We start from the raw sequence: 72,089 nt of genomic DNA on the forward strand, positions 1-72,089 counted from the left end.
GGGTTGTGTCATCTGTAACTCTGGGCGCCCTGTGATCTTTTGCTCCTCTCGCTCCCTGCCTGGGCCACTCCCAGTCACCAACAAACACGCAGGTCGCACCCCGAAGGTCTGTCTGCTGTGCATCCCCTCTGATCCCAGCCCCACGCTGGTGTCCTCCAGCCTCGAGTACAACCACCAAGGTAACCTCTCCACACTCTCAGGCCCCACTTTCCCCCAAAGCCTGTGCCCTGCAGTGCCCAGCCAACTCCTGGACAGCTCAGAGAAATCATAAGGTTCCCACGTCCCTTTAAAAAGAGACACAAAACCCGCACAGCGGAGTAACTTCACCGGGGGTAAATGCGCCCCTTCGCGGCAAACATCTCACCACGCTGGTTTGTAGTTAAAAACGAGGGACATGTATTTGCAGCTGGCCAAGCGATGCCCAGGGAAGGAAACAGAAGGCGAGACGGTTACAAGCAAATAAAAGCGAAACCACGCATGTAAACTTCATCAAGTTCCAGGCTTCGTTCCAGATGGTTTCGCTCCCCAGTCTGCCTCCTCCCCAGCCCTGGCTGACTTTCCCTCAGTCAGCGCCTGCCACAGCAGCACAAGGTGCTGGCTTCCCTCGTCTTCCTCGGTGAAGGAGTTTTGCCTAAGCCGGTTTCTCACCTATGCTCGGTTCCCAAGGACTTCATCCCCCCCCCGGGTTGAAGGCTCCATCTTTCTCAGCTTGCCCGACTGCTGGCCCCTGGTGTCTGGCTAGTGATGGACGCCACAGATGGCTTCTGGCTTTGCTTGTGTCGTCCAAAGTTCAGTGACTTTGTTTCCAGCAGCAGGATGCCCCCAGGCTGCCCCTTCTCTTCCCGGGGGGCTCCTATTCCTTTGCCGATTTCTCAGCATCTGGGGCGTCCTTTGTTTTTGGTCACCCCTTGTTTAATTTCATTGGCGACGTGTAGCTCCCTGCCTTCCCTCCTGGTAAAACCATTTGCTCTCATTGTCTTGTTAGGTTGTAAAGGATAAGATCCATATGTCCTCCGGTACGACAGCCATTTCGCAATCATTGTCCTCATCAGAGTGTCATTAGCGCTCAGACAAGCCCTCACGCGCCCCACTCTCATACCACCGTAATATTGCACACAATCACTTGATGTGACGGCTGATCACTCATGGTTCGGCCGCCCTCCCTTCCCCTCCCGGCTTTAGAGCCCAGTAAACCTTGGCAGTGGATTCTTTGAAAAGGAAAACCCAGCCCAAGCCGCTCTCTCTCCCCTGTGGGTGTCCCTAGCAGGCTGGCTCCTCCCCGGCTCATTAGCTTGATGGCTTTGTTTACATGGAGCTTCGTTGGCTCTGTCCGTTGACTGGCCTGGTCAGAGAATCAAATACAGCGTCCACCGTCCAGGCAGCAGCCGCAAGCTTGTGCCCTGCTTGTCAAATACATTGTTGGGCCCGCAACCTAGAGCGTATCCACAACTCTCGGTACGCACCCTGTGCCTACATCATGCAAGAAGATTCACGCTCAGGGAGTTATTAGTTTATCCATCCTCTTCCCAATCCATCCAGCCTTCCAGCCCGCCCCCCCCTTCCTCCCTCCATCCAGCCCCCTCCCTTCCCAAGCCATCCAGCCATCTCCCTCATTTCCTCTACCCAGTCCACCTCCATCCATCCCCCTCTGGTCATTCCCCCTTATCTATCTAGCCCCCTCCCTCCATCCATCCATCCATCCCCCTCTGGTCATTCCCCCTCCATCTATCTAGCCCCCTCCCTCCCTCCATCCAGCCCCTCTCTCTCCATCCATCCCCCTCTCTCTCTCCATTCCCCTCCCCCCCATATTTCTAAGGTCCTTTCCCTGTGGCTATCTCCACACTGGTCTCGCCCACCTCCCCTGGCCAAGCTCCATGGCTGCGGCGCCATCCAAGGGAGGCGGGAGACCCTCTTGGTGTTCTTTCTGCTCCTGGCCCTTGGAGGATGGGGTCCAGACCCGGGTATCTCCCCAGTGGGACAGAGTGCTGGGGGAAGGGGTGGAGGCAGGGTGGGGAGAACCAGGTCCAGCTAGCCCATCTCCAGGTTATCCCAGGGCAGGGTTGTCCCCTTCTGAGATCCCCCAGGCCAGAGATGGTTTCATCTACCCCCCACCCCACCCAGGTTTCACCCCCTTGAGCCCATGGATCAGCTGTGGCTGCAGACGAAGGGCTGAAGGAGCCACTTCAGCCCCGGGCACCCCCTGGCTGAGCAGACTGCAGAGCTGGGGTAAACCCTGGCTGTGGTTTGGAGGGGGCTGTGGAGCCATGTTACAGCTGGGATGTGCCATGGGGCGGTGACATGCCACGACGTGGCCATGACAGAGCTGTGATTTGCTGGGCCGTGGCTGGGCCATGAGGCCCTGGGGCTGGACGGGGCCGCGTGTGCCCCCTCCTTTTTCACAGTGTTCTTCCCAGGCTTTGCCAATGCTCATCACATTGATCTCTCTCCCACCCCATTTCGTGCGCCAGAGAGGTCAATACCATTGTCCAGTTTTACAGGAGGGAAACTGAGGCACAGGGGGCCTGGGCGCAGGTTACACAGTGAGTCAAGGGGAATAGAACCCAGGAGTCCTGACTCCCCTCCCCCAACGTCCCACTCTAGCCACTAGGCCCTTCTCCCTTCCCAGAGCTGGGGATAGAAGCCTCCAGGTACGTCCCCCGTCGCCAGTGCGGGGAGGGCGCTGGGCTGAGGGGTGAGCTGCCTGTGACGCTCCGGCCATCACCGGCAGGTAGGAAGAGATTCACTGGGGAGCCTCAGGCGGAAGAAAACCCCACGTCCGCCGGGCGGCTGGGGCAGTAACTGCCTCGCCTGGCTGCTGATGGCCGAGGCCTCAGCGTGGAAAGTGCTGCTTGCTCAGAATGGCAGCGCGGGTTGGGGGAGGCAGGGCGGGGGAGCAGCAGCTCCGGGCGGGGGACTGGGGAGAAGTGGGGGCGGGGAGGGGCTCTGAACCCACAAAGGCTTTAGGAATGTTTAAACAGGGCATCCACAGAGCGGGGGATGGGCAGGGAGTGCAGGACTGGGATAGCCGGGGGCTGTGGGTCGGGATTGAGGGGCACCGGCAGAGCTGGGAGGGAGGAGCCCAGGCCTGGGCTAGAAAGGGGCTGCGGGTCAGGGCTGAGGGGCACCGGCCCAGCTCTGGTTGTACCATTGGGCGTTTGCTTCTGATGTGGAAAATGGCCTAGTCACGTCCCCGAGAGGAGCAGAAACCAACATGCAAACGCCAGGCCGGAGTCTCCAAAAACGTTTAATGCATTAACAGGGGACGCGTCAGGGCCTGCGACAGCAGAGCCGCTCCCAGAGCCCACCCGAGGCGCTCCCGGCGGCAGCGGCTGCGAAGCATCCGAGCTGGGATGGACAAACCAGGCCACGATGCAGGGTAGCAGCGGTGGTGGTGCCCAGCTTCCCTCCCCCCCCCTCAGCTCCCGCCCTGGTCTGCGCCTGGTGGGAGCAATCGACTCAGTTCTTGGCCCCAACCCCGCCCCCCCCCTCAGGGTTTCACCGTGTCCTGTTCTAGGGCAGCTCAGCCCTGCCACCAGCCCAAAGGACAAATAAGAGGTGTCGCCATGCAGGATTTCCCTCCCAGTGGTTCAGCCAGGGCGTGCACACTCGACTTTCCTCTTCCCAGCTGTTGCCGCTCTTGGGTAGGAACCTGTGTCTCTCTCTCCCTTCTGACCGGGGTATCTCCAGGATGAACGGTTCCCTGCCTTCACTGCATTATGCCCAGCACAGCTTGCCCAAGGACACCTGCTTTCTCTTCCAAGCCGGATAACGGTACAGTGCCACCTTCCCGCTTGAGTTTTAAGGTAAAAGCATCACAGAGAATCAATGGAAAGCAATGGAAGAACCCACACGCATGCTAACTTGCTCGCCAGAGTTCACCCCAAACTTTTACATGAGCTCTGGGAAGTGCAGCCCTGTAACATGCCGCCCTTGGGGGTTCCTTGTGGTGACCCCTTCCTCACGGCTTCAGCTCAGAACAAGCGCCTTCATCACATGGTCAGGGCTGTTTTCCCACCGTCTGGGGGGACGGTCTCTGAACTGGCCCAACAGGTCTCCCTCCGCAGGGCGTGTCCTCACAAGATTTGCACTCTCCTCATCTCAGGGTATTTCCTAAAGTAATCCACTTGGCACAGATGGTTCCCACAAGCCCTTTGAACATCCGGAGTTTGCCTTGGTCTTGTCTTTCCGCCCCAGGTGTGCAGCCAATCTCCCAATAATACAGAAACACAGAAACACAGTCACACCTCCTCAAGCACCGGTGGCTCAGTGCTTGCCCCTGGGGCTACAGCCCTGTGATTTGTCAGCTCACATAGCTCCAGACAGGTGCCAGCAGGCGCCTGGTTCTTGTACAGAGAAATAAATGAATTCCCCTGCTGGCTTCAGGGAATTCCTCACTTGCCCTGTTGCCTGGGGCATGCGAGATGCTGCGGGGGGCTGGAAGCTGGTGTATTGGCGAATGGGTGCAGGCAGGGAGATGGGTTGGGGTGATGGCAGGACACAGATCATGGCACTGAAGAGGCAAACAATCATGCAGCGCGCACACAGCAGATTCAAGTCTGATCTGACGTAGAGTGGGGCCTGTAGTTCCATTTCACAGAGAGGGAAACTGAGGCACGGGAGGAGCGCAGTGAGGGCAAGGGTCAGACAGGGAGTCAGTGGCAGAGCTAGAAATAGAACCCAGGAGTCCTGGCTCCCAATCCAGTGCACTGGCCACCCCCTTCTTCTCTTGTTGCTCCCCCCAATTGATCCCTAACACCCGTGGCGCATCCCCCTTCCCCATGCCCTAAAACACCTGGGGCACCCAAAACGTGGCAGCCAGAGCCCCTCCCCGTAGGATGGGTTGCAAGGCCCTTCCCTAGCTCAGTCGTCCCGTCCCACCCCCGGGGCATCGGGCGGGAGGCTGAGGCAGGTGTTGGTGCGGGCGCACCGTCCATCGTGCCGCCGCCGCCGCCTGTGCCGGAAGTAGCCCCGCAGGTGGGCTCGGCACTTGCGGTGCAGCAAGGCGTAGATGAAGGGGTTGTAGCAGGCCGAGCTCATGGCCGCCACGTGGCACGAGACCTGGGCCAGGTTGACGTAGCGCTTGCCCAGGATGGTGAACTCGGGGTCCAGATCCCGGATGAGGTTGAGGACCTGCAGGGGCAGCCAGCAAACGGCAAAGACCAGGACAGAAACCACCAGCAACATGAAGGTCTTGCGCTTCTTCTTGTCCCACTGGGCCTGGCTGGGGTTGGCCGAGCCGGGCAGGCTCCTCCGGCGAAGGTGGGCCGAGATGGAGCAGTAGGAGATGGTGACGGCCAAGAGGGGCACCAAGTAGGAGATGAGGAGCATGGCGCAGGAGTAGGCCAGCTGCTGGCCCTCCATGTGCCTCCAGAACTCCTCGCAGATGACCAGGTCATGCCCGATGCTTCGCAGATCCACGTAACTGGTGTGCCAGGAGGGCGGCGCCGCCAGGGCCATGGCCAGGGCCCAGATGGCGGCCACCACCAGGCCGCAATAACGTAGGGTAATGCGCCGCCGCACGGGGTAGGCCACCACCACGTAGCGGTCCACGGCGATGGCCGCCAGCGAGAGCACTGAGACGTAGACGGTGGCGGCCTGCAGCAGGGCCACGGCGTGGCACATGGCGCGCCCGAAGAGCCAGCCCCGCACCTCGAAGGCGTACGAGGCCGTCAGGGGCACGCAGGTCAGGCACATCAGCAGGTCGCCTAGCGACAGGTTGCCCAGGAAGAAGTTGGTGGTGTTGTGCAGCTTCTTGTCGGCCGCGATGCAGCCCATCAGGAAGGCGTTGCCCAGGCAGGCCACTGCCACCAGGAGGCAGTAGAGAGGGATGAAGAGTGGCTTGAAGTGCAGCAGCAGCTCCAGGCCTTCGAAGAGCTCCTTGGGGTGGCTGGCGTTCCCTGGCCAGGGGCTGCTGCCATTGGGCTCCATGAAGGTCAGCCTGGGAAAGAGGAAACACAGTCAACTAGCTTTGCAAAGAAGTGGTTAAAGTCTGACTGCCAGCCCCTCTCTGCACTAGCCACCTGACCCCCACTCTCCTCCCAGAGCCCGGAACGGAACCCAGGTGTCCTGACTCCTAGGTCCCCAGACCACTCTGCATCCAGCCCTGCACAGCTGAATTGCAGGTTCACGACGCAACCAGCCTCTCATTTTCTTGGCCTGGGAGCAGTTTTCTCCGTAATTCTTGTTTTTTAAAGACAAAGCAGCAGGAGGGATGAGCCCCAAGTTCCACAGAGGGGGTGTCATTCCCACCCCTGCCTCCCAGCAGCTGGATAAATCACCCCACTCGCTGGCCAGTTTGGGGGCGTATTTACTAGGGAGTCCTCGACACCCCCCTAGGTCACAACCCCTGGTAGGGCTGCACTGAAAGGCGGGAAGGCTTGTCCCTCGCCTCCTGCCAGGTGGAAATGAGGGAGCCCAGGGAAGCGAGACCTGCCTGGACCCGACTGTGTTAACAGCCAAGCCCCTGGGGCCAGCCCCTGACCCGAGCCCTGGGCCCGTCTCCACCTGGAGTCATCCTGGCTTGACTGGAGTCGCTCTGAATTTGCGGCGGGGTAACCCAGACCCAGGGTCGGGCTCACGGGGCCAAACCTCAGCTGCTGGGGGGGAAGAGGTGGAGTAATCTCAGTAACAGCGAGATTGGGGGGAGGGAGTGGAAAGAGGAAAGGGGGGAATGGAGAGACGGAGTAGGGTGAGGGCAGGACAAACGCACAGACAGACAGATAGACGGACGGATGGACGGATAGAGGGATATGTATAGGATGGATCATGATGGGGGGATGGACAAATGGATGGACAGAGGGTTGGGAGCAGTCACCTGGACCCAGATGCAGCCCTGACCACTCCAAAGACGGACCCCACTAGTCCCTGGGAGCCGACGTCCCCCTCTCCCCCCACCAGCACCATGGCGTGCTGGCACTGCCCCTCTCTGGGAGCTTAGGGACTGTCCTGACTTCGGCAGCTCCCCGGAGCCTGTGCGGCAAATAGATCCTGTCCCCCCCTCCCCCCCAGTGCGAGCCAGCCCAGACTGGAACCCAGCTGGTGCCAGCACTTGGTGGGGGCTGTGGGGCCTGGCTGAATCAGACCCACTCCTGGTCTCTGCCCCTAATCCTGCCCTTTGCTCAGAGAACAAGCCCCCATCTGCTAAAGCCCCGACTCTGCGTGGGGAACCGAGGGGGTTTGGGATCCCGTAGGACAGGCTCATGGTGTGAGATCACAGCTTCCAGACAGCTAGGGCTGGGGGCAGTTCCGATAGCCCAGTCGAACCCCGGGGGGCTGGGGAATGGCAGACTGGGCAGCGCTTGAGTTTTGACGGAGCCAGCAGCTCCCACCTGTTATTTGCTGTTGTGCTGCACGGTGCCAACCCGCCACCTCCCGCTGGTGCCCCGCATTGGAGGCGTGCAAAGCGGTTGCAAACATCAAGTGACTCATTATCAAATGAAACCGCCCGCCCTGGTGAAAGAGTAGCATGCTCCCATGGGGCAGGGGGGGAAACTGAGGCACAAAGTCCGGCACCGAACCCAGGAATCCTGGCTCTCAACCTCCTCACTCTAACCACTAGACACCACTCTCCAGAGCTGGGGATAGAACCCAGGATCCCTGGCTCCCAGCGCCACATACAGCTGTTATCCAGCTCCGTATGGTTGCATTCCAGAGGGGTCAGGACTCAATTAGCCTCCGGTTTTCTTTGCACGGGAGCTGTTTTCTCTGTAACTCTATTGTTTTTTTAAAAAAAGACAAAGCAGCGTATTATTTAAATAAATGTTTTTGACCCCGGGTCCCTTCCCACCCAAGCTGAAAATAAACCACCCAGCCCCATTGGAGAGAGAGGAGACTGGCTCCAATGGGGTGCTGGTCCAACCCACTCCCTGCACCCCGATTGCCCCCACCTTGAACCCATGTTATTAAACTATCCCAGAGCTGGGCTGATTGATGATTGACAGGTGTCAATCAAATCCCAAATTTATCCCCTGGGGCTGGGACAGTGCCAGAGACTCTCCCCACCCGGCTTCATACCTGGCTTCTGCCGCCGAGCCTGGCCGAGGGTGGGGGGGGCTGATCCCAGATGTGGGGTGGGTCACACCCGGCTGAGAAACCCCATGCAGGGTCTGAGCATCCTGTTCCTCCGTTAGTGAATTGCCAGTGACAACATCATTCCTCCTCCTCCTCTCCCCTGCTGGGGAACCAGAGCTCTTTAACTCCTTCGCAGCTGGCTAAGCCAGAGGGGGGTGAGCGAGGAGGAACCCAGCCTACAGCTCACCCCCCTGGGCAGGGACAGAGACCAGACCACCGGGCCCCAGCCTCCGGGCCAGATGCTCAGCCCGTGCAAATCAGCGTCGCGCTGTCGTGCGTATGGATTACCTGTATTCCTGAGTGCCCGGAAGCCAGGTCCCAGTGCCAGCGTGCAACAGCTGGGCACCGGGGGCTCTGCGTCTTCAGCGAGAGAGCGCCTCAGAATAACTCCTTTGCATTAGTCTCACAATCCCCCGCCCAGCCCTCATTCATCAGCCGCTGACAGTGTCACGCCGGCGGAGCTGAGATTAAGAGGACTGGGACTGATACTCTCCTGCGCAGAGATTCAGCCCAATTCACCTCAGGCACCACTGAATGTCCCACTTGAGCGGCGTGGGTTTAATCCCCCATCGCGCTGGGTGCTGCACAGACAGACAGTGATTGAGATCGGGGCCCAGTTGTGCCGGGCATTGCACACACACACACACACACACACACACACACAGTTATTTAGAGCAGGACTCCATCCATGCACAGCAGCACCTGACTGAGTGACCTTGATTACTGAGTGGCTGTGCAGAATCCAGCACAACAAGGTCCTGGTCTCGGTCTATGGGGGTTCTCCGATCTGGTAGAGGCGGGAATTGAACCTGGGTCTCCCACCTCGCAGGGGAGCTCTCTAAGCCCTAACTGCAGGGCAAAGAGTTACAAGGGATGGTGGTGGTGGTGGTGGCACCGGGACAGACGGATCCGACCTCCTGCACTGTTGGAGGCTGAGGGTGGAAGCTGGCTGCAGCTTTTAACCCTGGGGAGCCAGCCCGAGGTGCTGCCGTGTTTCCGTCCCTCCCTAAAAACCCTCACTCATCTCTATCTGTGTGGAGTGCAACCCTCCAGGTTCATCTGCCAGTAGCAGAGAGCGGCCAGCAAAGGACACTCTCTTTGTTAGCACCTTCCTCCCTTTGGGGTGATGTCGGTAGACCGGCAGGTAGGTGCTGCCCCCTAGTGGGAATGGACCAGGCTATGTCACACACACACACACACACAAAACCCAGCTGAGTGGGGGCTGGCATGAGGACCCGGGGACCTGCTGCCTGTCAGGAGCCAGCAATATAGTGAGTGCCTGGAGCAACCATCGCCTCATGTTCACAACGGCCAAGGCACTGTGACGAGGAAGCTCACAGCAGCGGGGGTCCTAGCTAATACAGGCCTCCACGTGAAGGTTTAGATATCCTCTTTCCCGGATACAGAAATAGACCCCCAGGAGCTCTGACCCTTGGCCACCCCACCCCACTCTAACCACTAGACTCCACTCCCCCCATTGTGACAGTGCCCCCTGGTGGCCAGGCTAGACAGTGCCCTATATAGTCTCCCTCCCCCCATTGCTGTGTGACCCCTGGTGGTCACTTTGGGAAGTGACCTATTTGTGCCCCCCATTGGCGCAATGACCCCTGGTGGCCACTTAAAGAAATGACCTATGAGATCCTTCCCCGCACACACTCACACCACCACCTCTGCTGCAGTGATCCCTGGTGTGCAGGCAAAGCAGGGCCATTATTGTCTCTCTGCCATGGGAGCAGGGACCCTTGGTGGTGGTGGGGCAGCGCCCATTGTGCACCTCCCTGTTTAAGTAGTGACCTCTTGTGGCCAGGCAACACAGAGCCCTGAACCTATTCCCCCCCACCCAGGGAACTGGCCCCCAGGTCTCCCACCCCCAACTATCCCACCTACCCCTGACCCAACCCCCCATGACACCCCCAGGTCCCTTACCCCCCCATCCTCCCACCTACCCCCGATCCATCCCCCCATGACACCCCCAGGTCCCTTACCCCCAACTATCCCACGTACCCCCGACCAAACCCCCCAGGGCACCCCACTTGCAACCCTATGGAGGCTGAGGGCGCCCCGAGCAGGGAGGGGAGGGGAAATCCCGGGGCCACCCACAAACGCAGTAATAGGTTGGGTTGATGATGAGGCTGCTGCTGCTGCTGCAATGAGAAGCGGGTGGGCGGGGCGAGAGGAGTGAAGCAATGCATGGTGGGAGATGTAGTGTCTCCCTCCGCCTCTATCTCCCGCCAGCCATTGCGAGCGCTGCAGCACAGTGGGAGATGTAGTTTCTGCTGCCTCCATTTCCCATGAGCCACTACGGGCCCCGCGGCACCATGGGAGATGTAGTTTATGCTGCCTCCATGTCCCATCAGCCACTGCAGGGCCCATGGCACCATGGGAGATGTAGTTTCTGCTGCCTCCATTTCCCATCAGCCACTGCGGGCCCTGGGGCACCATGGGAGATGTAGTGCCTGCTGCCTCCATTTCCCATCAGCCACTGCCAGGCCCCCTCCTGACTTCCCATTGCCAAGGTGAGGGAGGCCAGAAGTGGGAGTTGCCATGACACTGTGCCCTGAGGGGTGTTGCCATGGCCAGGAGCCCCGCCCCCGGCCCCCCCACCCCCAACCCCCTCGGCCTAGTCCCACCCTCACTCAACCCTGCCCCCCACCCCAACCCCTCACTGTCAACCCCACTCCCCCAGCCTAGCCCCATCCCCCACCTGCACCATCCCCCATTCCACACTATAAGGGCGAGCCCCACATCACTTCCTGGCGGCACGTGGCATGGCCCAGACCAGGTAGGATTAGTAACCGTCACGCCTATTCCCTGCTGAACACGTTCTCTGCAGCGTGTGAAGTCTCCACTCCGTGTGGTGGCCTCACGCCTCTCACTGAACGCAAGAAGGAAACGAAGAAGACCACGCGCCCCCTTCAAGTTTTTTTTCTCCAGATCATCTTTAAATGAGACACTGGGGGGGGCTGAAGACAATGACATGAGAAACACGACAAAGGTAGCAGCAATCAGCAGTTACAACAACGTAGCCTGACTGGAAGGTGCACCGCTGATCGTTTTTCCGTGCCAAGCTCTTCATTTAGGGTTCACTTCCATCTCCAGCATGAACTCTGATATGGGAATTCATAGAATCCTAGAAGATGAGGGTTGGATGGGACCTCAGGAGGTATCTAGTCCAACCCCCTGCTCAAAGCAGGGCCAACCCCAACTAAATCATCCCAGCCAGGGCTTTGTCAAGCCAGGCCTTAAAAACCTCTAAGGATGGAGATTCCGCCACACCCCAGGTAACCCACTCCAGTGCTTCCCCACCCTCCTAGTGAAATTTTTTCCCCTAGTATCCAACCTCGACCTCCCCCACTGCAACTTGAGAACATTGCTCCTTGTTCTGTCATCTGCCACCACTGAGAACAGCCTAGCTCCATCCTCTTTGGAACCCCCTTTCAGGTCCCACCTCACTCTTCTCTTCTGCAGACTAAATAAGCCCACAAGGGTTTGTGATATCCCCACCTGTTGGTAAAGAAGTGTGTATGTGGGGGGGGAACCCATCGTCTCAGGTCTGGGCTGAAAAGTAGTGTGGAAATAATTCAGTCACTTTCAGCTAGGGGAAACCATTTCCTCGCAAGGCAACACTTCAGCAGGCTGCATTGTTTGTAAAAGATGTAACTTTCAAAAATATGTTTATTGGTTAATCCTGAATCTTTTTTTTTTCTTTTTTTAAGTCTTCCAGGCTTCCAGCTCATTGGAACTGACTAAAAAGCCTAAAAGTGGACCCATTAAAATGTTTATATTCCGTTTAATTTCAGTTAGGGAATCAAGTCAGTATCTGGGTCACACCAAATAAACCTTGTGGCAATTAACAAGACTGTGTGAAAAACTGTGTTTTTGAGCAACTATATTTGTTACTTTAGTGTAAAGATTGAATAAAATATAATACTACTGTAATGTTGTGCAATTATACAGCTTTTAGCTGTCTGATGTAAATCTTTGCCTGTCCCATGCTTTCAGATACAACCAGAAAAAGATTGCTGGTTGGTTAAAGGGACACTATTAGAATAAGGATTTCCTTTAAATTTTATTTTTAAATTATGACAGAACCCTCTTAAAGATTTAAACTGTTATGTTTTGTTTGGAAATGAACCTGTCACTTTTCAAGTCATTTCTTTCCTTGTTGTTTCTTTCCTTCACATAATTTATTTCAGTTTGAATAATATAAAAGAGACTAGTCAGTTTTATTTGTATAGGGATTTTTTTAAAAGTAATTTTGCTTTCAAATTCACATGCTAGAACAGTGCAGAGGAATGCTGTTGTTGTTTAATACGTTCAACAATTTTTTTTTTTAATTCATGGATTGCTCTTAGCTTTTGTAGAAAGTCATTACAAAAACCTAAATTTGGGACCCATTTTGACCTGACAGTACCCCTTTAAACAAAATGAAGATTTAATTATTAAATATGAATTGTTTAAATAAATTGCACATAAACATTTACACAGTTCATCCTTTGGCCAATTACATTATACTTCATGCAGTACTACAGAAATAAGAGATTGGTTAGAAATGTTATCTGAAGATGCAGTGCTAGAGTGAGATAGTGCAATGCACATTGGCAGACGAGAGCTAAAAACATATAAAAAAGACAGAGATTAACAATTTGAGAGTGGGAGACTATGGCACAGTTTCCAGTGTGGCAAAGATGTGTACAGCACACCACTTCTAATTAGGTATCTTTCTGAAAACTTAAATTAGGAAGGGCAAAAGCAGGTGCTCCTAAGTTGAGATAAATCTAACTGAAAAGAAAGAGAAGGGTCTTCAAGGCACAGTCTTGAATAATCCCAGCCTTTACAAAGCAAACAAGATATGCCATCAATTCTGTACCAGTGAATAATTGTGTGAGATGACGTCAAAATCTTTCAATTTTCTTTTCCTTATTTGGAGTAGTATTTTGTCCACAGAGGAACCTCTAGCTTTTTCTTTTGGTTTTGTTTTGTGGGTGACATGTATACAGACTGATGAACATCTCAGTATTAACAAGATGAGAACTTTTTATAACATTTCATTGCTCATTAACAGCTCGGTAGTTGAATTGTTAAATGACTCTGCCATCAGAGAAGTTTGAGGATCCTGAGAGTAGGTCTTGCTGCCTCTTGGTAGCTGAATGAAAGATTAGTGCATTTTTACTAAAAACAAACCTAATCAGTATATAGTTATGCTGCTGATTCAATACCATAGGTGTATGCTATAAAGGAAACAGTAAAAAAAATCTTGTAAATCACACACTTTATATTTAATATATTGAAACAAAAATAGTTAAGAATGCAGGAACTGTTTTACAGATTAAAAAAATAGTTTTTTTAAACCATCTGATCTTAAAAATAGACAATAGTAGTGAAGCTTAAAATACAACCACTCGCATTAAAATGTTTTAAGCGATACCACCTTGGCTCGTGCGGTGTGTCCTGCTTTGTCACATTGCTATTGAGCTAACGCATCAGTTGTTAAAAAGGTTGTGTCGGTAAGAGTCACTCTTTCACAGTCCAAATCTACAACAGTTTTGCCTTTGATGGAAGTTCCTGAGCATTCCTGATGCAAACTTTCCTGTCTCTCGGTGAGTTTCGAAGCCGAACGAGCCATTGACCCACTCTGACTACCATTGGTCTGAGAACAGACATTACTGACTTTAGTGTTTTTATTTTTGTGGTGGTTGTTGTAGACTTTATACTTCATGAGAAGAATGAAGATGAAAACAAGAACGGAAGCCACAATTATTCCACCAATAATGATGATCATGGTTCCCCCAAGAAACTGGGCATGAAGAGAGCGGCACTGCTTATATTCTTCCAGTGTGGTGAACTGCACACACCCGATCACCCTGGTCGCAGTCAGAGATGTCAATCCATCATCATAAACAGCGAGAACACAAAGGTCATACTCACGTCCTGCAACCAGATCAGTCAGGAAGAAGGATTTGCTAATGGCCGGGATCATCCTAAGAAGGGAAAATGGGGAAAATAAATGCATGAAATGCAGTGCAACATGGAAAAGTGCTTTGCCTGGTTGAGAAAATCAAAGCTATAGTCCATAGAGTAACCTTACTTCTGCCCCCTTGATCTTCTACCACACTCACAATACGTGCTCTCCCATTATTGGAGAAATAGAAAAGAGTACATAACACAAGGAATTTGCACCTGTAAAAGGAACTACATTTCCTGTCATGCTCACTGGTGCATAGCAACTGTCCCATATTAGTGCAATCTTAACCTGAATGTTACTTTACTGTGCACTTTAAATATAATTTCCCTTTTTCAAAAAAAAGAAAGAATAAGTAAAGAAGTGGAAGAAGAAATGCAACATGAACTGGAGGAGATTTTCCCTAACAGTAAATAACAGCAGCCACCTGCACAAAAGATGAACATGTTGTATGAACATCTCTTTTCTTGAACATGTTGTATGAACATCTCTTCTTCAAGTACTGATCAGAGCCAGTCTTGCTTAGGCTATGTCTACACTACAGACATTATTGTGGCACAGCTGTACCCCGCGTAGCTGCTCTATGCTGACGGGAGAGAGTTCTCCTGCCGGCATAATTAAACCACCCCCAACAAGCGGCAGTAGCTATGTCTGTGGGTGGTAGCTATGCCGACATAGCACTGGCCACACAGTGGCACTTCTGTCAGTGAAACTTATGTCGGTCACACCCCTAACAAAAGTTTTCCTGACAAAACTGCTAGTGTAGACAAAGCCTAAGTGTATGAAGTCTGACATAATCACAGAGCATGGTAGTAGAACTCTACTGCATGTTATAATATCATTGAAGTGCCAGGGAGTGATATAACGGGAGCTGTGGACATATACTTGCTGTTTCTCAGTTACCATAAACTAGCATACCTCCACAGAAATCAATGGAGCTACACTGATTTACATCAACTGAGAATTTGTCCCAGTAATGTATGTAAAAATATTTAAAAACACACACACACAAACACAGACAGAGTGTTAAGATCAGCGTTTATAAAGAAACAAGCAGCATAAAACAAAGCCTATCGTTAGGTGGTCACTGAGCCAATTATGGACATGCTCAGCTTTGAAAATGTGAAGGATTATGGCCATTCAGCCCAGTAAAAATATCTGCTTGCAAGCCTGCAGCTGTTATAATTTCAGTTATAACAAGGTAACATTTATAATGTAATCATCACATGAAAAATGTGTACATTTGCAGTATCTTTTTTTCCCAGTTAATAATACTGTTAAATAAACTGCTGCCCACGTGAGATATTGCTGCAGGAAAAGGGACTGAGTATTCTTCATTAACCCCAGATAAAGCATTCAGATGGTGTAGAAAAACATAGAATAGATGTATTACATTTAATGTTATATAGCACATACAAGACCAACAAGTACAATCTACCTTTCCATGCCTACAGAACATGTCTCTCGAATCTCGCATCACTATGAGAATCCAGCATACACCAGTGCATAAATCAGACCTGTAAGGAAACTTAATATAGTTTCCACCTAATATCAGAAGCTGTGGTCTGGTTAAAGGAATGTTATACTTAGAGCTGATTAGGGGAAGTGTCTCTGTTTTAATTAATTTTCTTTCTGTTTACATTATTTTGTGTGGCACTAATTATGCTGTTATTGTTTGTATCCAGACAGATTTAGGGAGCATCAAAGTATTAAAATCATAAGGGATCCACAAAGGGAAAAAATCCTCTGGATTGCCCCCTTTTTTGTTACTTTTTGACATAAAAAGCAAGCAAGTTGACGTCAAGTTTCTTTTTACTTCTTGCGTTTCTTTGTTTGTAACCTTAGAAATGTCAGGAATATCGAGGCTTGTGTCCCTTGTTTTGGCGGGAGATTGCCTTGGAAGACCTAGAGAAGTGGACTGGGAATTTTCTTACTTTGAATTGAATTGGCAAAGGTGTGTCTTGCTCCTTTGCAAAGAGATCTTTTCTTCCACTTTTTTTGTTAGTGAGGCTGTTGAGTTAAGTAGATTTTAACCAAAAAACAAAACAAAACAGAGTTTCAAAGAGTGGGAGCAAAAAAACCACTTCCCCTCTCAATTAGGTTTCACTTCTTTGGTACCAGTGATTTCATAACTAATTAGTTCTCTACTTGTCCACAGAGTCCTCCAGGAAAACGACAAGTAGAAAGGCCTTACGTGAATCTCTTTTACCTTTTTTGACCCAATTTCCTAATCTTACCAAGTATTGATTGTCATCTTTGTGCCATGTATTATCTGCTGCGCACGTTATCACTTATTGGCTACCCATTGCTCTCTCCTTTCCAAGCCTTCATAGAATCATAAAATATTAGGGTTGGAAGGGACCTCAGCACACACACAAGGTACGTAATTTAAAAAAATGTTGTCAGTGTTAGCTTACTGAAACTAAAGACATAGGAAACATCTAAATAATAAAGTTCCAGACATTTTATAAGCTCCATTAGACCCGTTCTTTTGCCACATACTGGTATTTAGAAAGTTTTAATTTTTTTTTGCAAGTGCCAATCAAGTTAACTGTGATCCATACATTGTTTCCCTTGAGGCCTAGTTTAATCCCTTTATAGTGGACAATATAGGAAGCAAAAATACTGTTTACATTACAAGTTTTATTAATTTCTTGTACTGTAATGGATAAACAATATTTAGAATAAAGGATACAGGTTGAGATTTTCAAAAGGACACTAAGGGAGTTAGGCAACCAACTCCCCTTGAAAGTCAGTGGAAGCTATTTAGAGGCCTAAAGATGCAGATAGGCATCTACTGGGATTTTCAAAAGCACTCTAGGGAGTTTAGGCACTTAGGTGATTTTGAATATCCCAGTAGGCCCTTATCTGCATCATTAAACGGCTAAATACTTTTAAAAATCTGGCCCTTGGACCCTTTGGAAGTCCCAGCCACACACTTTAATAATCTCAGAAATCTTTAAGATGAAATTGCAGATTGGTGAGCAGCAGCTTGAACATCGAGTCATCTGCTTGCTTGAATTCTGTGCCAGTGTGTTACATTTTACCATTCACTGATGCCAAAGACTAACCACTGTACACTCTTTTAAGGATTCAGTGTGTGTGGTTTAACACAACTTGAGATCCAAATACTATGTACATTTAATTTTTGTATAGTTTTCCTTAAAAAGAACAAGTTCTTTCAATTTAGCAAAAAATGGCCCAGTCACTAAACTCCCAATGTACAGACTCATAGAAAAGCTAACTGTGCTGTGTTGCTACTTATCCTATTAATTAATTTTACAAATCTCTGATCTTACTGATATTAACACTTGAAAATCCCTGTTAGACTAAACATCGAAAGAAAACTTTGGAGATGGACACCACACACATTGGGTCAGGTGTATACCAATTGCTCTTTGCTACAATGTTGTGGTTTTTACTGTTTCCCTAGAGAAGATAAACTAAAACACTGCATTATAACTTCAAGGTGAGTGGAAAAAATCAAACCTACCTTCTGATCTCAAAATTCATGTGTATATATGAGCAATCTTTAGCTATTTCCAGCAAACTACAGAATTTTACATTTACTTAACTGATGCATTTCACTGGACTGCATGAAAAAGTTGTATGCTTTGTGGCAAATTATTTTAGGGAGACAAACCTACATGTTCAAGCTCTGTCTTTAATAATAATAAAAAGAGAGAGCGAGAAAGAGAGACCCCAGTAGTTAAAAGTTAGTTTATCATGAAAGTCTTTGCAGTTAAAATAACTATATGCTACTGTGAGGTGGAAAAGAAAAATGAGCACTAGCAAGTTTGTAGATATTTATTTACCTTTTTTTAGGTGTTGGTTCACTAAAATAGCAACTCAATGTAACAATGGAGTCCCACCTTCTCACTATGTGGGGGTCAATCTGACAAAACAACATTGACTTCTTGGGGCTTTCTGGGGCGATTGCAGCGTAAGGTCATACTTCTCCCGTCCTATAAATTCTGAGCGTATTCCAGAATGCAGATGGATTTTAAACTTCCCGGACATTTTGACAAAACTGTCAGCACATGGCAGTGCAAAATAAACTGTCTTTGACGTACAGTAGTTTTGTGAGAAAATGTCATCGATGTTTTGACAGCCACATAAGGAACACAGAGAAATAGACATGAAGTATGGTGCTAAAAGCAGCCATCAAGAACTGTTAGAATTCCGCCTTTACCAACACCCCCATGTTGGACAGAGACTTTTAGCCAAAAAATTAAGGTATGTATGGGTATATTAACATATTCAATTAATCAAACTCCTTGTACTATCTGGCTTCTTTAGCAGTCTTTAAGGCTCTTTTTTTTCTTCTGTCCTATAACTTTTTGTACTCCATTCTGTCTTCTTATCTATCCCTTTCCTAATGATTCCCACTATCCTGTTATCCACTCAATATGAAGCAGCAGTCAAATAAGCTGTTTTCAGAACATTGTGGGATATGACAGAGGTCTATAAAATCAGGACTGGTGTGGAGAAAGTAAATAAGGAAGTGTTATTTACTCCTCCTCATAACACAAGAACTACGGTTCACCAAATGAAATTAATAGGCCTCAGGTTTAAAATGAGCAAAAGGAAGTATTTCTTTACACAACACACAGTCAACCTGTGGAACGCTTTGCCAGAGGATGTTGTGAAGGCCAAGACTATATCAGGGTTCAAAAAAGAACTAGATAAATTGATGAAGGATAGGTCCATCAATGGCCATTAGCTAGGATTGGAAGGGATGAAAGACCATGCTTTGAAGTGTCCCTAGCCTCTGTCTGCCGGAAGCTGGGAATGAACGACAGGGGATGGATCACTCGATGATTGCCCTGTTCTGTTCATTCTCTCTGAAGCACCTGGCATTGGCCACTTTCAGAAGACAGGATACTGGGCTAGATGGACCATTGGTCTGACCCAGTATGGCCGTTCTGATGTTCTTAAGCATGTCTATATTTTTGTCATTAAATGAACAGAAGTGGACTGTAAATAAGTTCAAAGACTTCCACACAATGACATTTGTTATGTCCTGTGGATCTACATACAAACGTTAAACAAATAACGATTAATACTACATTTGAGATATGCCAGCTCTTTTGAAGCTTGGGTGCACATGTAGCACTCAGGATAAGGAGTTATGGATATGCATCAAGGGAAAGCTGCTACCTTGGCTTCGTAGAAAGTCACAGCAAAATCCTGTCAAGTCTCTGTGAATTAATGCAGATAGGTTATTAGTTATGTCAGTGGTTCCCAACCTGTGGCCCGGGAGCCAAAAGTGGCCCGTTGGGTCTTTCAAAGTGGCCCACCGCGTCCCTCCCACTGGCTGTGGAAGGGAGCCACCATCTAAGGGCTCAGACAGAGCGTGCTGCTGATGGTCTACAAGACCGGTGCAGGCTCCTTGTTACAGCCAAGGGGATGGGAGATCAGCGCTCCCCTCCCCCTGGCTGTAGCAGGGAGCACGGCAAAACGCTCTGCCTGGGTCCCTAGGTGTTGGGGGCCCTGCTGGATCTAGAGAGAGGGAAGCACTGATTTCCCGTCCCCTGGCTGCAGAAGGGAGCCACTGCCTAGGGACCCAGGTGGAGTGCACAGGGTTATAGGACGCATGCGGTTTCCCTGCTGAAGCCAGGGGGGTGGGAGATCAGCGAGGAGGCTCTCCTACCATCTAGCTGTAGTGGCGGGGGGAGGCGCTGCTAGTGGACCTACCATGCTTGAGGAGGGGCCGCCCACCATGACTTAGCTGCCAGGCCATGTGCTTCAGTGTGTAGTGACAGTCACTTATCTACACTAGTGCTTTGTGTGTGACACACTGTGAGGTGTAAAACAGTGAATGTAAAAATGAGCACGGAAGCATCAAAATGTTTACTTTAAATATGTGGTGATTTGTAGTTCTTAACGGCGTATACGTCAATAAGTTTTTTAAAGAGCTGATCGACTGGTGGCCCTTCAGGGTTGTAAAAATGATACTTGTGGCCCTCGAGCCGAAAAGGTTGGGAACCACTGAGTTATGTGATTTATTGAAACTACGATAACTATAGAAGATGCTGTTAAAGATTAACCATTCTTAAGCCCCTCCCCTTTTCTTGCAGGTGTTGAGGTTATTGGAACTGCAGTTTCTGGAAGGTTGGTTTGCGATCTTTATTTTTAGGATAATCTAATAAACGGACAATTGGCTATTCAGTTAATTGAATAATTAATTAAAAAATGATTGTGATAAGAGCAATGGCAGTTGTTTTATCATCATAATAATGGGAGGTATTTCATGCACTGTGGACCTGCTTGAATCATAAAGAGCAATGGCTAGAAAAGAGAAGGATGAGTATAGTGGTAACATGTTCTCCTAGTCAGCGATGGCGTGGTGCACAGATTCCAGCTGTATTGTGTGCTCATCACCATGGTACCCAAGTACTTAGCATATACTTGAGAAAATGTCAGCTCCATAACCATCATTTCTGTTTTCGCTTTAGTTTGACCTACTAATGTTTGAAGCGGCAGAGACTCTGTGTTGTAGGTTTGTTGCAAAACATAACATGAGTGGCATATAATCCTTGACATTTTGAGTGATAAAACAGTTTTAGATTTAGGGCGTACTGTGATTCTAAACAGAGTGAGACCAATATATCAAGCACTGAGTGGAATTATTCTATCTCAAACTAGCATGTTTCAGTGATCAAAGTCATTTATTTAAATAATTAATTAACATGAAAGACATTTCATAATAGCAATCAATCAACTGCAGGACTGTGTTTGTCATGAGATAATCATACCCCGGGGGAATAAGTACTTTGCTGGGCTACTTTTCTTTTTAATGCCTCAGGAGTTTTGTGTCATGCTAGCTACCTGTCGAGCCTCACTGCTTAATACCTTCACTTGTTTGAGCGTTCAGTTGGAAATTAGGTTGCTATTACTTGCACGTTGACAAAATTATGAATTTTAGTTTCCAATTTGTTGACTATCTTTTAGACAAAGCATACAGTCCATCCAGTTGCAGTCTGATTATGAATTGGTATTTCTGCAATGGTCGGAGGAATCCAAGCGTGCCTCTAAATGTATAAATTGTTCATAAGCACTGTTGTATTGATCTCAAAGGTCAGAAGAGTTAACTGTGTTATAAATTCTTTCGCTGTCCAACATTAACAGTGTTATAAAGGTTTGGGGAGTGTGGAGGGTGGGTTCTACAGAGACCTTGGTTTATTCGATTTCTTTGCAAACACTCAGAAGCATTCATTCTGAAGTTGAAAGTTTATTGATCAGATGCAAGAAAGAACAAGAAATTAAAACAAGCATTTATACTGAAACTACAACTGAGTGATTATGAAAAAGAAACAATCAAAATTTTGAAATCTCTCCTTTTGGAAGCAAAATATGAGAGTCTCTTTTCTTCGATGAAAAGGAAAGGGATCATTTTACTTTCACTCCTGATGTGTAAAGGGTATTCATGTGTGTTTCTAACATACTGACAGACACAGGGTGGAGGAAAGGAGAAAAGGAGGTGGAAATATGGCTTTTGTGATGATGTGTTTAGAACACGGGATGGCTGGTCAGTCACACATGGATACCTTGGCTGGCAGGTTGACCATGGCACCTATTGCTTGGACCCTAGTTCACATTCCAGTCAAGGACATCAACTGGCTGTGGATTTTCTTCTTAGGCAGGGCAGGATTGTGGTAATCTCATCTTGCTGTGCTGATGCAATGCAGTAGATTTCAAGATTTGATGAAAATCAGAGAAAATAAGAGGAGAGGAGGAAGAAGGGTGAGGGGTGGGGGGCAACATGGCAGGAAGACAATATTTGCAGTGCTGACACATAGCTATCCCCACTGATGGGCTGAGGACTGGATTTTGATGTGATTTTCAGGATTCACAAGTGAAAAACAAAGTTATTCAAACAAAACCCTGGCCTTCTTCTTAGGAAGAAAGTCTTCTAGTCTGGTCTGCTTCTTCTAGCTTGCCGTCAGAGAGACGGGCTGGGATGCAAGGTGGAATGGGAGGTTATTTTTTTTAAAGTCTCTTTTTAGGAAACCCCAAAAAGGGGAAAAGAGGGTGGCATAGTTCATCTGCTCTTTATTTTGTCTACCAATTAGCCCTAATATTCACCACACAAATTTTGGTCCATTCATTTCTGGGTCCACATCTTCTGTTTTTACTAGGCATGATTTCAACAGCCCTTTTTGTTTGGACTAATATGGTTTCTCTGTTTAGTTCTGTTGCACTTGTTCATTGCATTCATTTATTAAAAACAGCTTGACTTATTTTCCTATTTTCTAGCTTAGGGTGACGTATGAACTTGCACCTACTTTCACCATTTGAAGTTACAATTGGGGATGCTTTTTACATCCAATAATCACAACAACATCTTCTGCATCACCTCCTCTGGAAATGGGAGGCTCAAAGGCAGGACCGTAATTGGCAAGGTTAATGTCTAGAGATGGTTTCTTGAGTGAGAGCATGATAACTGCTTGTTTAACCATACTGGTACCTTACCATACTGAAAGGAGACATTAACAAGCTTAATGAATAACTGGCCTTGTGTTTCCCCTCTAGTTTTAATCAGTCACAAAGGATACAGGTTTCTTTCACCAACAGATGGTTGAAACTCACTGAACACACCTATTTACTCAGTAAGTGAAACTGGGTGAACACCAGCTGGTACATTTCTGAGGGTACATTTCTCCCTGCCTGGAAGCAGCCAATGAGGTCTGAACACGATCAACGGTATGTTCAAAAGAAGTTGACAGTTCTTAACAACATTCAGTCTTAGACTGCTACTGGGCTGAAGCTGCTGGCTTCCTCTGGTCTGGATCATGCTATGGCTGAAAATAAAACTTCTTTGCCCACTGCCATGGCATAGGAAAAGACGATATTAGGGGGTTTGTGATGCTGATGCTGAGAGGATTAATTCTAATGTGCCTCCAATTCATTGTCAGATAAATTGTGCCATGTTCTTCAATAGAAGAATTACAATGTTTGATCCTTATTCATTAGAGTTAAATAAAAAATCCCAAGGACTACAGAACAAAAGCACCCATTGGGACTTTCTTCTCAAAAAAGCCTGAACATCTTATGCACCTAGGAAACGGGACCCTAGCGTATCAGGTTTGAATGCTCTCTGTAATGGACAGATTCATAGAATCCTAGAAGATTAGGGTTGAATGTGCTGTTCCTTTCTCTGATCTGCATGGAACAGCACAGGTGTTCAGGTCCACTATCTAAAGCAGAAAGAATGACACCTTTACAGAACGAGATGAAATGAGAGCAACAATCAGTACCATGACACAAAGATGAGCTAAGTAGTTACATGAATAAATAACCCGCAGAAGGGAATGAGAATAGAGAAATTAGTGATGCAATTTGAGAAGCGCACATTAGTAAGCAGAGTCACCAGGTTAACTCAGCACACCATTCACTACCGGAAAATAAGGCTTTGCAGGATAAGGTAGGAACAGTGGAGAAGCACACTAGGGCTAGACCCCGTAAAGAACTTAGGTGTTGCTGAGCATTGTAATGTCTAATTCCTAGGTGCCCTGCCACCGAGCGGAATCCTCAGCCCCTGAATTAGGCTCCTCATGCATTATATGGGTAGCCTGGTCACCAAAGAAAGGGAATGCAGACGGCCTAAAGCCAGCAAGCAGAGCAGTGAACCACCTAAGATAGCCAGTAGACCATCCAAAGGTATCATAGATGCATGGGTTGGAAGGGACCTCAGGAGGTCATCTAGTCCAACCCCCTGCTCAAAGCAGGACCAATCCCAACTAAATCATCCCAGCCAGGGCTTTGTCAAAGCCGGGCCTTAAAAACTGCTCAGGATGGAAATTCCACCACCTCTCTAGGTAACCCATTCCAGTGCTTCACCACCCTCCTAGTGAAAAACTTTTTCCTAATATCCAACCTAGACCTTCCCCACTGCAACTTGAGACCATTGCTCCTTGTTCTGACATCCAGCACCACTGAGAACAGCCTAGATCCATCCTCTCTGGAACCGCCATTCAGGTAGTTGAAGGCTGCTATCAAATCCCCCCTCAATCTTCTCTTCTGCAGACTAAACAAGCCCAGTTCCCTCAGCACCTCCTCATAGATCATGCGCTCCAGCCCCTAATCAATTTCACTGCCCTCCACTGGACTCTGTTCAATTTGTCCATATCCTTCCTGTAGTGGGGGGGCCCATCTACCTGTCTCCATTTAGGATTTACAGCCATGAAACCTCCCCTGGAGTTTGGCTTCTAAGCCCGGTCAGCTCTTTCTCATGAAAAACAAGAGTGAGACAGAGACCCCTATCCTATTAGCGTGGGAGGCCTGTTTTCAAAGCCCTACTCTGCCTGATTTGGAGCAGTGATTTCACCCCATAACTCCAACCTCTCACATGAATAGCCTAAGCACCAGTCTTGCTGGCTGAAGCTGTTCCCCTTTGTATTGTTATTAAATATTCACTGGGACAGAGAGCGACAGAAAAAAAAATCAAGAGATTGATGAGATGTGGGAAAGTCCCTGCTCCACTTACTAGTTCATTATTTATACGAAATGTAACAGCTTTCACAGGCGCGACACCCACCCCCGCATACACAACAGCCTTACAATTAAGACACTCAAGTGAGATGCAGGAGACATGGGTTCAAGGCCCTACTGCAGACCAGGCAGAATAGGGATTCAAACCTGGATCTTATACAGCCTAGGTGACAGAGCTCACCACTGGATTATTGGGGAATCCACGTATGCTTGGTGGCCCCCAAATTACCTATCTGCTCATATACAGGTTAGCTAGGTAGTGCAACACCTAGCATGAGAATCCAACCATGGCTTAGGCATGAGCAAGCACCCCAATCTCTTGGGGGTATCAAGACCTAGGGGTTTTGCACACGCCCACTGAAGGATACTTAAATGCCTACAGGGCTACATGGCAGCTGAGTGAGTTTTGTGAATGCTACGAGTGGGTGCCTTAAATGCTGGATTTAGGCACTTACGAAAATGCAAGGGATTATGGAAACTAGACATTTGTCTGGATTCCTAGGTAATTGTGTGGTGAACCTACCATATATGCTTTCCCTAGATATAGAATACGGGGGTCCAACATGAGAAGAAAAACAGATTGCAGAATTGAGAGAACTGATATTCTTAAACTTAACTGACTTAAAAGCTGAAACACTTAAGAGCTGAGAATGACAGTGTCTGATTTTCATCATAGCTGCTTTCTTCTGAACCAAAGCCCCTCCATTTTTGAACCTAAACAACCTGAACAAATGCCCTTTGGAAGGGTGATGTTCTATTTCCAGCAACGCTGAAGGTTAAATGAAGGAAAATCATATCTGGTCTCTGAGACAGAAAGAAGACAACATTTGCTGGGCAACGCAAAGTAATTTGTAGATAGACAAGTCTTGGATTTGGCTCATCTGAACAACTAAAAGTCAGAAAGCGCTATTGTGATGTAACCTAACAGTTGCCGAATGACTTACGGTTACAAAAATCAATAAACAGTGAGTGTGAAGACTGTGATTTAGAATAATAACTTTGTGTAGACTATAATTTAAAAAATAAAAGCGTAAGATTGCAGGGACATTATTCCACTATTAAGCTAAAATCTGAATGATAAGAATGCTGTTTATGATTGACATTTGCTTCTGTGGTTTCAAAACCCGGCACAACAGCTGGCATTAAATAGCCCTCTCATTGCCAGGCTAAGTAGAGACGCCAAGCACTGAACAAGCCACACAAAATAAATTCACTTCTCCTCTCCTTAACGGATCAGTGTAGGGAAGTCGCTGCTGCCCTGGCTGTACCTCTTCTGTGGGAAAGGACTCACGCTCCAAGGCTGTAAATCCCACAACTTCCATTGGCAGGAAACTCACATCAAAACATAACTTCAGTTGAGGCCCTCTCCTTAAATGATCCAGTGAGCAGAGAGGCACTGGCTGTATTCCATCGTTTTAGTGAACCCATCAAATCTCCTCCAGACACTTCAGCCATTTTGCCACTGCACTAAAAGGAGTGACAAGAGCCTCAGTGTGTGTGTGTGTGTGTGAGTGTGTGTGTGCTATTGCACTACAAAACACATTTGTCACTTCACACTCTGTGTCAGGGAAAGGCGCTTAAGTTACTTTCCCGTGACTTTGTCATGACCCTTTTTGAGATTTAAAATACTCAGTTCAACACCGAGTGCTTTTGAAAACCTCACCCTCACACAGCTCCCACTGCAATCAATAGCGACAAGCCAGTTCTGAACACTTTGGAAAATCTCACTGTTACAGGCCTGGCCAGGCTGTCATACCCTCTTCTGGTCTAGCGTGGTGACTCAGGTGCTCCTTGCCTCAATTTCATCTGTTGAGGTGGGTGCCTCAGCCTTCCCCCACACGCGGTCTCTAGATCTGAGGGATTTCACCCCTTTCTTGAGTGATGCACAGAGGTATAACATTGCTGACAGAATTCACTGAGTTAAATCAAAGTTCAGATTTAAAAAGAGGCAAACCTCTGAAGCTGTACACTGCTTTGCACAAAAACAGTGAAAGAATTGTGATGAGCATGTATAGTGTAGCTAAATCATACTGCTATTCAGGGGATGTAGAATTAGATAGTATAATGTTTGCTATCTTCATCTGGCAATGTCACCTCTTCCTCAAGAGTGACTGTTCATCTCTTTCATTTATGGTATATTCACCCCCCTTTCTTAATAATAGATGAGAACGGCTACTTTTAATTTTTATGTTTGCTCTATAAAAACAGAAAGGAAGTTTACTTTACCAGCATTTTAACACACTATATAGTGTTTCAATTATCTATACAGAAACATCACTATTAAATACTGATTTATCTACTAATTTATAGCACACAGTTGTGGCTAATTAAAGTTAGATGATCACTGGATATGAAAGAATAAATTCAGTGCTTAGGAAGATATTGGCTTTGATGTTATGAGATCCAGTTTCTAATTGACTAAAAACATAAGTCAGATTGTTATGAACTGTTAATAATTTACTCCTTGCACTATGATATAAATACTGAGTTCCTCCGATCTAGCCCAGAGGCACAGAATCATATTTTGGAATGTGCTGTTCCACTGAGATCAGAAAAAGGATACCGTACATTAAAAATTAGGTGCTATTGCAATTTTTCTTTTTGGTACCTGTATGTGCTACTGTCTTAAACCATGAGGGAAGCCATTCCTGATACAACTCCCTGTGGGTCCTGCAAGAAATGGATGCATGAATCTATCGAGCAATGGTTTAGCAAGCACTCCTCTTCAGCGAGTCACAGAGCAAGTTAATACAAATAAAGCATAATCTCACCCACTGGCAATGCTAGTGGTGATGGTAGGAAATAGAAGCTCAAAGAGGAATCACGTAAAAGGACTGAGGAAACAGCATCGTTTCCTGAGAAAAGCATGGGAACAAGATTTAAGAATATAGTTGAACAAACCCTTTCTGCACACCGTCACTTGCCACATCTGCAGATCTCTCCTGTAACCCAGTTTACATATTTTTGCACATAGCTCAGTGATCACTGTCCTTATTTTGATGGAGTAATCACATTACCCTCCCCCGCGACCCTACACACCCATCCCCACCAAAGAGAGACTTGTGCCACGGCCACTGACAGATGTGAGCCTCCTCCCCTGACCTGTCCTTTTCAGCCCCTGCTCCCTTTCCTTTTAATCTTCGTTCCTCTGTCTGAAATTTTTGCCTTCTAATTTCGGCGCTTTGGAGCTCTTGTTCAGCTGCTTCCCCCTCCCCCTTCACTCTCTGCCAAAGGCTAATATAGGCTGCTTGGGTGAAGGTGTCCGTTGGGGGCTCCATGACGTTGTATTGCATATACTCCTGCATCTGAGCTGAAGGCAGCAGAAGCAGGGAAGAGAATTGTGGAACCTCAGGGGTGCAGCCTGAGCCTGCAGCGGTGTGCATGTGAGCTTCTCCCATGGCCAGCTACATTAGAGGCTTCTGTCTGAGAAGGGATGGAAGGCAGGTGACTTTCACACAGTCATAGAAGCACATTATATTATGATGAAGGCAGATCCAGAGTCTTGGAGCTGCCTCCACCTTGCTGCTATTCACTTCAACACTCACATTTCCCCAGCCCCCTTCCCAGCCTTGTCCCAGGGTTTTCTCTCTGTTTGGGAACTGTGATCAGCTGATAGTGCCTAGGATACTTCAGTATAAACACGCCTTCATATCATAGACTACAGATCACGCTAAGGAGCTTCAAAAACGCTCTGGGTCCAAAGCTAGTTTTAGTCCTTCACATATTTGCCTAAATGCCTTAATAGTACATCAAATTGACATTGATGAGGCCTCAATCTGGGTCTTTTCTAACTGCAGGCAAAATGAAAGCAGAACTAGGCTTTTACAATGTAATCAGGTATCTCTTATGCACGCTGCCTATTATTCAACACTCAAAAGTATCAACTTGCGCTCATGGTCAGAAAGTTCTCCTCTCCATACAGCACGCAAAGGGGATGTACAGTAGAACCTCAGAGTTACAAACTCCTCAGAAACAGAGAATAGAAAGCTGGCTAGATCATTGGGCTCAACGGGTAATGAACAACAGCTTGATGTCTAGTTGGCAGCCGGCAACAAGCGGAGTGCCCCAGGTGTCAGGCCTGGGACTGGTTTTGTTCAACATATTCATTAACGATCTGGAGGATGGGGTGGATTGCACCCTCAGCAAGTTTGTGGATGACACTAAGTTGAGGGGAGTGGTAGATACGCTGGAGGGTAGGGATAGGATACAGAATGACCTAGACAAATTGGAGGATTGGGCCAAAAGAAATTTGATGAGGTTTGACAAGGACAAGTGCAGAGTCCAGCACTTAGGATGAAAGAATCCGATGCACTGCTACAGACTGGGGACTGACTGGCCAGGCAGCAATTCTGCAGAAAAGGACCTGGGGGTTACAGTAGACAAGAAGCTGGATATGAGTCAACAGTGTGTCCTTGTTGCCAAGAAGGCTAACAGCATATTGAGCCGCATTAGTAGGAGCATTGCCAGCAGATCGTGGGAAGTGATTATTTCCCTCTATTGGACATTGGTGAGGCCACATTTGGAGTATTGTGTCCAGTTTTGGGCCCTCCTCTATAGGAAGAATGTGGCCAAATTGGAGTCTGGTGGAGGGCAACAAAAATGATTAGGGGGCTGGATCACATGACTTATGAGGAGAGGCTGAAGGAACTGTTTGTTTAGTCTGCAGAAGAGAAGAATGTGTGGGGAGGGGATTTGATAGCAGCCTTCAACTACCTGCAGGGGGGTTCCAGGGAAGATGGGGCTAGGCTGTTCTCAGTGGTGGCAGATGACAGAACTAGGAGCAATGGTCTCAAATTGCAGTGGGGGAGGTCTAGGTTGGATATGAAGAAAAACATTTTCACTAGAAGGGTGGTGAAGCACTGGAGTGGGTTACCTAGGGAGGTGGTGGAATCTCCATCCTTAGAGGTTTGTAAGGCTCGGCTTGACAAAGCCCTGGCTGGGATGATTTAGCTGGGGTTGGTCCTGCTTTGAGTAGGGGGTTGGACTAGATACCTCCTGAAGTCCTTCCAACCCCCATCTTCTATGATTCTATGAACTGCTGCCGGGCTCTGGTTTTACTGCCCACTGCCCATATCATTGGAAACAAGATAACTACGCCTCCACTTCACCGCTTTCAGGTGTAAAGGGTCCAGTGATTTAACAGACCCCCCCAGACTCCCTATTCCCTGAGAAATAATAAATACTCACAATAAACCAGAACCATGTTGATTCTTTTTACTTCAATCTTGGCTCTGTCCAGGGCCTCTCCCCCAACCTCGGCAACCATCAGTCTTCATTAGGGTGACCCCGAACCCAATCGTTATCCAGGCATGGGCCAGGTGATTCTCAATGGGGTCATCTTCAAAATACCAGCCCCAAGTACAAAATTTAGCCAAGTCGTACCCCCCGGTCCCCGAACTATGCACAGTTAATATGTAAATAGGGCACTGCCTCCTTCCGTCGACGTCCCTTGCTTTCCAGCAGGTGACAGAGGCTGGGAATGGCCGACAGGCTGGATCACTTGACGATCACTTGTTGTGTTTATTCCCTCTGAAGCACCTGGCTTTGGCCACTGTTGGAAGACAGGACACTGGGCTAGATGAATCATTGGTCTGACCCAGTATGGCCGGTCTTATGTTCTTATGACAATAGAGAATTCAGTCTATATGAGGTACTGAGAACACAGTCTTTGCTCCTTGCTCTCCAGCAGATGCCAGCAGAGAGCTCCCTCAGTGATCATCTCCCTTTTCTCTTAGAGTTTAGGCCACAGGGCTTACAAACCTTTCTTCACTAATGACTGGCTTGCCTCCAAATGACATATTAAAAAGCATCAACATGGAAAACAACACACAATTTTCAACGGAAGATGTAAGAGTCGGGGGGTGAATAGATGTGTATGCCTGTCTTTTTCTAAAAATACGTTATTTAATTGTTCCTCTATGGATTAAATCCAAATATATTGGTTTGTAACAAAAACCAAATGTATTTAGCAGTTTTCATTAAAAAGAAAGAACCTGCTTCTCTGTCACACTGCAACTCCTTCAGTCATTTACACCAATGGAAAGTGAATGAGAAACACTGACAAATCAGAAGGGAATGCAGAGTGTAGAAAGGATATGCATAGGTGTAACTAACTGACCAAGATACAGGATAGCAGAAAATCAGGTCCAAAGTGTGCAAGAATTTGTAATTAAAATGAAAGCTGATTCTTAGCCCCAGAGTAACACTCTTTGTCTCATTGTTACAGTAGGGGCATTACATAAAATATCAATGCCTACCCAGCCAAGAGCAATGTTAGCTTGAAATATCATGCAACAAATCTTTAAGGAAAAAAAAAATCTGTCTTCCTGCTTATAAAGGCACACCACTGAGACGCAGAAAACAAATGAATCCGTGAGTGAAAAGCTTGATTGATTTTTTCCCCCAGATGAAAGCATAGGAAACCAATTGGAATGTGTACTAAGTACTGTATTCTGGAGCATGGAGAAATTTATCATGCTGTTAAAATAGTCACTTTAAGTGTAAAAGAATTGAAGAACTAGAACATTTCCTATAATAAATAAGCATTTCCAAATGTTAAACCACTGGAGATTTCAGCTATAACTTGATTGCATGCACAGTTATGCAAGTGTAATTTGAAGTCCTATATAAGAATTACTTCCTGAACAGTTAATGCTTAATATGTCCATAATATATAGGGTAAAACTGTCAACCGTGCTTTAGTGACTTAGGCACATTGGAAAATTGTATTCCTATACACCTACAACATTCGTAAAGACCAGTGTGTACCCATTATAGCATACATGATCGTGGTATATGTGCACTGGGAAGTAATTATGACTTGCTTCTGTTTAATGAATGAAAACAGTACTCATGTCACCACCGTTATGTTTCACAATTTTAGTCTATAATGGTCTCTCAAATTACATCCACCCTGCTGAGCGCCATTAGCCACAGCTGCCTCTGCTGCTGTTTTAAACATAGCAGTAGAGGTGCAAATTCTCAGTCAAATGCTTCAAGCAGACATGATACCTGGGAAATGAATAATAAAGTCAGTTAAATATTTATAAGCAACTCTCTCAAGTAATACAAACACCTCCTTGAGATAATGATTTCTTTGTTTGTAACTGATGTTCAGTGTAAATCCATGTAGCTCCCTTTTGAAGCATGTGACAATAGGATGCTAGCTTTCATCGTGTGCATATTTTACATACAAATAAGAGTGGGGAAAAATGAACAATGAAACTTCACTGAAATTGCATATAATATTCCAGTATGTATAAGCAATTGTCATTTTGATGGGCAAGTAAAATATCATTCGTTTTTACATTATCCTATGCCGTCATGGTAAAGGACGGTGAACAGCTTTTGTGTGCCTGGACTGGTAGATTTGCATGATAATTTTCCAAGGTTGTAATTGCTGTCTCTCTCTTATTTTGGACTTTAGCCTGCATTCCTGATGCACCCAGTGATGAAAGTAACACATCTCATCTTGTGCCTGTGTATATGATTTTATATACACAAAGCATTGGTCAGACCGGAAAAATACAAATGATGTCATTCTTCCCCAAGATCCACCTACAACCTGGACTCTGCAGTTGCCAAAATGAGATACCATTCACTGCTCAGATCTTCACGAGCTGATTGGCCCTTTTCTTTCCTGCGTATTGTGATCAGCGGTGAAATAAAGCAAACAGCAACCCCATTAACTGTTGTTACTAAATTTCTCAGTTATCACCCATTAATGCGAATGGGGCACTTCCCTTAGAGCTGTTGTTTCAAGCTGTTTGCAGACTCACGCAGAGATCACGGCATCAGTTAGGCCAGCATGGCTATGTTGGTCAGAGGTGTGATGAAGTGTGATCTCTGACTGACATAGCAGTCCTGGAAAAAGTCCCAAGTGTAGGTGCAATTATAGTGCACTTTCGCTGGTATAACTTATTTTGCTGGTGGTTGGAGGAATAAAATAAACTAGCAAAAGCACACTTTTGACAGTATAAGCTGCATTCACACTAGTAGACCTGACCTTATATATGGATCATATTTGCGAGGTTTGCTTTGCAGTCATGAGGGAGAATGTCTTTTTAGGTTTTTTGTTTGTTTTTTTACACAGATTCATAGCTTATAAAATTCACAGATAAGCTCAAAAGCGACCACTGTGATCATCTAGTCCAGGAGTGTCAAACTCGCTGACGATGGCGGGCCACATTTTTAATAAATTGTACTTGAGCTGGGCCATACCTAGGAGCGATGCCCTCCACCGAATATTTCGGGGCATCTTCCCTTTTTCAGCGGCAACTCCCGGTGATATCCTCGCCGCCGAAAAAACTCCCCGCCTCCTCCCATTTTCGTCAAAACTCGCCGCATCCTCCCCTCTTCGGCGATGGCTCCGGGGGCTGTGGGCCGCACATAAATGGTTTGCGAGCCACATCCGGCCTGCGGGCTGTATGTTTGACACCCCTGATCTAGTCCAACCTCCTTCATATCACAGGCCATAGGACTTCCTGGAGTTAAATCCGGTTTGAACTGGAACACATGAAAGCTTAGATTCTGGCCTGCAAGATGGCAGCCACCAGGGAAAAAGTGAGAGTTTGCCAAGGCACTGCAAAGTGACCCATGATTCAAAGATCTGTCGATAAGAGATACTTGTGCGTACAGGTATCTGCATAAGGCATCATTCCAATTTCCTCCTAACACAGACTAAGAAATAATTCGTCTCTGAAATTAATAGCCAATATGAAACTGACATGTTAAGAAAAAAGTGACACACAGGGCGGGGTGAAGGGAGAGCAAGAGGGAGCCACCCTTATCTGAGACTTTCCTGACTTCTCTGGTTTTAAGTTTAACTTTCTATTCACAGATTTTTTTGGATAGACATATGGAAAGGCACAGCTAGCCTAGGCATATTGTAAGCAATTCTATTGATAAGCCCCGTGGCCTGAAGCCTATGAGAGTTGGAAGGTAACAGAGCTATCTGCTGGCATCTCCCGCACGGAAAGTTGGCTGGCAGCACCTTATTTAAATACCAACTGAGTTCTCCGCAGTCTCTGATTTACATATCAACTGTGTTCTTTGCTGTCACCTGCTGGAAAGCAAGGGGAGTTGACTGAGTTTTACATATTACCTGTGGATATTTTGGGGATATTGAGGTATAAATTGGCTACATTTTGGACTTGAGGCTGATATTTTGGAGACGGTCCTGTTGTGAACCACCTGGACAATGACTGGATTCGGGGTCACCCTGATGAAGAGTAACGTTTGCTGGGCTTGGCTAAGAGGCCCCAAGCAAAATTAAGAGAAAAAGATAGTCAGTGATTTCAGCATGATGCTGCATTTGTCTTTTAAATAGTAACGAATACGTGTACAAAAGTATTCGCTGTATCCTGGGATAAAAGCAGAGCCGATTATCTAATCCTAAATGAAAAACTACACTCTATGGATACAGCAGGGCAGCAAATCTCGTCCTAGTGGAGAAACACTCTGTAGATAGAGCAGAGTAGCTGTTCTAGGCACTAGCAACACCTAGGTGAGAGCTACCAGTCACCAGTCAAATGATGGAGCAAAGTATCAGTTTGGCCCACTAACGGAGAGCGGTGACCAGTGTACGGCGGGCTTAGTGCATGGAGAACAGCTGTTTCGGCTATGGTGGGGGCAGATCTGAAGAGTTATGAACCCCAGACTCCATCTGCCTAAGAACTCAGGTGAGGCATCCCCAACCCAGCATCACAGATGAAGGTCACTACAGCCGGTCAAGTAGTAGATTCCCAGAGTGGCTTAGGCAGTTGGATCACAGAGTCTCCTTGGGATTGCCTGACCAACTAACTGTGAGTGGGGCGCTGGGCAGGTGACAATATTGCATTGGTCACTCGTGGCTCATTTTAGGCTGGACGTAGGTGAGGACTGTGACTCATACACCTTGGGATTATAATGAGAGAAACTGTAAAGATTTAAGATTTAAACAAGTTACCCTTCCCTCTCCCTAGTAAGGTTTCCATGTTTAAACTGGTCACTGTGCTTGTAAGTGGGGAATAAAGTTCCTCTCAATAGTGCCCAGAGATTCCCGGGCTACTGGGCGAGGACTCGAGTTGGAGTTATTTTTTTGTTAGAAAGTAGGACCAGGCCCTTGATTGTGGCCAACATCACTGTCAGAAGGCTTATATATTTTTGGAAGCCTCTTTGACATTTGCTTTCAGCCCCTAATTATTTTCCGCTAGCATCATTAAAATTACAACAAATTAGCACACTACTGTAACATCTGGGAGCCAAAAGATGTCCATGCACACAGCACAGGAAAGTCACTTTAACACACTGTAAGTTTTATGCCATCCCCAAGAGATTGATTAAGAACGTGTTTTGAAAACCCGTCTATATACTTTTTACTTAATGTGGACAAAAAGGTTGTCTTTGCAAAAGAATGAAATCAATTCCACTAAACATGTTGCATTAGTCCAGATAGATTCAAATATTTAAGTATGAAATTTAGCCCTCTGCACTGGGCCAGCACAAAGACTACACACAGTGGGATTTAAATGAACTGGCTCCATGCACACAGGTGAAATTCACCCTCAATGGACTTTTAAAAAATACAATAGTTTATTCCTTCTCCCAGGAAATAAGTTCTGTTGCGATAGATTATTTGGAAAACTATCCAGCTAGAAACAGAGTTTTAATTTCTGAAAAATGGTGAAATCCCATGATGATGGTAGGCTGATAAACAGGGAATATGACAATTTAAAAGGGTTGGAAACTCCTAGAATGGAGGTATAGCACAGGACATATATGCAAATAACCATAAGACGCAATAATCAAAGAAGATTAAAATTGGTTAAATTTGCATTACAGTTCTCAAGGAAATGTATTTTAAATAAAATATAATGATATGGCTCCTGAACGGTCTCTAAATCCGGTCTCTCTCCTTCATTGAGCACCATCCTCTAAAATTTGAAATTATACATTAGAATATCTATTTTAAAAAGGAAAGGCAAGGTCTATCCATGGTTTCTCATTTTTTTTTTATGCTCCAGAAAATCCCTGGGACCAAGGTGCACTCAGCAGACACAGCTATGATAATATCCGCACAATATTGTCTGCACTATAAGCACCATTTAGATTATACAACAAACTGCTCAAAGAGTAACCCATTTCTCCCTCCCACCCCACCCCCGTCGAGTTTGGAGTTTTGCAGACTAACAACTACAGTATGGGGACCTGCATGAAAATGCCCACCCCAATGAGTTCACTGGTTCTTTGTATTAGCTGTACTTAAGGTATCCATCACCTTATTCACTGATTTCTTTTAATAAGGGTTTGCTTTTGATTATTGTGACAGCAAATATTTTATTTGGATACACTGTCTTCCTTCTGATGGGACTGCCAGTAATTTGACGGGCTAACACAGGCTCACCCTTGTCTCATGAGGGAGGTCACTATTACTAATCTCCATTTTAATGAAGGGGAAGCAGACACAGAAGTTAAGTGACTGCCCTGAGGCAACACAGTGAGTGGCAGAGCCAGAAATGGAACACACGTTTTCCTTTTCGTTTATCAGGAATACGCACGACTGGGGAAAGAGTTATGGGGATGTAGAGGTTTTTAAGGCCCGGCTTGACAAAGCCATGGCTGGGATGATTTAGTCCGGGTTGGTCCTGCTTTGAGCAGGGGGTTGGACTAGATACCTCCTGAGGTCTCTCCCAACCCTCATCTTCTATGATTCTATATATTTTGAATTTCCAGAACCAGACAAAATGGATTTCAGAAAAAATAAGTGAAGAAAAAAATAGACTAAGAATGGGGCTGACTGAATACTGAACATCAAGAGCAACATATGGTTTCTTCAATGGCTGACGCCACCACCTGCCTACTTATGGCCTGGTGACCATCTTAGGTTGAGGCTCCTCTTCCTTCCTTATCTGGAATTGGCAGGTTCAAAGCGTTGCTATGCTGGGGAGATGGCAGAATTCCCCTTTCCTAAGAGGGCATGGTTTAATCATAGCTATACAAAGAAAGAGAAGAGACGAGGGTCTTTGGCCTGGAACAAGAAGGATCATGACCGGATGCCAGTCCAGTCACCAGCTTGAGTGAGAGCTTCCTGAAGAAAGCCCAGGCTGTTCTGCGAGCCAGGCAGTAATGAAATGCAGAGGCACTTTGGCCGTATCCCTCTTCCCCAGAAACGCCCCATCCCAGAGGCTGGGAGTGCATGTGGTGTGTGGTAGAGCTGAAATGCCTTCTGTGTGTTTCCTGGGAGTCGTCTTATGCAAGGGGAGTCCCCAAGAAGCTGAAGCAGCACAAAGGAGCAGGCACAGAAGCCAGAATCTAGTTCAAGACTTTTTGTTGTGTTTTCTTCCTGCTTCTGGTCCACCAAGTTCTCCATATAAACCACAGGAACAGCAGCTATGGCCAGGGAAGCCGCTTTATGGCAAAAAGGGGGTGAAAGACAGGCAAACTGAGGGCTTGTCTACAAAACCACTATAGAACTTCAGTAATTTACACATGGCTAAACATATTTTAAAATGTGTGTAGCAGTGTAATGTTCCTCTATGGAGACTGCTCTACAGTTCAGGACCAGGTACATGTTTATGGGGTGAGTTATAATAAACTCTTGGATGAAAAACAGGGTGTGGGGAGAAGCAGAAGGGAGTGAGAGCTGTAACTATCTGCAGGGCCCCCTAGTTTTCCCTGATTCTGTACCCATAGAAATTCATCGTTCTTCTCCCTTTCTTGCGTTCATATATGATAGATGCGAGTTAATGTGTGTATTTACAAATGTTAACACACATCTACAAAGACCAAAAGGAGGGAACAGAAGGAAGGGTGAGAGGAACATAAAGGAGGTGAAGGGGTAGGTAGAAGGAAACAGATTGAGAAGGGGAAAGGCTTACTTAAATTATTCAGTACAAAATGAAGTTACCATAGAGACTGCCATTCACATGGTCTAGGCATATCCTTGCTATTAGAAACTACTCACCTTCACAAAGCAGAAACATTTTTGATTCATCATGTAGTTGCTTATGAGTTGTTCAGGAAGGAAGTTACTGTCTGGCAGAAGCTGATTACACAAAGTTCTCAGCAATGGGCCTGGTATCTTTTAACCACCTGTGCCTGAAGGAAGCCTTTTCCTTTCTGTAATATTTCTACAGTGAGGTCCAACCACTGTCGCTCTCGGAATATACAACCGTATGAGTCTTTACATCGTCACACAATCACTAATGTATCCTCACAGCTCTCCTGTGAAACAGACCGGCATCTTTATCTCCATTTCACAGACCGGGATCATGGTGTGGTTAAGTGATTGGCCGAAGAACACACAGACGATTAGCACGGATCTGCACTACCCACTAATCCATGCAACGAAATATAAACATGTATGAAACAGCACAAACAATGTAACAATTGCTCAGATAACCACACACACGGAATTAAAGCGCAATTATCACTCCCTGCCAATGCAGCAGAACACTTCTGTTAAGAATCTATATTTCATAGTTACTCACTCTGGGAGCGGAACAACGTATGCATTTCAATCTTTAAGAAGCCTATTATACTATAGACTATTGTATTGTAGGTATTTGGAGTCATTGCTCTGTGATCGGAAACATAATTTCTATTACAGCTTTGTTACCAAACTGAGCCTCTCAATTGACAGAGATCTGGGCTGTGAAATGCGACCGGAAAATGCAAACACATTTTTAAAAAATTTCTTCCAAAGAGCTCTTGTCTAGGAACAAGGCCATTTAGCAGCAGCATTTAATTGAGCTGTCTTATTAAGGAGTTATTGTATGAATTATTTATATATTTATAAAGACTTAGAAAGTCCAATATGCATTTCAAACGGTCCCCGTGGTTTTGGAATATATCATAGTTTCTAAATTGCCATGATTCCAGGAGATGAGGAAGTGTAAAATGACTCTTGTATCCCAGAGGGAACTTTCTGCAAATAATTCAGCCCACGGTGTTTAGTGTTACACAGATTCAAGAGCTGATACAGAAACATCAGTTACCTTCAGCTAAAGTCAACAGCAAACATCATTTTACCCCTTACTGGAATATGTACTAACCAGAAAGCAGCTCACTAACTAAACAAAGAAGCGTGAAGGAAGAATACCTATTTACAGGAGATTTAGGCCTATCCAATGATAGTGCTAACCTGTACTCCGTCATTTTTATAGGCCTTTACCTTACTAATCATTATAATGTATGAGACACTAACAATGGCCCAAACAACTCCTAGTTGCAGCATCTTGTCTAAGATGAACTCACTTTTCTTATGAACTTTAGGCCAAATTCTGCCCTCTGCCCCACTGAAGGTAACCAACTTCTTGTAGTTTGTACTCTGATTATCTGTAATTTACTTCATGGTTTGGGGTTCCTATTTCATGCCACTTGTTTTCTCATGAAACAAAGCACTGAGGCTTCTCGGCATGGAGTACATTGCTCTCCATTTTTCAAAAACGGGATTGTTCCTAGAACACAGCGGTAGGTTTTCATTGAGGCACAAAGAGAATAAACAAGCCACACCAGCTGACAGATATTCGCATGCTGTGGTCGCTGCAAGAACTAGACATTTGAGGAAATGTTTTCAGCAGCGTTCCTCTCTGGATGATCTACTCAGAGCTGAGTAAAGGCACTAATGACATTGAACCTTAGTTTGAATTTACACCTTTCTACCTATGAGCCATGATAAATGATGCAGAAAAATATTTGCGTGATACATCAGGACATTACAGCAGCAGAATGTTTATTATCTTCATAGAGCTAGAAAATGTTTCATGAAGATAAGCATCTTAGACCGAGAGCTTTAAAATACCTAAGTGATTTAGGAGTCCAAGTTCAAAAATTCCATCTGTAAATCTTACTTCAAAGACTTGTAAAAACAGTTATTTAAATTAAAAAGAAAAACAAACATTAATGGTTTGTGATTAGACTATGTTTAGAACAGCAGAAATTAGAGCAACTATCCCCTATCCTTTTCAGGGTAGCTCTGTTCCCTGTAATATATTTACTGTAGCATTATCCAGTCTATGTTTAAATCTACTGAGCCTGATTTTCCTCTCATTTATATTGGAATGAACTGGGAATAAGTCATTTGAACTAAAAGTCATTATACTAGGGGAAAACTGGTGTGAGAGGAGAATCAGGACCATTATTTTTAGAGACGTTGTCATCCTTCTGGAACTCATAGCATGAAATACTGACTGATATGCTCAAATGCTAGTTCCTGATTCAACTGTAATCTTCCCACTGTTTATTGGCAAAAAAAGACTAAAACAGAATGACAGACCACATTGCAAATGGGAGCAGTAACAAGCTTAATCTGCATTATGCCCATCAAAATCAATAGATGTCAAATAGTTAATCTAAGCAAGTTTTACCAACACCCCCTCTCCCCCCCCACAATGGGTATTTCTGAGCCTCTAAATTCCAAATCAGTGCAAAATACACTATGGTACCATTTCAACTAAATGTGCAATTTACACTGTTGAATTTGGCCAAGTGCCTCCACAAACAAGTAGCATAAATTAAATATGTAATGATGGAAACTGATCAAGGGCATATGCCATAATGTTCATGAGACAAAGAATTAGGAATATATACCTTCATAATACAGATACACAAATCAACTTCCTACAATTTGTGTTCTGAATATTTCCTCTTTCCCTATATTTTTAGATGAACCAGATACACATTTCATTAGCATAAAAATATAAGTAATATTTCACTGACTTTTGCTTAAAAATACAAATGGACTGAATGTTATCAATATGCAAAAAGTCACAGTTCCTGTGATTCAAAGTCACTGCATTAACTAGTTCATAGAAGTGTCACGTTTCTAAACCATTTTGATGTAAGTAACTCTCCTGAAACTCATAAAATAAGTCCATGGCCAAGCCCAGGAGTTGGAAGATCTGGGTTCTAATTCCTTATGCTGCCACAGACTTGTGTGACGTTGGGCACTTCACCTCTGTCTATATCAATTGGAAAATGTGGATAATACTCACCAACCTCTCAAAGGTTGTTGGATTGTAAAGCTTAATTCATGTCTATGAAATGTTTAGAGATCTTTGGATGGGAGGCACCATAGAAGGTAATGCATTATTAGTAATATTTATTATAATTCCTCAATAACAGGAGACAACAAATGAAAACCAGGCTATGAAAAGCATTTTCCCCATCGTTCCCTTCATTAGACAGTTAATGCCTGCAACATACCTGGTATTACATCTGGTAATTTTAAATATACAATCATTTTCTGTTATTCCCATCTGTTAGTTTACAATGACAGTTGAATTGCTATGTGAATAGAATTACCTGTAAACTAGTATGTCGTCAGAAGAGCTGTTATACTGAATCTGGTACATCCGGATTCCAGGGATATGATGCTGGGAAGGCCACTGTATGAGAACAGAGGATGAGGTCAGTTCAGCAACCACAACCTTCTTCTCTTGCTGAGTTTTAGTTTCATTAGGGAAACTTGACTTAGCAGGTATAAGAATGTCTGACGGCCCAGACTCAGCATCTTTATCACAGTTGGTACTGTTAGCAAGATGAGGATAAGGATTAACAACAAGTTCAACAGGAGCTGTAGACTCTCCTGCAGCGTTCGATGCTATACAGGTAAATATACCTTTTTCTGTCAAAGAAGTAGTCAAAATATCCAAAGTTCCATTCTCATAGGAAATTGTCCTAGATGTATTGGAGACCAGCTTTCCCTCGGGTGAGATCCAGCGAACATAGGGATCCGGGTCACCGACAGCTTTGCACTTCAAAGAGACACTCTGACCCTCCATAACCACCAGTTTTGGTGTTCGACGAGTTATCATTGGAGGTTCACAGACAAACTCCTCCTCTTTAATGGACCAAAAGTACTTGCCCATCAGGTCCAGTGGTGAGGCACATGTTTCTAGATCATCTTCTCTGGTAAGGCGTCTCAGCCACACTAATTCACAGTTGCAGTGTAGAGGATTCCCTCCAAAGCTAAGCACCAGAGATGACAATGGAGACCCTTTAGATTTAGCGTACACAGGGATTCTGGAGAACAGAGGGTCAGGGGGAATCTTTTTCAATTTGTTGGATGTCATGTCCAACCGAGCAAGTTTGTGAAGGTTCGAGAAGATTCCTTCTGGAACAAACTCAATGAGGTTGTGATCCAAACTGATTGTATTGACATTAGAAAGCTTTCCAATTGTATCCCAAGGAATATTAACTAGATTATTATATGATAGATCCAGGTCCTCAATTGTTTCAATAAAGTCATCTAAAGACCCAGGAGAAATATAGTTTAATTGATTGTTACTGAGTATTAAGTGGCGAAGATTAATTAAACCTTTGAAATGATCCTCATCGATACAAGTCAGTCTGTTACTATCCAAATGTAATGCGTGAAGGCCTTTAAGATCAAAAAATGCATAAGGCATGATTTGACTTATTGTATTTCTTGATAGTGTCAAGTGAATAAGGTTGGTCATATTTGCAAAATCGTTTCTTCTAAGTGTAGTGATGAAGTTATCCATTAATCTGAGTTCCGCTGTTCTCCTGTCAATACTGGGGGGCACAAAGAGAAGGCCAGTCTTCGTACAGAGGATGGTGAAGGATGGAGACAGATTTTGACACATACACCGTTTTGGACACATCATAGCCTTCACAGCAGTGCTAATAACCAATAGATAGATAATCAGCCTTTCCATTGTAAGAAAGATAGCAAACCTAAAGGAGAAAAGAAGAAATCCAGATAAAGCCATTTTAATAAAAAAAGTTTTGAAAGACAATTTACATCTAAACATGTTATAATTATGGCTCTTGAACAAGTCAGACATGCAATTCTAGGCATTACTGAACTGAATTGATTGATAATGTTAGCCTGGAAATTTGCTGAGCTAAGCCATTAGAATTCTTAGCCTTTTTGGATCTGATTATCTTTTCATAAGAGAATTCACAGGCTTGATTGTAAAGCAAAAGTGCATTGCTCTCTGAGGTTAACAGACATGTGATAAGGCTGTAGGACAGGTCTACTATTTGTGGGGATTGAAGCACTGATCTTGAGAATGAATTACCACTCCTCCATGAGCTAGCTCTTCATTGACAAACATTAATGATGGCTTTGGAGATGACTTGTCCTGCCTTACCAGTTAGAAGGAAATGTGGCACAATGGTGGTAGCAAGTGAGGTAAATACTAGGGGAAAAAAGAATAAAACGCTGGAGATTACTTAGGATCTGTTCATTTACAGGGACTTGAAGCATCCAGTGGTAAAAGTTCACACATACACACACACACATTGTTTAGGAGATGTTTTATGAGTAATACTTTTATATATAGAAACTGTCTGTTTGCAGGATTATGACAATGTTTAAGGCAGAATCTCTCACAGAGCCAGGCTCTGAGGAGAGATACATTAAAAAAAAAAAGGATGACTGATAAATTACTTATTTCTTTCCATTTATAAATACCATCTAGCAACCCATACGAACATTCTTTTTCCACAGTGAATTAGATTTTATATTTTTCCTAGCTGGGACCATGTCTGCAAGTGCTATAGCACCTAACAGAATGAAGCCCTGATCCTGACTGAGTGTCCCACAATTCCAGAATGTACAATAACAGAAAAAGTACAAATTACATACAACGGGCTGCACATCCACTGTCACAAATAAAAACCTATCAGTAACCACTCACAGCAGGCATAATAAAAATAAGTCTCCTCAAGCATTCTTTCTCTTCTAAATGTCTGAGAAAAAGACAGACTTTGTTCAGAAGGTTAAGACCATAAGAATGGCCATGCTGGGTCAGACCAATGGTCCATCTAGCTAGTTGCCTGTCTTCTGACAGGGACCCAATGCCAGGTGCTTCAGAGGCAATGAACAGAATGAAGCAATTATTGAGTGATCCAGCCCCTCTAGTCCAGTCCCAGCTTCTGGCAGTCAGAGGTTTAGGAAGCAAGGTATTGCCCCCCCTGAAAATCTAGGCTAATAGTCATTGTATCATCCATGAACTTATTTCATTCTTTTTGGAACCCAGTTATACTTTTGTCCTTCACAACATCCCTTTGCAAGGAGTTCCACAGGTTGACTGTGCGTCGTGTGAAGTACTTCCTTATATTTGTTTTAAACCTGCTGCCTATTAATTTCATTGGGTGATCCCTCATTCTTGTGTTATGTGAAAGGGTAAATAACACTTCTCAATTCACTTTCTCTACACCTTTCATGATTTTATATTCCTCTATCATATCCCCTTTTAGTCATCTCTTTTCTAAGATGAACAGTCCTAGTCTTTTTCATCTCTCCTCATATGGAAGCTGTCACATCCTTCTAATAATCTTTGTTGCCCTTCTCTGTGTCTTTTCCAGAACTGTGTGCAGTATTCAAAATGTTGGAATACCATGGATTTATACAGTGACATTATGATATTTTCTGACTTCTCTCTCTCTCTCTCTCTCTCTCTCTCTCCTAGTGGTTTTTAACATTGTTATATTTTTTGACTGCTGCTGTACATTGAGAAGATGTTTTCAGAGAACTATCTATGATGACTCTAAGAGTTCTTTCTTGAGTGTAACAGCTCATTTAGACCCCATAATGTTGTGTATATAGCTGGGATTATGTTTTCCATTGTGCATTACTTTGACTTATCAACATTGAATTTCACCTGCTATTTTGTTGCCCAGTTACCCAGTTTAGTGAGATCCCTTTGTAACTCTTTGAAGTCAGCCTTGGACTTAAATATCTTGCATAATTTTGTATTGGCTGCAGACTTTGCCTCCCCACTGTTTACCGTCTCTTCCATATAATTTATGAATATGTTGAACAGCACAGGCCCTGATACTTACTTCTTCCCATTGTGAAAAATGACTATTTATTCCTTCCCTTTGCTGCCTATCTTTTATCCAGTTACTGATCCATGAGAAGACCTTCCCTCTTCTCCCATGACTGCTTATTTTATTTAAGAGCCTTTGATGTAGGTCCTTGCTAAAGATTTTCTGAAAGTCCAAGTACACTATATCAATTGTGTCACCCTCGTCCACATCCCCGTTGACATTCTCAAAGAACTCTAACAGAGTGGTCAGACATGATTTCCCTTTACAAAAGGGTGTTGACACTTCCCCAACGTATCATGTTTATCTGTGGCTGGTAATTCTGTTCTTCACTACAGTTTCAACCAATTTGCCTGGTACTGACATTAGGCTTAGTAGCCTGTAATTGCCGGGATCATCATTATAAAAATCAGTGTTATATTAGCTATCCTCCTGTCATCTGGTACAGAGACTGATTTAAGCTATTGGTTACATACCACAGTTAACAGTTCTGCAATGTCATATCTGAATTCCTTCAGAACTCTTGGGTGAATACCCTCTGGTCCTGGTGACTTATCGTTTAACTTATCAATTTGTTCCTAAACCTCCTGCACTGACACTTCAGTTTGGGACAGTTCCTCTGAACAGTCAACTAAAAAGAATGGCTCAGGTGTGTGAATCTCCCTCACTTCCTCTGCAGTGAAGACTGATGCAAAGAATTCATTTAGCATCACTGCAATGGAGCGCCGTACTGATTGTTTGCCAGGCTTTTCCTTGAGCCCCCTGTTAGCACCTAGATTGTCTAGTGGCCCCACTGATTATCAGGCTTCCTGTTTCTGATATACTTAAAACATTTTTTGCTGTTAGTTTTTCTGTCTTTTGCTAGTCGCTCTTCACATTTTTTTGGCCTGCCTAATTATATTTTTACACTTGCCAGAGTTCATGCTCCTTTCTATTTTCCTCAATAGGATTTTACTTCCAATTCTTAAAGGATGCCTCTAACTACCTCCTTTACTCTGCTGTTTAGCCACGGCGGCATCTTTTTGGGCCTTCTGCTGGGTTTTTAAATTATTATTTGGAGTATAAATGTAGTTTGAGCCACTACTACAGGGTTTTAAAATAGTTTCCATGAATTTGCAGGCATTTCACCCTTGTGATTGTTCCTTTTAATTTCCGTTTAACTGGCTTCCTCATTTTTGTGTACTTCCCCTTTTTGAAGTTAAAGGCTACTGAGATGAGTTTCTTTGCTATTCTCCTGCCTACAAGAATGTTAAATTGAATCACATTATGGTCACTATTACTGAATGGTTCATCTACATACACATCTTGGACCAAATCCTGTGCTCCACGTAGGACTAAGTCAAGAATTGCCTCTCCCCTGGTGGGTTCCAGGACTTCCTGCTCCAAGAATTAATTCATTATCTTGGCTGATCAAGAGTTAGTTTCATATCTGGAGCACTGGTAGTAATAGGGAAAGGTAAAATAAGTTTTAAAATAATAACAACTAATACAATGATGATAATAATACTCATGATGCATTACAATAAATTAAAAAATGATGTAAATTTTAACTGATAATGTAATTAAATACTAATGTTGCGTTACGAAAATTTATTTTATTCAAATTAATTACTAAAGTCTCTGTAGTACATTTTCAAATGGGAAAAAGTGAAAAGTTGTAATATTCTATTTATCATTTTAAAAGCACAGAATTCCAGAAAGCTTCTTTACAGAAAAAATGTAGTAATGTGATCTATCTATCTATCTAAACACTTTTACTTATTTAAAAAAAAAAAATCAGTCTTCTAGTTTTCTTTTCACAGTACTTCACTCTACTACCCTACTCTTTAAATTGTTGTAATTTCAGGAAAATTATTACTGTGAGGAGCAGAAATAAATGCCTCTCTTTCAAAATATATTTATACTTTAAAAATACATATCCCCTGATATACATGGCATCTGAGAAGTATCCATTATGTTCCAATTACTAAAGTACATGTTCAGGATCACAGACATAAAAGAATCACTAAAGAGGAACATATAATGTTTACGTTATTCAATAAAAAAGATTTGGAATTAACTACATTTTAAAATTTGCTGAAGCTATATTGCAAACTAAATTCCAATTTACTGTGCTTTTGCTGTGACTGTATATTCTCCAGTGCTTTACCCAGCTTCCTTTTCAATTTCACAAACAACAAGGTTTCCACTACTTGCTTTGGGAGAATATTCCACATCCTAACAAACCTAACACAGGAAGTTCTTTCTGACATTCAGCCTCCATTTTCCTTTATCATTTTCACCCCATTACCCTCAGTAATGATTCTCCCTTCCTGGTAACTATACTATTGTTGACAGCTATGATCTCTTCATCTCCTCCCTCACTTCAGCTGTCACCTAGTTAACCTGTATCTAACTAGAGGAGCCTTTAAAAATCTATGTTCAGAAAATCCATCCTTCTGGGTCTATAATCACATTTATGAAGAGACACCGCTGTGCTCTCCCAGCGTGGCAGCAACAGCAACAATACCTAGCTCTCATATAGCGCTTTTAGCATCTATAATACCTGTCATCCCAAAGAAACCCAAAGTACTTTACGAACTACAGATGAATAGATTGCTTCTCCCACTACTGACAGTCAGCTCCCTGTAGGATGAAGTGGGGCAACTGTTAAACTACACACAGCAATGTTATACAATATTTTAGGCCATGGAACAAGTTTGTACCCAAAAGAATGGAATCCAGTGGCATTTAAGGGAAGCAGAATGGCACCACCTGGCCTGGAATTTGGTTAATTTCCTGCATTAACATGCCAAGGTCTTAGAAATAAAGAAAAGGAAAGACCTGGGCTCTTTAATGGCCATCATGGGTTATTTCAGTCTGATGTTAGAAATTGATGAAAGATGGCATTTGCAATTTCACTGCATCCTCAAACACTATATGGAATCATTGGTTCAGTCCCGAGTCAGAGCCAGGAGCACAACCTGCTGACTCAACTCTCTTAACTAACGAGATCAGGCTCAATGCTAGTGCAGTCTCAGATGAGTCAGCAGCTTCATGTGGGATCATTTCCAAGGCTCTGGCCATTTAGACCAGCCGAGAAGCTACACTCATGTGTATGTATAGGCTTAAGGTCCCAAACTTGAGAAAAGTGGCAGCAGATTGGATCTCTCCAGTGCAGTAAGAATGGTCTGCTTCAACTTCCCGTTCCTGAAGGGTGACAAATCAGTGGAATGAGGAGTTTCAGCTGGTGTCACACCTTTATTTCCATGCCAGATAAGGTGAGATGTACAAAAACATAATGGAGTTTCCATACGTCCTCACGCCTGTTTCCCTGAGCCATCTTAGATACATCTGTCTGCAGCAGAAAGGTAAGATGCACTCTGGGACTACGCATCCAAGGATCACATTGGTCATTTTGGCCATAGTGTTGCACCGGCAGATCGTGTTCACACTGATTATCCAGCATGACTCCCGAATCTTTTTCAGAGTCACGGCTTCCCAGGACAGAGTCCCCCACCCTGTAAGTGTGGCCTGACGTTTTCTGTTCCTAGATGTAGACATTTACATTTAGCTGCATTAGAATGCATATTGTTTGCTTACCAAATGGTCCAGATCGCTATGTACCAGTGACCTGTCCTCTTCATTATGTACCACTCCCCCATTTTTAGTGTCATCTGTCAATTTGATCAGGGATAATTTTATGTGTTCTTCCAGGTCATTAACAAAAATCCTTAACAGTGTAGGGCCAAGAACAGATCCCTGTGGGTCCCCACTAGAAACACACCTGTTCAATGATGATTCCCCGTTGACGATTATATTTCGAGCCCTCTCAGATAGCCAGTTTTCAATCCATTTAATGCATGTCACGTTCATTTTACATTCTAGTTTTTTAATCAAAATATCATGAGATACCAAGTCAAATGCCTTACAAAAGTCTAAGTATATTGCAACAACACCGTTACCTTTATCAACCAAACTTAAATCTCATAAAAAAGGTACCAAGTTTGTTCAACAGAATGTATTTTCCATAATTTCATATTGATTAGCATTAATTATATTATCCTCCTATAATTCTTTTTTAATCAAGTCTCACATCAGTCACTCCATTATCATGTCTGTGAACAATAGGCCCATTTACCCTTTTTAAATATTGGCACATCATTAGCATTCTTCCAGTCTTCTGGAACATCCTCTGTAAATCCAAGATTTACTGAAAATCAACATTGATGGTCCAGCAAGCTCATCAGCCAGCTTGTTTTAAAACACTTGGATGGACGTTACCTGAACCGGCTGATTTTAAACATGTCTAACTTCAGCAGCTTCTGTTTAACATCCTCCTGAGATACTAGTGGAATGGAAAGAGTGATATCATATGATATGACTAAGTCATTTGTTTTTTCCCCAAATATAGACCAGACATATTTATTGATCACTTCTCTGTTTTCTGCATTATTATTGATAACTCTACCATTTGCATGTAGTAACGGACCAGAGCTACTGTTAGGATTCTGTTTCTTCCTAATATACTTAAAATTCCTTCTTATTGTTATTAACTCAGCTGGCCATAGATTTCACCCTGTGTCCCTTTGCTTCTTTTATCAATTTTCTACAGTTCCTAGCTTCTGATTTATATTCATTACTATCAGCTTCCCCTTCCTTTCATTTGTTATACATATATACATATATAGCTACCTTCACTTCCACTCTAAACCAGGTTGATTTTTTAAAAAACCAAATATGGCCTCTTTCATCAATTGTGTGGTACTGGCTTTTTGGGCATCTAGTAAAGTGTTCTTTAAATAATTCCCAACTATCACTCACATTTTTCATTTTTCTGATTAAATTCTTCCTCCCAGCTGATATTGATTTTATATATCCTCCTGGCTGATATTGATTTATATATATAAAGTGTATATTAATAAAATTAATAGTCTGGACCTTACTGCACATTAAAAATGTGATCAACTTGTACCTAAGTGATCGTTAATTTTTAGATCAGTTCCCCTTCATCTGTCAGAATGAGGTCTAATATAGAATTACTCTGTGTTGGATGCAACATTTTCTGAGTTAGGAAAAGGCGAAAGGGAGTGCATATATTTTTGCGGGAACAGAGGATGATTTCTCATATGTCATATTTGAACCCTGGAGTGCTGCATGCGCCCAAAGCTTTCCATATGCTATAATACATGTATTTATTTATTTACCGCACTCAACTGTCACAGAATAGATCTGCACTGAGGGCACCCAGGCATTGGTGCCTAGATAATATGACATCTAGCGTTCTGCAAATAACGCTTACATAAACAGAAATACAGTGTCATGGGAGAAGTTGTTTAACTCTCAGGGGCATGTGCAGGAATTTAACTTAGACACCTTTTGGAGGGGCTCCTTCTGTGTCCCCCAGTCCCGGGAGGAGCTCACCAGCTGGATCTCACTCTTCCCTCCCTTGGAGGCAGAGGAGTTCTGTGCCCCTGACAATTATTCGGGGGGGACGGGGACCATGCCCCTGCTTCCCCCCACCTCCCTTGCGCACACCCCTGTACACTCTGAAAAGCAGTGTTTCGTGAGATCAGCATCAGGGCTGTGTAGACATAAAATGAAATTTTAAATGGTCATAAATTTAGCTCATCACCAAACTTTATTCACCATTACTATTATTTCAGGTCTGATCGGAGCAAAATCACTGAGAATTAAAATAACAGTTATGACAGGTTTTTTTTTTACACTTAAGTAATTATTTACTTGTTTGAGTAAATCTTTAATTGTGGATGAGGATTTAAACCATTGTTACCTCTGGGGAATAAAATCTCTATGGGATATTTTATGAGCAGTTAATCCCAAGTGTGCAATTCAAATGTCCTTCCTGTTTTTTTTCCCCCTTACTTTGAGATTGAACTCCAGAAATAATAACTTTCATATGTCTATCCTGCGGTGTGGAATTCAAACATCCGAATCAGAGCACTGATTTCAAGATGTTCAACAACTTTTTTCAGGTTGTACTTGGCTAACAATAAAATCAATTTTTCTTTTAAGTACAACCAAGATAAAGATATAGTAAAATATACCTAATAATGTAAATTACATTATTCTAATATTTACCTTATTATGATCACAGGCAATCTGTATCTAATTTTTCTAACAATTCTCTCCTTAGTAATGTCTTTTTTCCTAATGACTTTTTCCATCATCAGCTTTTAAAATATTTAACACAGAGAATTAGTAGCTTCATCTTTCAAATATATGCTTTTTTGACAAACCTGTTTTTATGATCATTCGATCTTGCGCTCTGCACCCTGCTTCTCCCTAATGGCTCCATCTTTTCACTCCCATTTGGCATAAATGATTAACTGATGTGCAATTATCTAAAAACAGGCTGCATTGCAATGTTATAATTCCCTTGCTTTGTCATTAGCAAATATTAATGCATTTTAATGGATTAACCACCATCTGGGCTACAAGAATCCAGTGTGTAACCATCTTACTTAAGCCATTATTCTGTTAAAAATATAATTAAGTGTTGTTAATGTGAAACTATGGCATTAAAATTAGCAATTTTAGTGCTACCAGTGATTGAAATGCAATTACTCTTATAAAACAAATGACATTTACAGGGAGATGGTAATAAAGGAAAGTTGGATCTAGTCCTGAATTACTGCAGTTGTCCTGAATTATTTTAAAAAAGAGCTTTGCTCCTACTTATCCAAACACTGCACTGAAAACGCACCTAATTATTTTACAATCCAAATGTACTAAACTTCAAAGTTTTGACTACACTAGGGACTGGTCATGCAGAGCCTGTGCGGTCCCCCGGCAGAGCCATAACATGCTTTGTATCTCCATAAAAAATTGTTCCCAATAGCAAACATGAACTCCCATCATAACCGTTTGGAGTAGGTTTGGTTTAACCACAGCTAATCACGGTGTGGTCCTCCACCGTGCCTCACCACCCTATCTGTGATGATTAACCATGGAGTAGTAACCCTTTCTGATTTATTCGTAGTACATTTATTCCACGGAGACAGTATGGTCCAGTTGTTAGACCACTGGTCAGGGACTCTGGTGACTTGGATTTTGTAGCCTCCGGCGTGTAGTTTGGAAGGGCTGGGGGTCAAACGTCAAGCCTTAGGCAGATGTGGAATTTGCCCCCTACCCCCACGTGCAGCCCCATTGGCTTGACTGGAGCTGCTCCTCCAAACACAGAAGTCAAACTACACCTTTGCATAACCTGCTCAGACACTGACATGACCTTGGGCAAGTCACTGTCCCTCACTTCCCTTGTTTTATCTAAATTATAAGCTCTTCAGAGCAGCATCTGTCTCTTACTATGTATTTGTGCCGTGACTAGCACAATGAGGGCCCCAAGGGGTAATGTACATGTAGGAAGCCGCTGTGGCCTCCCACGGAGCCAGAGGCTGAGGAAGGACCCCAGCGCTCTGATCGGCTCAACTCACGCCCTGCCCCGGAATCTGCCCGGCAACAAGGAACCCGGGCCACGATAGGACCGTCCAGCCAGGCCAATTGGCAGCCGCAGGGCGGAGCCCCAACAGGAAGGGGAAGTACAAAAGCCTGGCCCCTGAGCTCAGTAGGGCCCAGGCTGTTGCCAGAGGCAGACGTGCTGCCCCGCCAGCCGAGGCCTAGACTAGATCCTAGCCGACGACGAGGAACCCCGGCTCCACCTGGGCCCGGGGATTGGATAGGGCCCTCGAAAAGCTGGACTAGGCAACCCGGCCAGGACGACTGGACCGAGTTACCCCGACCCCGAGCCCGGGACCGTGCTCGCGAACCGCCAGACTGGGCCGAGACCCCAGACCAGCCCGAATGGCGGGCACCCCCGGAGGCCGGGCCGGATTTGGAGGAACTGCCGGCCGCCGAGCCCCTCCCTGCAGCAGGGCTGGACTTGGAGGAGTTGCCCGAGGCTGAGCCGCTCCCAACATATATCGGCTTGGAGGAGTTGCCCCCTGAAGAGGAGCTTCCTGCCTTACCCCCGGTCGATCAGGAAGGGCTGACGGTGCTACGCCAGGTGGACTATTCTCGCGGCACGGAGGATGCAGGTACTGGGGTCAGTGGGGAGGAAGTAGCCCAGGGACAGCCACGGCCTGTGGCTGAAGCCGCTTTATAGCCGGTGTGTTGCGGCGGGAGCCCCGCCGGCACAGTGGCAGCCACTTCTGCCACTGCTAGGGCCCTGGGCTGGGATGCAGTGGAGACGGGTGGGCCTGCATCCCCCTCCCCTTCCCCTTTTCCCTAGCCACCCCAGGAGAATTGCTCTCCTGACCCCGCCTGAAGCTGTTGCCTCCTTTGCTGACCCTGCCTAAGGGTTAGAGCCTAGACTCCTGTTCGCTCGCCCCGTCTGAGGGCGTGAACGATCCGCCTCTGCTCACCCCGCCTAGGGGTTGGAGCAATAGACTCCTGCTCGCTCGCCCTGCCTGAGGGCCTGAGCAACCTGCCTCTGCTCACCCGGCCTAGGGCTAGAGCAATAGACTCCTTGTTCGCTCGCCCTGCCTGAGGGCCTGAGCGACCTGCCTCTGCTCACCCGGCCTAGGGGTTGGAGCAATAGACTCCTGTTCGCTCACCCCGCCTGAGGGCGTGAATGATCCGCCTCTGCTCACCCTGCCTAGGGGTTGGAGCAATAGACTCCTGTTCGCTCGCCCCGCCTGAGGGCGTGAATGATCCGCCTCTGCTCACCCTGCCTAGGGGTTGGAGTAACAGACTCCTTGTTCGCTCGCCCCGACTGGGGGCCTGAGCGGTAGACTGAGTGCTCACCCTATCGTCGGGTGAGGTGCATAAACTGATCACTCGCTGAACGCGAGCTATTCCCTTGTCCGTAGGAAGCCGCTGTGGCCTCCCACGGAGCCTCAATGCTTACAGTACACAAATAATAAAAGGGCAGGTAGGTTCCCATCAATGTTTCCTGCACAGTATGGGAAATGCAATAGTTTAAATCCCTTAATGACTTCTGACATGGCGATCTCCTTGATCAGTAGCCCCTGAAAGCCTCCATGGTGACAGTGCCTACCGGACAATTAGATGTTGTCTTCCGCTATGAGTCTAGCTCTCATCCCTTTGGCTTGGTGCTGCCGTGTTGGCACCAACTCACCACAATGGTACAGAAAAGGCATCTCCATTATGCTACAGTTTTGCAGACACAGCTGCTCATCCCAGCTCTTGAGAACAACTCAGCCCCACCCATCTGAGACTGTGGTCCAGACCCAGAAAGTACACTTAATTCGTTGAACATCATCTTCAAATATTGCCCAGAACCAGCTTTTCCAGGGACTGAGGCACAATTTTTGCAGCATATACTCATGGGCGCTGGGTATTGCAGGTGGGGGGAAGGCTTAGCCTTCCCAAACAGCCAGGCATGGCTTTGCCCCATCCTGCTGTGTCTGCCCCAGGTGCTGCAGTAGCTGCTTCCTGCCTGCTCAGCCTCCCCTGAACAAGGTGGGGGTAGGAAGGGGGCGCGCCAGCCATTGGTTCAGGCTGCCCTGCTGGTGCTCCGGGGCTGCTGGTGAGCGCTGGGGCCACCTGGCAGTGATTTGGGGTGGCTGGGGCCACTGGCAGCCACTGCTCCATGGTGGCTGGGACCACTGGCAGGACCTGAGGCCACACGTCCGGGGCTGGGCGTGGCTGGTGCTCCGGGGCGGCTGGGGCCAATGGTGGGCACTTGGGCCGCCCAGCTGGTGCTGGGGCTGCTGGCCAGGACTCAGGGCAGCTGGGGCCACGCACAGCTGGGGGTGCCAGGGCTGCCCTGTCAGGACTCGGGGTGGCCCGGCTCTGGGATGGGGCGTCGTCCTTCAGATGCAGTAGGGCGGTGCTCCGCTCCAGGCAGCAGCAAGGGAGGCAGCGGGAGGGACATGGCTTCAGGCAGAAGGGGCAGGGCCATGGGCTAGCCTCCCCTAACGGGTGGTTCACCTGGTGCCCATGCATATACTCCTTTGGCTGCTGGTCTCAGTCTCTGGGTCTCCAAAGCTGCAGTTGGAACATCCTCCACTGCTTCGCTGTATCTACCTCAGATGCCTTGTGAGTCATGACCGCTCTTCAGAAGTTCCAGCACCGATCTTCCCTGCTGAGCAAGGAGCAAGAGCTAAGTATTAATTCTGTATGTAGGGACTTTATAGGAATTTCCCTAGGGAATTCTGGGAGTCTGACTGCTTCTCCCATAATTACACGGGGCTCCCAGAAAGAGAGCTAAAGGGCAGTGCAACTGCAATGATACTTGATCATTTTCCTAGCCCGTCGCTTTGACCGCTGCACCCCCTCTCTTTACAATCCTCCACTGGCTCCCCCTTCTGTATAGCATCAGCAGTAAACTACTTACCGTCACTTTCAATGCCCTTCACTGTGTATCCCCACCTTACCTATCACATCTCATTCACTACTGAGATTTCAGCTCCCACCTCTGACTGGCAAATCACGTCAGCCTCCATTGCCCACTTGTTACATTTTTAAACATATACCACTGTGCTTTTTCCCATGCTGCCGATCACACTTGGGAAGAGCTCCCTGTAAACACTCACAAAGTCACCTCATTATTCTCCTTAAAACTCTCCTTTTCCATGGTCCCTACAAAAAACCCCACAACATGACAACAGTTAGGCTGATGGTGTGCTGAGACCCCGGCCTATCATGCTGATCAACACACTGTTTCATTGTTTGCTTGCCTGTCTGCATCCATATCTGGCCTCGTACTGAGATTGTAAGCTTGTTGGGGCAGGGATTTTTGTTCTGTTTGTACAGCACCTAGCACAACGATGCCCTGGCTCATGACTAGGGCTCCTAAGTGGTATGGTAACACTAATAATAAAATTGCACCTGAAACAGCATGGTTTGGGTGGGCAGGCTGTACTAGTGGTGATGGCAGTAGTTCAGTTACTAATCGGTCAGGATGGTTACAAATACTGAATGTCTAGCTGAAGGGGGTTGAGCAGTTATTTAAATCATGAGTTTCCTTCAACTAATGCACGACTGGAGATAAATGCTAAGAAAAAATGACAATAGTGACAAGATATAATAGGACATAAGAGGCTTTGCTAGGTCAAATGAGGACATCTGGTCTCATTCACTAAGGCGAAAGGCTTTATTGGCACTGTCAATAAAAAGAAAAGGTTTAAAAAACGTAACGTGTCTAAGAATTATAACTCCTCTTGCTAGAAAGAGATTAGAAGAGGCACACCCCCACAGGCTTGTGTAGGAGCCAGACCTCATTTATAATATTACTTATATTCAATATCATGATGTGTATCAGCAGAGCAGTAAACCAGTGTGAAGAATGGTTCCAAAATACACGTTCACTATTAAAAAGCATACCCATGGCCACTCGTGGGGTGTGGGCCAGCGATGCTCAGAAAGGGAACCTACCTTTACCCATCGCTTAAAACTTGCAGAGGTAAATATGAACAACACGAGAGACCATCTCCAGTCAAACATTTCAGCTAAGTGCCATCTGCAGCCCTCTGAAGAGCAGTTACATTTGCCAGGAAAGAAAAAGGTAAGTCTGCTTCTCCCATGCCTTCCTATATGAACACATAACAGGAGTTCTTTTCACATCACAGGACTATCTGCCATGGATCCAATCTTTCCAGTTAAAAGTTTCTGTGACTATGAACTATCAGCTATTAGCCATGCTATGTCACTCACTAACTGTGCTGGTACAGCTTCATTTTGGTGGCAAAAAAAAAAAAAAAAAAAAATCACAAGTTAATCACGTAATTCCTAGACAATCAGGAGTTTCAGGTCAGATACGCAAGATCTACAACTCAAGTATGTGCTCGTCAGGGATTTTCTGTGGTTTGTATCTAATTTGCATAAAGGAACATGAGGAGCAGGGAAAAGGGTCTGCTCTTGAGTGACTTTGCTATTAGGTTGTAAAGGGACGTGCATTAGAATTTCAGGCAGTACTGTCAAGCAGTGAGATTTCATTCCAGTAACGCCAGACCCAGTTAAGGTGCTGGAGGTTTGAATGGTTTATAGCGGATGGATTATTATTTCACTCCATCTGAGGGCGTTCCAGTTGTGTTCGCTGTATGTCTATGATAGGTGATAGACAGGTTTCCCTGCCTTAAATCAATATAAAAAGAACTTCACTGAGGACTTTCTTATATCTAGGACAGCTAACTTTTGCTGCTGTTCTTGTTTGCTGGTTTTTTTTTAAACCAGTGACTGCTGTTAACTCTGTTCTGCCTATTGTAAAAATCAGTTCAATTCTTCATGAATAACCTTTGAGAGAAAACAACCAATCACACGTATAAAGTAACAATTTTACTTCTGCACTATTTATTTCCTTCTTCTCCATAATGCTGATGTGATTGTAGCTGTTAGCAAGATAAAATAAAGTGTCTCACAACTTCAACTATTTCTGTACCAAACTGGCTTTAGTTTCCTAAGCAGCCAATTCTACTTTTCACAAAAGGATTTTCTTATTTTCATTTGTCTTGAATTCAGCTGCTTTTTGTGCTCTAGACCTCAAACCATGTGTTTCGGTCATTAAGCTACGTGCAGTTGATCATTTCTAGGCGTGATTTTTGTTTGGACCTTCAGTAACAAATTACTCGCTGGTGGGAGAAACACAGAAAAGCAAACTCATATTCAGAGAACAGAGAACACTGAGATATCAAGCTCTCCTCCTTTTTAAAAACTCTTTGACCCTTGGGACTTTATTTAAAGTCACTTGAAAACTTTTCTGGAAATAAAGTTTAAGCCCAGAAGACTTGCTGTTGCCTTTAGAAGCTTACAAGAACCAAGCTGGAAAGGGCAGCTGGTAACTCTTGGAAAGCCTGGAAGCATATTCTGAGTCCATATCATATTCTCTATATTTCTCTTATCTCATTCTTCAGTGTTAAAGAGATGTGCAAGAAAGGAAGATCTGTGTTTCTTGAATATTTCATCAGTTCCACTGCTCATTCTCCACAAGAGCCATAACCCTTTGCTTGTGACATCATAATCATCTTCTCAGCAGCCAATTATAATTTTGACAAAGAGCTAGGACTTCAGCAGGGAAATTAGCGACAGGAGCAGATGTGACTTTTCAGTAACATTCGTTTTTGCCTCTGTACCTAACTTATTAACACAATGCATCTCTCTCTCTTATACACGGCCATCAGTTTACACATGGTTTGCTAACGAAGTAAGATGCATTCCCTGCATTGAAGTCTCTATAAGAAACAGAGGATCTGAAATAAAAGCAGAACAATTTCCAAATGGCTTTTCAAAGTTTTCCATCATGCATTAACAGCTGGAAATATACCTTTGCTTTCTGTTGAGCTCACACAGTTTCTGTCTTCTTTGCTTATCTGGTTTTCCTTTCGGAATCAAATACATCAACACTGGCATTTTTCCAGGTTTGCATCTGTACTCAGTTTAACAGCAATGAAATTGTGAAGCTTTCCACAGAATGCTGATCCTGCAAGATGCTGAACAACTTTAACTGCCCTAATGTGTGTGTGTGAGAGAGAGAGAAAGAGAGCACTTCCTAAGAGCTTTGTTTTATGAAACATTCCTTTAATAGGATGGGAAAAGCAAATCCAAATGCTACAGTATTTCCTGTGCTTCCTAGATGTGAAAGGTAATGCTGGCCTATAGCTATCTAAACCATCAGGAGGTGACAGAAGAGAGGGGCATGCATGGGCAATAATGCTCATAACAAGGACTGTGTTACTACACCCCTATAGATCATTTCAGATGCTTGTCGTTCTCTCAAAGCCCTATAGGCTATTGTACAAAAGGGAGCATAACTAGAGGACATGGCAAAGATCTAAGCAGCTCTGGATGGTTGATTCTTATAAACATTTCTCAATCTTTTGAACTGTGCAATGAGAACCTTTGATTTTTTTTCTCCTGTTAGGTTGCAAACACCTTCCATTATAAAGCCCTATTTTAGATTCTCCTATAAAATGGACTGTGAAAATTGGTTTGGCTGGAAAATTGCCCTATTTATTGTTAAAGGCTCAGGAGAATGCTTCTGCAAAGTTTGAAGAAAATCCCAGCAATTTGAGAGTGACAAGTAAGTAAAAATTACCTTGATCTGAAATGTCAACTTTTGTCTAAATGGTCCTTTTTCCGCCTCTGTCTGAAAAACTAGTTACTGCCCCATCAAACTTTCTGCATAGTTAAATCTTCTTGAAACCGTATGAGTCATTTGAAGAAAACAAGATGTAATTGAGCACAGTTATTTACAATTCTTTGTTGTGGAGCATTTTGGCGACCAATCCTGTTTCAATAGGTTTCAATGGGAGTTATCAGACCATATCTGATCCCATTAAAATTGACAGGACGTTGGGTTTTTTTTGTTGCTGTGTTGACATTGACTTTAGTGGGAACAGAACTGGATATTGAGGTCAACTGGGCATTATTTGTGAATTCTCTCTGATCCTTGTTCATCATGTTTCTTCAGAGTCATGAATTTATTGCCATGTACTGAACTCACAGATTTTCCATTTTTAAAAAATACTAACCAGCTTTTCCTGTGTTCAATTTTTACCTTTTCCTCCTCTAATTACGCTGAAAAAATAACCTAAGGTGACTGAGTCAGCACTGCATAAGTGAGTTTCTGATTACTGATACGCCTCCTGAGACAGATGTATTTTAGAGTACAAGACCATCATCTCATGTTTAAATGCAAAGATCATGAAACGAAGCCGAGCAGATCACTTGTGCAACTCACAGATTAACATAACTCACCCCAAAAAGTTGATACTGACTTAAATCCTTCAGTTTTGTGAGTGAGAGTGCTTCTGCTGACTTTAAGGAAAAATATTTTATATTTGGTTTTCTTTTGGATATTCTTCTCTCCAGAAAAGCCTCCTTCTATAAAGTTATGTAAGAATTTCAAATATGATATTTTTCACATGAGTAAACAGGTCGTAAGTGCAGACTCGTGCACTGTGTATTTTCTTAAAACCTATTTGTAGGTTAGAAAATAGTCTCTTAAAATGAAAAATAATCAGTCAAAAACGTTAAGCAAATAAAAGCGTATTGAGGCAATGCCCCCTCTCCAACAACCCTGACAGCAAAGGATCATGATTTCCATAACCTGCGAGAAAGAATTATGGGTTTAATATACTACCTTTTTTGGTAAGGAATGTGCATGTCGCAGCCGCAGAGATTTGATAAAAAAAGAAAACAAAAACAGACTAATATGGTAACTCACATTATTCCAATTTACTGTCTTTTCTATAATAGCTTTCCACCATGAGGACTACTGCGAGACGTTTTTTCCCTACCTAATTAATGTTACTTTGCTCTGAAGACATTTTATTTAAAAAAAACCCCCCACATCCTCCCTTTACATTTTGTAATAAAAGTGTGACGAAGTGGGAATGTTCTTAACGAATACTGTGTGTGTGCCTCAGTTTCCCCTATGTATTATTCCAGCATTTAGATGTTGGCTTAAGGGTGTGTGATCTTTGTAGTGACCACCAGAGAGCAGTATGGCTGCCTTTAGTTACCTGCACACAGACCATGGACAGAGCCCATCCCCTCGCAAAATGTTGGGGGGAGGGAAGTGGTCACATGACCTCCTTGCCCTGGGAAATGAATAAAGGCAAGGGGAGGGGAAAGGCATGTCTGGTGCTGGGCAGGAGGAAGAGTGGAATCCCTGGTGGGGGAGCCCAGGGAGCAGAGCCCAAGGATGGGGGCTCTGGCACTCCCCAAGATGGGTTTTGTTGTAGCTCCTTGATTCATCTGCTAACAAGTTCTGTTCTATGCTGTGTTTCTGCGTTCTAATAAACCTTTCTGGTTTCCACACTGGCTGTGAATCACTTCTGACTCCCAAGGCGGGAATGCATGGCCCATTGGGGGCATATAAGGCTCCCCAAGGCATCCCCTTCAGGGGGACTCACTGAGAGGAGCTCACAGCAGAACAGGGGGGGCTGAACGCTCTGAGGCCAGATTCAGGAAGCGGCTGTATTCATGAGAGGGGCCCTGAAGGGGAGACCCGCTCCACTAGAATCCCGTCTGGCTTCACCCCAAGTGTGGCTCCAGAGTGCCGTTCCTGTAGGACTCTGTCACAATAAGCCCGTTATCGTTGAGGGCCAGATTTGTCCCTGATTTACACTCTTGCAACTCCTTATATTCCGTCAGGTTGCACGGGTTCCAAGAGAAGGCAGTGTGATCCATTGAAAACTTCATACATTGTAAATATGTAGCACAACCACATAGAAAAATGGCATATAGGAGCATGGAAGCCGGTGGCATCGTCCGGCCAGGGCGTCGCGACCCTTCCTCAGGCCCAGGCTCCAAGGAAGGCCACGGCATCTCTATTTAAGGGGAATAATCAGTGCCCGTTCACAAGTCTTTAGCCCCAGCCCCTAGCGGGGTGGGCTGACAAGCGGTCTGGTGCCCCCAGCCCTCAGGCAGGATGGGGCAGGCAAGCAGTTTGCAATCCCTGGCCCGCAAGCTGGGCAGGGCTGGTTGGGTAGTCAGCAGCGCCCGGCCTTCCACAGGCAGGGCCTGTACAATAGTCTGGGACCCTCAGCCTCGCAGGCAGGCAGGGCCAGTAGAGCTCGGGATCCTCTGTCTGCACCCACAGAAGATAGCACTCCCTCCCGGGGTGGTTAGGGAAGGGGGGAGGGGGACGCAGGCTCACCTGTCTCCACTGCATCTCAACCCAGGGCCCTAGCAGTGGCAAAGCAGTTTGCCACTGTATCAGCGGGGCTCCAGCCGCAACCCGCTGATGGGGTTTAGCCCCCCGACTCAGCTGCTTGATAGCCAGCTGTCCCTGGTTCACTTCCTCCCCCTGGTCCCTGGGTACCTGTGTGCCAGTTTCCCCCTGGGTCGCTGGGGTACACTGTGAGAGGCAGGCCTGCAAATCCCTCCCCATCGACCGGCAACGGGTCCGGGAACTCTTCAGTGGAGGGCAGCTCCTCCAGGTCCCAGGGGTTCCTCCGGTCCACATGGTTCACTCAGCTCTGAGGGGTCCCTGGCATCAGGCAGCTCCTCCAGGTCAGGGCCGGCCTCAGGGGGTATTTCCCACCCAGGAGTCTTGGGTGGCTCGTTCCAGCTACCAGGGCTCGGTGGCCCCACGCAATCACTATGTCCCAGAGGCTCTCTCCAGTCACTAGGGCCTGGCAATCCGGGCAGGTTTTGGATGCTACACTCGGTGGGGCGGTTGCTCCAAACAGCTGCTCGGTCAGGGTCAGGGTTAGGCCCAGGCTGCAGCCTCCGGGAAGACATGTCTGCCTCCAGCGGCAGTTTCCTCCCCACTGAGCTGCTAGGCCGGCCTTTTATAGTTTCCCTTCCTGCCTTGGCTCCGCCCCTCTGTTGCGGGGCAGTTTGGCCTATAGGGCCCTGTTCTACCTAGCAGGGGCGTCGCGACCCTTTCTCGGGCCCAGGCTCTGAGGAAGGCCACAGCGCCTTTCTGCAAGCAGCTAAAGCTTTCTCCCGTTGCATCTAGATTTTCTTTCGATCCAAATACTGACTCATTTTTTAGAAGAAGTGAAATCGTATGTATATGTACTGTAGGTGTTCTGGGACCAGTACTTTTAAAATTATTGAGAAGTGCAATTCTGTAATATTATGTCATGTTCATTCACTCACATATTTCTGATACATATTATGATGCTTTAAGTTTATGTTTGAAAAAACACTGCCCGTCCATTAATGTATTTTATTTATATCATCTTCTATAGTCCCTTGATGTAAAAGCCAAGAATTGTAAGCTGTCCCTAGGGACAATGAATGCTGCTTCAGCTGCTAGATTTTGTCATAGGGTCTCACATACAATGACTTTTTCAGATGTCAACAATGAAAGTTTGCTGACAATGAAATCTGTTACCAATCAGAAGTCAATATATGTTTGTTAATTTGGCTGTCACGTAAAGCCTTCGGTATGTGCATCTGATTATCAATGGTAAATAGAGACTGCATCTATGCTTTGTACATACCAAATTTAAAGTGTACCTGGCTGCTTAAGACAGACATTTAAGCCTATATTAACTATATAACCACAAGGGATGCGGCTCATCTGTTTCCTCGACAATGATTTCGACCCAGAAAAGAGCATTGTGAAATGCAGGTTAAACACGAGCCTGGTAGTGCAGAAAGTTATTGCACTAATCTTTCAACCTTGGAGATCAAGGTTCCTGCGGGAGTTCAGATCACAAATGAAAATAGATTTAGTCGTTTTATCTTGGTGATTGCACAGTTGTATCATAAAACAAAATTCAATAGACTTGGCCAACTACGTTCAAGAGAAATTCAAGGGTAGCAGGGAATGCTCCAGGGCAGGACTGAGGTATTTTGACAGCTGCCGTGGGGAAGTTTGCTCAACACGTAAGTCTCTAAGTCAGGATACAGAATACAGGATTTTCAAAGACTGTTGTGTGAGGCAGCTCTTAAGCAGATTTCAGTTCTCGTTCAGATACTTTCATGATGGAACAAATCCACACTTTGGCCCAAATTTCTGTTCAGAATACAGGTACATCTAGAGCTTTCTCTTCTGTTTATTGTATATTTCAAACAAAAATATGGTAGGGCTACACTGAACCGAACAGCAGTGGGGCTTTCACTTCGGAACAGACACACTAACAGAATAGCTAGTTGCCTGCATTTCAGTTTCCCAGCAGAGCTTGATGGCTACCCTAGATCCGAAGAAGATTTTGTTAGAAGCCAGCAGAGCAGCCTAGCAATATTTTCATGAACTGCCATAGAGAGACTATGACCAGACATAGATTTGGAATTCTCAGTCTTGAAGGGTGGAGACAGCAATTGCATGATGGAAGCGGCTCACCTGGTGACTGGGAGAGGCTGATATAGCCCGGCAAAGTGCATTGCTGACCACTCTGGTCCAGCAAAGCTCTTAAGCACATGGCTAATTCTGTTGACGTCAACGCAGTGCATTGCAGGAGCGAGTGATTGTGAGTCTTTATAAGAAGCCCTGGCTTTCAATCTCCAGAGGTGAGTTACGGTCGGTGGCTTTTTAATGTGAAGAGGAGATTGGGAAGTGAAACTGCCATCATAAAGCACACTGCTGTCAAGATGAGACCATCACTAAAATCTTTATTTAGTGCCATTTCTCACTTTACCCAGTACAAAATTCACATACCAAAGGACTGTAAAAAGGAGAAAGAGGAAGAGAGAGAGGAAGATCCTAGTGAGAAATAAACAGAATATTAGACAGATCAATGAATATATTATGTGGATCTAAGCCTCTTGTGCCAGCCTAGCTTGTCGAGAGTGTTTTTCTATGCATACCACAGGATCCCAGTAACTATAAAAACATTTTTAAAAACCCACTCTGAATCAACCGATGAGTTTAAATCACAGGAAGAAAAGCTTAAAAAATTCAAGCTACTATGCAACCAAATTACAGAGCAAGTTTCACAAAACCTCAAATTCTAGGAGGTTTGTGCCAATAAAATCCTCAATTATTGCCTTCCTAATAACAATGCTGTGAGGATTCATGGGTACAAACATTTGGAAATGTAAAGTGTAAGTAATATTATTATTCTAATGACTTCTTAGAGACCCGTGTAAGTCTACAGCCTGCAGAGAGCACGGTATTTGTGGCCACCTACGTAATATACAGCATATGTCAGGGTGTGCAGTTCAGAATAGCAAGGAGAGGTTAAGGGAGCAAAGGAAAGAGTCTTGTTCATTGGCATCAGAAAGCACGGCTGCTGTCTTCATCTACATTATTTCTCTGTAGAACAGAAATGTCTTTTCTCCATTTTTGAGCACACACTGATGCTGATATTTTACTGCCCGCACAGTTTAATCACAGTGATGCCCTTTCACACTATTTCAGCTCCAGTCAGTAATACACATCATAATATATTCAAATCAAATTCCAGATTTGCACAATAATTGACCATTCACTTCTGCCTCTCCTCAAATCATCACTGCATTCTTACGGCACAAGGAGGAGCGGGCTGGCTTTTCCTAACTTCTTTGTGTTTTTTTCCTGTTTAGTGTATCCTAACCACACAGAAATATGATCAAAATATTTCATCCATCATAGTGATGCTTTTCTGCAGACGAAATGAAATACGTTGAGAAGAAAAACATTCCTACAGAGGCCATCGGCCAGCTGAATCTAGCTGAGATAAACAGACTGAACTCCGGTATGTTTTCCTATCCCAAATGCAGCTTTTCTGATTGTCACACTGCTTTGGCAACCTGTTAATTGTAAGTGACAGGTGCTTAACATCTGGCTCAGTTGAAAAAATATAAAGATTTTCTTCCAAACTAGGATTTATTCTTATTCTACTTTGGTCAGGAATTAAAGAGGAAACTGAATGTCAGTTTCCTTTTAACTGATCAACTGGTTAAAAAAAAACCCAGCCACCCTGCAATGCACTTAATTCACAACAACTTGTCTTAGTAGTTACTGGTTACAGACTGTTTATAATATTTTCAGATTTATAACTTTTATCCTGACATTTGCTAATTTCTTTGCCCAGTTCTAATACAGTAGGAGTAAATCTCTAAATGGTATGTGAGGAGCTGAAATTATTCAATCTCTAAACCGTTGGTTCCAGATATAATAGGAACACGTCTTCTTGGGTGTGGAGACTGGACTTTTAGGGTGAAATCCTGACTCCGCTGACGACTCAGTGTCGCCAGGATTTCATCCATAAAGGTCAATTTTTGCTGGGTATGATACCTATTGGGAGTTCAGAGAGAGAGAGACAGAGAGAGGGAGAGAGAGTGTGTGTACGTGTGCACATGTGCACATAAACCTCTTTCAGACAATTAATGTTAGAAATTATGTGTGTGTGTCGTGCGTGGTTACACCACTATTATTATTATTTTTGTATTCTAGCTGTGTCTAAAGATTCAAGTTTACACAATGTCAAAGACTATAATGAGACAATTTTTTTTAAAAGTAGCAATCAGCTCCATCCAGAAATATCTGAGCCATCAGCATAATCTTCAAATTAGTATCAGCATTTTGACTTTTTGGATCCTATATTTAATCTTCAATTTTACAGAGATTTGCATGGTACAGTGATTAATTATTATATCAACATATTTATCCAAATCACAGTGCTTGTAAAAAGTAAATCATTTCATTCATGAAGTTGTTAATTAACAAGTAATTAACATAAATTGTAGAATAGTTATTTTTCCCATCATCTCCCTCTTTGGTATATGCTAATTATTCAAATTAGAAACTATTTCTTAAAATTTTCTTATTCAACCACTAGATGGCATGAACAGTCTCCATATTTTCTTTAGCAAGGATTACTTGCAGTTTTCAGTTCCACAAGCAGGTGACATTAACAATGTCTGTTTATTACACTACAGTGACAAAGAGATATTGAAAGACAAAAATAAATTGTATTTTTAAAATTCTGATCCATAAATGTTCATTGTTTTTATTAGGATTGACAATTTCTTTTAAAGCAGTATTACATATATATATGTATATATGTGAATATATAATACAAATAAACACATTATATGCATGTACACACAAACACTTCCACTCTTTCTTTCCCAAAAGCTCTTCTACTCAAATGTATTTCAATGGTGTTAAAGAATGTGTTCCTAATGTTAAGCTTTAAACTGTCGCTAAGGGTGTGAGGAGGGAAAAATATATGCAAGTTTGAATATCATACAGGAAAAGGCAGGTGACAGACTTCATGGGAGAAAAGACATGTCATAGAATGGGAAAGAATGGAAGTTCTCTGTTGACGGGACTGATATCACACAACTGATGGAGGTGTATGGAAAATGAATCAGAAATGAGATTGAAAATATATATTGTTGTTGCTTTTCCACCAGGAAAATTGAGACATGAAGTATTAAACAGAATTATTATTAGTGAGAATGATATTCAAAAAAAGATAACCCAGAGAAGGTGCAACACTAAACTTCTCTCTCTTTCCCTTGCAAAACATGTTTAGAAGTCTGACTGTTCTACATGCTTATTTTTTCTGAAGTGCCTCTCAGGGATTAAATTCTCAACAAAATCTATTTATAGAGAAAGGGATTTTGTAGACAAGAGCTGAATTTCTCAACTCTGGGTCATATCACAATTCTCTCTGTTGATAATTGTGCACATTCAATGACAAACTTCTGCAGAGAAGGTGGTACAGTCAAATTGTGACCAAATAAGCTAGGCATTATTATTATTTATTATTAATATCTGTAAAGCGGCAGTATTTAATAATGGGAAAGCCCGGAAATCTTGAAGGCATGGACTCTCCAAGACAAGATAACCCAGCGACTTGCTAACCAAAAAAAATGTAGGTGGGTTATAGAGCTGGGAAAATGTAGCTATATTCACTTCAGGATGGGTCAGCACATGGGCTTGACTCCATTCAGATCTCCTTTAAACCTTATTTTGGGGTTAACGTGGTACTTAGATCTCATGCTGGCCTCTGCACAGGGGTAAATTTCACAGTTTGTGACTATTTTTGCCTGAAAACAGATTTTTGTTCAGTTTTGCTAAGAACTATACTAATTGGATCCAGCAAATATTATTCATTGTTTTCATTCACTCCCATTAAGGTAGCATTGAGAAGATCTGCATTCGTTTTACAAAATACAGATAAAAGGTTCCTATTGTCCATCTTCTCCAAAGCCACGTTTGCCAGCATAAAGCAGCTTTTTGCAAGGAAAAATGAAAGTCAGGATCTTGAATTCCCTTGAGCTAAAGCTGTTAAAGGATTCTGTCCTCCTGATAATGATCTGCATACAATAATGGGGATGATTCAAGGTATACTGACATGATGTCTGAGATCAAAGAAGAATTCTGAGACTTCTCCCAACGATGGACCCTGGCTCTTTCCCCAGAGGATTGTAGAGAAGGGAACACTCCTACACTGCTCACATCCATTGCACTGTGCTCCCTTCTGCTATCTAACAGGAGCAGAAGGGAGAGTTTGGCTCTAAAGGTCAAAACCGGCACTTTGACTTGCACCCATAAGATATTCCTGGAGCACCGTCTCAAGCACTAAGTTCCCTATTGCCAACCCCTCTAAGCAAAGTGGGCGGTCACATTCTGTGCTAGCTGAAGTATCTGGGGAGTCTTCAAGTCATTTCTTTTGTATCATTGATACTGATCTGGCTGCCATGGAAGATGTTAGAAAGACAAGGAGGGTGAGGTAGTATCTGTTATTGGACCAACTTCCGTTGGTGAAAGAAACAAGCTTTCGAGTGTACACAGAGCTTTTCTTCAAGTCTGTGACAGCTTGTCTCTCTCACCAACAGAAGTCGGTCCAATCAAAGATATTACCTCACCCACCTTGCCCCAGGCCCGCTGACCGCAATTCCAGGCCCCAGGGCAGAACAATCAATGGCCCCCGCCCCCCTAGAAAGGGATAGCTGAGGTTTACGACTATGGGCGGTGATAGACTGTAGGTGATAGAGGCTAGCTCCCCGTCCTGCCTCTTCCACCCACAGCCCTGCCTACACTTCACTCCTGCTCCGCCCCAGGCCCCGTCCCTGCTCCACCCAGGCCACGTCCTCTCTCTGCTCGGCCCGCTCGCCACCACATCCCCCTCCTCTCTTCCACACCCTCTGCCCCCAAGCGGCAAGCAACAGTGGGGCGGGGGGGGAGGGGGAGGAGGACACATGCGGCAAGTGACGGCAGGGGTGGGGGGGGGGGTCTGAGCGGGAAGGAGGGATGCAGTGGTGGGGAGGCCAAGTGGGAAAGGGAGGTGTGGAAGAGGGAAGAGGGGTTGAGTTGGGGGGGTGGTAGGAGGACGCAGCGAGTGGCAGGGCCAAGCGGGGGAAAAGAGGAGGGGAGGGACGAAGCAGTGAGCAGGGGAGGAGGGCAGGGGCAGGGCCTAGGATAGAGGAAAGGTGGTCTGTGGACGGGGCCACAGGTGGAAGAGGCAGGACAGGGAGGTAGCCTCTCTGAGGGGAAGCTTCACCTGCCCACCACCCATGGCCTAGGCCCTTTAAAAATCGCCAGGCCCCTGGGCAATTGCCCCCTTTGCCCCTCTGTCGGCAGGCCTGCTTGTCCCTCTAACATCCTGGGACCCACATAGCTACAACAACACTGCATGGAAGATGGCAAGCCTTCTAAGCTGCAACGTCAAGTGGGAGAATTAGAAACAACAGAGATTAGAAGAGAAGCAGGAGCAGAGAACCAGCAGCATGAAACCGTGGGGCTGGCCTTTCTCTTGCCTCACGTAGTCACTGGACAATTTAAACATACTGGCAGCAGCGCCCCTTCTCAGATATCATTTAGAAACCTTGTGGCACTACCACAAACAGACTTTCCTTCTCAGCTCCTACACGCACTCAGGGCTGAAGAAAGTTCAGACAATTACCAAGGAGACATTAAATGCGTCAATGGTTTGATTAATAGACGCACACATTGTAAGACCAGAAGGGACCATGGTGTCTGTCCTGCAGAACGCAGGCCGCAGGACTTTGTTGAATTAATTCCTCTCTGAACTAGAGCACAGCTTTAAGAAAAAAACAGCCGATTGTGATTTCAAAATTTCCATTGATGGAGAGTCCACCACAAAGCTGTAAGCTGTTCCTGTGGTTAACAACCCTCATTGTCAAAAAGTGGGCCTTGTTTGTTATCTGAATTTGTCTAGTTTTAACTTTCAGCCATTGCATTTTGTTAAACCTTTGTCTGCTAGACTGTGGTCCCCATGTAGGTACTTAGAGCCTGTGATCAAGTCACCCCTTAACCTTCTCTTGGATAAGCTAAACGGACTGAGCTCCTACAGTCTAGCACTGTAAGGCATATTTTCCAATCCTTTAATCATGTTCATGTCTCTTCTCTGAACAATTGTCCAATTTATTAACATCCTTCCTGAAATGCAGACACAAGAACTGGACACTGTATCCCAGTAGCAGTTGCACCAGCACCAAATAAAGAGGTAATATTAATCCGCCTATTCCTACTCAAGATATTTTTGTTTCTACATCCATTGATTGCTTTAGTCCTTTTGGTCAAAGCATCACACTGGGAGCACGTTAGCTGATTATTCATCAAGAACCACACTTTTTTTCAGTCAGTGCTTTCCAGGATGTATGGAAATGGTGGAATTGTCATTAATAATGCAGAAAAGGCAGTATTCATTAAATATTTCTCTTCTGTATTTGGGAAAAAGCCGGATGACATAGCCATATCACGTGGTGATGATGATGATGATGATGATGAAACACTTTTTATTCCAATGGTTCTTTCTGGCTTCAGGTAGGAAAGAAAACATAGCACATCCCTTTCAGGTCATAACTACTGTTCCATCACAAGACTGACCACAGGAGTGTACTTAGAAAGAAAGCATCTCACACTCCCTCTAAAAACACGCCTGTGTGCTGCGTACAAGTTTGCCACACAACTGACTTTCATCCTGAGCGTGGATGCTTAGTTCCACTGCCCCCCTAAGAGAGAACTATTAAACAGCCAGAGACTTCAAACCGTGGGGCTGATCAAAGGCCCAATGGTCACAGCCATATGGCCTGAGACAAAAAGAGACCTGTCTTATCCTCAGTTCACAACCTATATGAAGAGAACAAACAGACCAGCATCAGACTAATCCAATCCCACTATCTCCAAGCCCAGGATCCGCAGCGATATGCTTTGAAACTCTCCTATTTGCTGCCTGTTTGCGCCTCAGCCAGGATCCGAATACACCACTTTCTAGTGTGTGAATCATATCTGCACTCTCTCTCTGTTTCTTGCCGTCCTTACGCTATTCATGTGAGCCATGCTCTATCTGAGGCAATGTGGGAAGGTTTCAGACTTAATCAGAGACACAGCTGTGTCACCAAAGCTTAGATTCAGCATTCCACAGGGCAGCGTGCAGCAGATTCATATAAATTTGCCCTCAAACAGTTTTAGAAGTAAGACCCAGGTGTGGTGTACAGATGCCAGAAAACCAAACATCACAGACTATAGCTAAAGCCATGTAAATTGAATACGGTCAAGAATAAAGCACTTATTATAAGCTTTTAACCTATGAAGTGAACTGATTTTGATGTCTGTTCGAATCTGCTCTCTTTGTATGAGGACTCTGGAATTGTTAAACTTTTGCTGAGGACAATAATTCAACTGGTTTTAACCTGAAGTTACAGCTGTACTTGGACTGGTTCCAACCATACATTATACTAACCAGGGTAGAAGGAGACAAAGCAGCCTTCAAAGGTATTTATAAACGTTCAGAGATTGCAGGTTCAGGGAAGTAACTACTCTCCTCTGCTGTTTTCTAACGCCTAACAATTACAATTGTCATGTTACAGCATTTACTGTATGCCTGACAGTTGGCTGATGGGTGCTTATTGATGAAAAAGCCTCTGTATGCCAATGAGTAAAGGTTACTAACATGAGCAAAAAATCAGCACAAATCTATTCTTTTCAGCTGCAGCAAAATTTCTCCCCGACGAGACCTGATTTGAACAATAGCTACATCAGAAGCCTTAAATTAGTTAATCTTATAAAGCTCTGTCAAGACTAAAAGTATTAAATAAGGGCTTTTGTTATCACTACTGCCTCAGGGCCTTCGTTACACAAATTAGTATTTTGTCTGATGAAAGATGATCTGATATCCTGATTTTTATCACCTGGCCCATTATTGCCTCTAGTTTAGGGTCAGTTTCTATGTCCACTGTAAACTCCATTTTGCAGACTGCTGTTATATTCTCCCCAGTGCTAATTCCCATTGCTGGATGGCCATTTTCTTTTGAAATGGGCCTTAAAATGGTGCTACTTGAGCTAAAGAGAATGACCAAAAAAAGTCTTTGATAGTTTCCGATGAAATTTGTACTCACTGTAACCAAAAAAAAAAAAGTTTTAAAATGAGCTATTTTGGATTAAGTGCTAATTCTTACTAATTCTTTGGCAGGTTTCTTTCCCCACAAAATTTAGTAAACTGGACGTATTCTCCAACTTTGGGCCTGATCCAAAGCCTACAGAAGTTAACGGGTGTCTTTTTATTGATTTCAATAGTCTCTGGATCAGGTGGTTTTTTTGACAGCATTTACTCATATTTTACGTCTGTATGGTGCCCACCTCTGGAAGGCCAGTGAGGCTAGCAACAGTGCTGGTGAGGAGATAAATGCAGAAGGCTGGGTTTACTAGATGTGAGAAATGAAATGAGATGTCATAATATCTGCTGCAGTGAAGGACAGAGAGCAGCCCTAGTTTTCCTAGCTTTTGTCAGACCCTCAATAATATTTTAATGACGGAAAGTGTAGGAGAGTAAAGAGTTAAAAGCTGAACAAGTGGTCAGGCCTAAATTACAGGTAATGGGGTCAAGGCAAGGGCAAACCTTGTTTCTGTTAATTGGTGTGAATTTTAGTTAGAGTCTGTTATCTCTCTTCTTCTCCTCTCTTCCTGGCCATCTGTGCAGGGGATGAGTCTATCGTTATTCCTGTGCAAAGCCTTTTGGTGGGATGAAAGCATTATCTTCCTTCTCCCCCGGCATGCCTTTACTTCAAAGAATGATAGTGTAAAATTTGAAGGTTTTAAGGTGATGTGCCTGACCTCTGTATGGTAATCCTGTAAACAACAAACAGGGGTGGGTATAATTGTATTAATTATTGTAGTTGTTAATATTCATTTTATAGGTGTCAGTGTAACCAGATAAGGGTCTATGGGGAGTTACTGGAAATGTATACATTTACATACCGTTATGGATAAAATAATTGTAAAGTAACCCCCTCGTTGCTCATTCGCGGCGTTGAGGTGGAACAAGCAGGCAATAAAGGGTTCTGTCTCCCCAATCCACACCCAGGACAACCTGTTTGGTTATTTCTAACAGAAAGGAAAATCAAAACACAGCAGGAAAGGCAACCAGTGCTGTGCGATGATTAAAAGACATGCAAGACATGCCAGCTGTGAAAAAGCTGTGTGATCCTAGAGGTCTAAAGTGAAAGATAACACATGGACGGACTA

The 72,089-nt window shown here is 44.7% G+C and overlaps 2 protein-coding genes and 1 long non-coding RNA gene across 3 annotated transcripts; all 3 read right to left on the bottom strand.

The window, feature by feature from the left end:
- Positions 1 to 4,765: 4,765 nt before the first annotated feature.
- On the bottom strand, positions 4,766 to 5,928 carry LOC137158698 (prolactin-releasing peptide receptor-like). The gene has a single exon (XM_067556533.1). It carries the CDS (start codon positions 5,926 to 5,928, stop codon positions 4,861 to 4,863), a length of 1,068 nt encoding a protein of 355 aa, XP_067412634.1. The 3' UTR covers positions 4,766 to 4,860.
- Positions 5,929 to 6,454: 526 nt separating this feature from the next.
- On the bottom strand, positions 6,455 to 8,147 carry LOC137158720 (uncharacterized). Its single transcript, XR_010921471.1, has 3 exons — positions 8,014 to 8,147; positions 7,618 to 7,712; positions 6,455 to 6,593 (listed from the first exon to the last, which is right to left on the bottom strand). It is a non-coding gene; the product is annotated as an uncharacterized lncRNA (long non-coding RNA).
- A 5,134-nt stretch (positions 8,148 to 13,281) lies between these two features.
- On the bottom strand, positions 13,282 to 42,201 carry LOC137158683 (leucine-rich repeat and fibronectin type III domain-containing protein 1-like protein). Its single transcript, XM_067556511.1, has 2 exons — positions 40,811 to 42,201; positions 13,282 to 14,051 (listed from the first exon to the last, which is right to left on the bottom strand). Exons 1-2 carry the CDS (start codon positions 42,184 to 42,186, stop codon positions 13,538 to 13,540), a joined length of 1,890 nt encoding a protein of 629 aa, XP_067412612.1. The 5' UTR covers positions 42,187 to 42,201; the 3' UTR covers positions 13,282 to 13,537.
- Between the last annotated feature and the right edge of the window lie 29,888 nt (positions 42,202 to 72,089).

This window comes from Emydura macquarii, unplaced genomic scaffold (assembly GCF_026122565.2).
Source record: "Emydura macquarii macquarii isolate MOO-44397 ecotype Brisbane River unplaced genomic scaffold, CSIRO-AGI_Emac_v2 contig_1790, whole genome shotgun sequence".
NCBI lineage: Eukaryota > Metazoa > Chordata > Testudines > Chelidae > Emydura > Emydura macquarii.

Coding starts and splice junctions, on each gene's coding strand:
- LOC137158698 (XM_067556533.1), bottom strand. CDS start 5,928: ATGGAGCCCAATGGCAGCAGCCCCTGGCCAGGGAACGCCAGCCACCCC.
- LOC137158683 (XM_067556511.1), bottom strand. CDS start 42,186: ATGGAAAGGCTGATTATCTATCTATTGGTTATTAGCACTGCTGTGAAG. Junction 14,052..40,810: donor GACGACATACTAGTTTACAG/GTAATTCTATTC, acceptor TTCCCTTCTTAG/GATGATCCCGGCCATTAGCA.